Source organism: Oncorhynchus masou, chromosome 18, assembly GCF_036934945.1.
Source record: "Oncorhynchus masou masou isolate Uvic2021 chromosome 18, UVic_Omas_1.1, whole genome shotgun sequence".
Classification (NCBI taxonomy): Eukaryota; Metazoa; Chordata; class Actinopteri; order Salmoniformes; family Salmonidae; genus Oncorhynchus; species Oncorhynchus masou.
The window spans coordinates 42677141-42749229 of NC_088229.1; the positions used below are offsets into that span (position 1 = coordinate 42677141).

Sequence of the window (72089 nt, forward strand, 5' to 3'; positions counted from 1 at the left end):
CTGGAGGCTGGAGGTGGGGAGACTCCGATCCGTCGGGGTAGATTTAGCTCGGCGCCAGTTCCGTAACGTATCCAACGTCTGTCACTGCGGCAGCCCAGGCGTCCCAACAGAAACAGGAAGTGACACTTCATTTGCTGACTGCTATGGTGACTGCCAATCACCCAGGCAGTGGGATTGGCTCACAGTGTGGCGTGACTATAATGCGGTCACTATGGGTACGACGAAGCAAAAGCCAGCACAGCTTTCCCTTGGATCTGACACATCATCCTCCGTTAGGGCTGACAGTCACGTGAAATCCCAGCTGAAAATCTGACATTCAAACTAGAAATTAATTAAGAGGAAGTGATGTTCAACACGAGCCGCCGAGATTGAGATCTGCACTCAGGACCCACTGAGGTGCCCTTAATGTGCCCGATTGTTTAAAGAAAATGTCTAATTACACACCCGATCGTCTCTTCAATGCGGGGGGGAATTGGCTTGCGCTGGAGTGCTATAATGCACTTAATAAACTTGATCTAAGTTTTATTTTAACTGTGTTAGGCACTGTTCGGGGGATTTAATTAATGAGTAATGTTCGAGCGTCAGGCTCTGGGGAGCAGACCTTTTGTGTAATGTACTTTATCATCACAGACCTCTAACTTTTAATGTTACCAGATAAGCGAGGGGGAGAGAGGGACGAGAGAGGACAGGACCATAATGGAGGTGAAGGGCGAAAGGGTGTGTCCATTTCCCCCTCTCTACCTCTTTATTTCTCTATTACCTGCTCACCAACTCCAGCCTCAGCTTCTTCCTCTCCTTCTCAGGTGTGACTGCTCTCCACTGGAGACCTAGAGTACAACCTGGACCTGCCTCCACAGACAGACAGAGACCTAGAGTACAACCTGGACCTGCCTCCACAGACAGACAGAGACCTAGAGTACAACCTGGACCTGCCTCCACAGACAGACAGAGACCTAGAGTACAACCTGGACCTGCCTCCACAGACAGACAGAGACCTAGAGTGCAACCTGGACCTGCCTCCACAGACAGACAGAGACCTAGAGTACAACCTGGACCTGCCTCCACAGACAGACATAGACCTAGAGTACAACCTTGACCTGCCTCCACAGACAGACAGAGACCTAGAGTACAAACTGGACCTGCCTCCACAGACAGACATAGACCTAGAGTACAACCTGGACCTGCCTCCACAGACAGACAGAGACCTAGAGTACAACCTGGACCTGCCTCCACAGACAGACAGAGACCTAGAGTACAACCTGGACCTGCCTCCACAGACAGACAGAGACCTAGAGTACAACCTGGACCTGCCTCCACAGACAGACAGAGACCTAGAGTACAACCTGGACCTGCCTCCACAGACAGACATAGACCTAGAGTACAACCTGGACCTGCCTCCACAGACAGACAGAGACCTAGAGTACAACCTGGACCTGCCTCCACAGACAGACAGAGACCTAGAGTACAACCTGGACCTGCCTCCACAGACAGACATAGACCTAGAGTACAACCTGGACCTGCCTCCACAGACAGACAGAGACCTAGAGTACAACCTGGACCTGCCTCCACAGACAGACATAGACCTAGAGTACAACCTGGACCTGCCTCCACAGACAGACAGAGACCTAGAGGGAGAAGAAACCATAGATAAAAAGAGCAAGACTGATGGATACATGCATACACAGACTGTAACAAGGTTATTTCATGTTCATGAATGTAGCATCTTACCTAATGAAACCCATAGCGGGTGGTAACTGTAACAAAAGGCCTACAAGTTCTAAGAGATTACGTTACCCCAGGGAACCCATTGCGGGTGTTGACAACAGAAACACGGTAGCTTTAATCACGTCAGGTGTCACAAAACAAGGTTGATATATTCTCGTCAGGGGAATTTAGCGAGAAGTGTCAGCCTAATTGCATTTGCAACACAGCTCCTTTTGTTGCATTTCCATTTCCGTTTTTTGTGTGTTGCACTTGCATCGTAGAGAGAGAGAGAGCGAGAGAGAGAGACTGTTCTATAAAGCCAAACATCTTACATCAGATTCCATGGGCAGTAAGCTTCAGCAGCTTCCGAATACAGTCAGCTACTGTCTTTCTCCTCTCGCTCTGTCTTTTATCCCTGCCCCCCTCTGTGCAGGCCACACTCGCTCCCCAGTAGTTATTTCACAGGCTGCCAGTTCCAGTCTGCGGGTAGCTGCCCGCCGCGCTGACCACTCGGCAGTGTGGAAATGTCATCCCTCTCATCCCATTCCCAAGGCCGCGTAGAGCCTGAGATACAGCCCACTAGCCTGCTGGGAAAATCCCCACATCTTCTCCACAGGGGAGAGATTACTCTCTCCATCCCTCTCTCTTTCCATCGCTCCATCCCTACATTTAGACCTTCTCTACAGCCCACTTACCTTACCGTAGTGCAGGCCTATGGGAACATGGTAGACATCGTTAGAGAGCCTGAGGGAGAGGGTATGGGTATTAGGCATGCAGGCCTGTTTGCAGGTGTGAATGTGTTCTCTACGTCAGTGCATATGAAACACTGATGTAGAGGAGAGAGGAGAGAGAGAGAGAGGAGAACCCAGGCAGATATCCACACAGAGATTTCTGGGTAAATCGTGGAGATGATACCCTTGTTTTTCTCTCTCCTATCTTGGAATAATACCTTCACCTTCACCCGCTCCCCTATCCCCCCCCCCCCCACTTACTCTCATACACATTTACATAGTTACAGATTAAAGTACAGGGATGTAGAAAATTAGGTGAAATTGACTGTAAGCTACAGGCTGTGAATGAGAAATTGATAAAGTTTTAAACTGGGTGTTGTGTAACTGGCATACAACTGAACAGCACTTTTGAAAGTGATGTCCACTCCGTTGATTTAGTCGACATATGTTAACCGCCGCCTTAACCTGCTACCTTCGTCCTCTTCGCTGATGAAGAGTGAGTATACATCATTTCTCTGAACCTGTTAGTCTAAACCTCCTTCTCCCCCCCCCCCCTGTCTGTCCAGGTATTCTAAACTGGCCGACCCAGCTGACTGGCTGTCCATCAACAACACCAACGGTCAGATCATCACCACGGCAACCCTGGACAGAGAGTCCATCTACGTCAAAAACAACATTTATGAAGCCACCTTCCTCGCGGTTGACAATGGTGAGACCCATTGTCTGTGCTTGTGTGTGTGGGTGTGTGTGTGTGCGTGTGTGTGTGTGTGTGCGTGCGTGTGTGCGTGTGTTCGTGCGTGTGTGTGTGTGTGTGTGTGTGTGTGTGTGTGTGTGCGTGTGTTCGTGTGTGTGTGTGTGTGTGTGTGCGTGTGTGTGTGTGTGTGTGTGTGTGTGTGTGTGTGTGTGCGTGTGTGTGTGGCAGAAAAAGAGAAAGACTGAGAAAAAAGAGAGGAGGTGCAGAGGACAGAGGTGGGCCCAGTGGGGTTGAGCAGACACCAACCAAAAGCTGAATTAGAGCTGAGACTCCTGGTAACAGAGAGCTAGTCATGCTGTATCGACCGGTTCTCTTTTCTTCCCTCGCTTCGCCTCTCTTTCTTTCTCCTCTGCCCATCCACTGCAGTGAGTGTGGCACATCCAGTTTGCTCTGCCACCCAGTTCAAGATTGAGCTTAACTGAGCACAAACTCAATCCCAGCAAACAAACAAATTCTCCTTTTTTTCTCATGCGGAAGCAAACAGAATGCTTTTCCCCTCCCAAAGTGCCTTATCAGTGACGTGCAGTGCATTGGTGTGTTTACCTAAAGTTGGGATGGCTTTGAAGAATGATTGACACTGCCTGTGTGTGTGTGTGTGCGTGTGTGAGTGAGCGTGTTCCCAGTGATTGGCAACGTCAGAGACCGTGATGTGTAACTTCCTGTGTTGTTTTCTGCAGCGGGGTTAGGAAGTGTCCCAGCTAGCACATAACGTTCTGAGAACCATATGTTTCTTAGAACTTGGTGAGAGCTTGGTTGTCCTATGGTTATTTTTGCATACAATCTCCCCACAACATTCTGGCAATAGTGAAGGACACTCAGCTAGCACATAGAATTCTGAGAACCATATGTTTCTTAGGTGGGACTTTCAGTACTTCAGCATAACGTTTCTTACAGGTTTCCTCGTTGTTCTATTTAAAGTCATGTTCTCAGATAGGTCAGAGAATTTTAAGAAACAACGTTCTTTTGTGGGAATTTCAGTACTTCAGCATAACGTTTTCTACAGGTTTCCTTGTGGTTTTATTTAAAGTCATGTTCTCAGATAGGTCAGAGAATTTTAAGAAACAACGTTCTTTTGTGGGAATTTCAGTACTTCAGCTTAACATTTTCTACAGGTTTCCTCATGGTTCTATTTAAAATAATTTTCTCTGAACATTAAGAAACCTTTCCATAACAAGCACAAGAAAACATTAGTAGCATTCAAAGAACGATCTAAGAATATTATTTCGTAACAGATACTTTCCTTTCTCAACGTCAACAAAACTCTCTCTCTCCTCTATCTTGTTAAGTGTGTTCAGGTGTGTTGGCCGCGGCAACTAATTGGCCACACCTGATCTTAATGAGTGCTTGTTTCGTTTGAAATGGGGTCTGTTTGAATAGACTAAAATGAAAAGCTTTTGTATGAGTAAAACAAACAAACAAAAAACATGTCATGCTAGCTCCTTCCTGGTGGCACAGTGGACTCATTCCATGTATAGAGAAGAGAAGATCATAGGTTGCAATCTCACTGACACCATGCCACAATAAAAAAAAGACATGTGTTTGCATGATTAATGTCCATGTGTCCTATCTGTGCTTGTCGTTCAAAACAGTTAACTCAAACTAAGCTAGCAGTGTTATTAAAAAATCTTATTGAAACAGAACATCTCAGAACATGATTTAATTACTGTCAAATAACCTTAAATTTCCGTTCTCAGAACTTTAATAAAACTTCCCAGGAAAACTTTCAGGGAACCGTAGTAAAATGTTCTCAGGACGTCCCCTAAAAATGTGCATTCCAAAAACAGGCATTATTTTATTATTTTCTCTTCCGTTCTCAGAACATTTCCGGTCAGAAAACATATGGCTTCGTTCTCAAAACCTCCAAGGAACCAAATGTGCTAGCTGGGGTGGGATTAGACAGCAAACCCATTAGGGCTGACATACTCCCGTCATTTCCATGCCTCTGTCTCTCTTTCTCTCCTTTTCCTTCTCCTTTTCTATGACTCATTCTCTGTCCCTGTCTCTCTCCTTACACACTTTTTGAAAGCCCTCTGACCCTACGAGTTGCTTGTGACGTGTTTTCCTGCACTCTGCTTCTGTCTTCACCTCTGTCGCTCCCCTCTCATCATGTAGAGGTAACCCAGTTTTGAGGTAACCCTAATTGCTCCTGCAAGTCTCTCTGGATAAGAGCATCTACTAAATTGTGTGTGTGTGTGTGTGTGTGTGTGTGTGTGTGTGTGTGTGTGTGTGTGTGTGTGTGTGTGTGTGTGTGTGTGTGTGTGTGTGTGTGTTCGTTGCAGACTGTGTGGGAGTAGGGGGAGAGTCTGTAGTAATAATGTGAGGGATTATGGTAAAAAGCGCTGGGGGTTGTGGGAGGAAGGGAAGATGAGAGGAGTGGGCAGAAACAGAAAGAGGGGGGATGACAGTATTTGGGAGAGAAACACTGTCAGAGAGAGAGCTACCGTATTATCATGGTTGTCACCACCAAATCACCTACACACGTCTGTTTTAACCCACCTATGTATTTGTTTATTTCCTTATTAAAGAACATAAGGGGCGCTTGCTAGAAGTCCTTTCTTCACGCCTGAAATCTTTTAGCTGACATCAAGAAAAAAACTAATACAAATCCTTTTGAGGAATTTACACAAACATAATTATTTATTTAGCTGGTTAAAACCCCCATAATTCTCCTATCAGCCTCAGCAAGCTGCTTCCACATGTCCCCCATACATGACTGGGATTAACGCACTAAACCACCAGACAGGGGAAGCCTTCCAGTCTCTCTCTCTGTGTGTGTGTGTGTGTGTGTGTGTGTGTGTGTGTGTGTGTGTGTGTGTGTGTGTGTGTGTGTGTGTGTGTGTGTGTGTGTGTGTGTGTGTGTGTGTGTGTGTGTGTGTGTGTGTGTGTGTGTCTGTGTGTGTGTGTGTCTGTGTGTGTGTGTGTCTGTGTCTGTGTGTGTCTGTGTGTGTCTGTGCGCGTACATGTGTGTATGCGTGTGCTTAGGCTATGTGGTGTGTGTCTTACCACTCTTCTCTCACAAGTAGCCTCTTTGTTCCAGGCAGAAAAGGTAGGGAGTAGAGATTGAAACAGTAGGACTATGCAGTGGAGTGAAATTAGGGACACAGTACCCATAAATGCTGTGGGCAGTTGCTGGAGGTTTTAGCCATGTAGTCATATGAGCAGTGAAGGTAGAAGGGGTCACACACAGACTCGTCTAGGAGGAACTCATCTCCCGGACTTGAGAACATGGAATGAGAACATACAATATGGTCCGTCTGTCACTCGGTAAACCACAGAGAACAGATTGTCAGGCAGCTACCAGTTTTTATTTACACACCTCTGTTTGTTGTGGATATGGTCGTCATAGGAGTATGGGAGACGGGTACTGGTACAACAGAAAACATTGAAATGATAGTCTCCCCTCCGTGGTAAATGTAATCCCTCCTTCGACCACTGCGCCTGTCAGTGAGCCAGCTTCCCACTGTTGCTGCTAAATGTCAAAGGTTATGAACTCGTAAATGATGTATATGATCATGACTGCAGGAAACAAGGTACGCCAATATCCCAATCCGCAACCCACACTTTTATTTGACTGGGTTTCTCGGCTTCAGGTGTTTCTGTCCTGTTCAATCTGTCCTTCTCTGCTGCCCCTCTCCCTCTCTCCACCTCTTTCCCGCTCCTATCTGGTTCTCTTTATTTCCCTCTCCCTCTCTCCACCTCTTTCCCGCTCCTATCTGGTTCTCTTTATTTCCCTCTCCCTCTCTCCACCTCTTTCCCGCTCCTATCTAGTTCTCTTTATTTCCCTCTCCCTCTCTCCACCTCTTTCCCGCTCCTATCTAGTTCTCTTTATTTCCCCCTCTCCCTCTCTCCACCTCTTTCCCGCTCCTATCTGGTTCTCTTTATTTCCCTCTCCCTCTCTCCACCTCTTCCCCACTCCTATCTGGTTCTCTTTATTTCCCTCTCCCTCTCTCCACCTCTTCCCCACTCCTATCTGGTTCTCTTTATTTCCCTCTCCCTCTCTCCACCTCTTTCCCGCTCCTATCTGGTTCTCTTTATTTCCCTCTCCCTCTCTCCACCTCTTTCCCGCTCCTATCTGGTTCTCTTTATTTCCCTCTCCCTCTCTCCACCTCTTTCCCGCTCCTATCTAGTTCTCTTTATTTCCCTCTCCCTCTCTCCACCTCTTTCCCGCTCCTATCTGGTTCTCTTTATTTCCCTCTCCCTCTCTCCACCTCTTTCCCGCTCCTATCTGGTTCTCTTTATTTCCCTCTCCCTCTCTCCACCTCTTCCCCACTCCTATCTGGTTCTCTTTATTTCCCCCTCTCCCTACCTCCACCTCTTTCCCGCTCCTATCTAGTTCTCTTTATTTCCCTCTCCCTCTCTCCACCTCTTTCCCGCTCCTATCTGGTTCTCTTTATTTCCCTCTCAATCTCTCCACCTCTTTCCCACCCCTATCTAGGTTCTCTTTATTTCCCTCTCCCTCTCTCCACCTCTTTCCCACTTCTATCTAGTTCTCTTTATTTCCCTCTCCCTACCTCCACCTCTTTCCCGCTCCTATCTGGTTCTCTTTATTTCCCTCTCCCTACCTCCACCTCTTTCCCGCTCCTATCTAGGTTCTCTTTATTTCCCTCTCCCTCTCTCTACCTCTTTCCCGCTCCTATCTAGGTTCTCTTTATTTCCCTCTCCCTCTCTCCACCTCTTTCCCACTCCTATCTGGTTCTCTTTATTTCCCTCTCCCTCTCTCCACCTCTTTCCCGCTCCTAGCTAGGTTCTCTTTATTTCCCTCTCCCTCTCTCCACCTCTTTCCCACTCCTATCTGGTTCTCTTTATTTCCCTCTCCCTCTCTCCACCTCTTTCCCGCTCCTATCTGGTTCTCTTTATTTCCCTCTCCCTCTCTCCACCTCTTTCCCGCTCCTATCTAGGTTCTCTTTATTTCCCTCTCCCTCTCTCCACCTCTTTCCCGCTCCTATCTGGTTCTCTTTATTTCCCTCTCCCTCTCTCCACTTCTTTCCCACACCTATCTGGTTATCTTTATTTCCCTCTCCCTCTCTCTTTCCCACTCCTATCTGGTTCTCTTTATTTCCCTCTCCACCTCTTTCCCACTCCTATCTGGTTCTCTTTATTTCCCTCTCCCTCTCTCCACCTCTTTCCCGCTCCTAGCTAGTTCTCTTTATTTCCCCCTCTCCCTCTCTCCACCTCTTTCCCGCTCCTATCTGGTTCTCTTTATTTCCCTCTCTTTCACTCTCCACCTCTTCTGCCCTCAATGTCAAATGTCTTGCACCGTTGCCGAGTTTAATCGCCAGATCTGTGAGCTTTACATAAATCTTTTTTTTTTTTTTTTATTTTAATCTTCTTAATTGGGATTAGGTCTAGACCAGGCCTGGGCAACTCCAGTCCTCTGGGGCCTGATTGGTGTTACACTTTTCTCCTATCACTAGCAATCACACCTGATTTAAACAAATTGCATTTTTAACTGAAGATCATGATTAGTTGATTATTGGTGTGTTAGCTGGGGCTGGGGCAAAAGTATGACGCCAATCAGGCCCCCGAGGACTGGAGTTGCCCAGGTCTGGTCTAGATCTATTCCCAATTAAGTTTTCTTACAGTTCATGCTTGAAAACCCACAAATGTCACTAAGTTAAAGCAGTTCTGCATGCAAGAGTGGGACATAATTCCAACAACTACAAGAAGCATTTGGTTGAAGTCATTGCAGATAAAGGTGGCACAACCAGTTATTGAGTGTAAGGGGGCAATTACTTTTTCACACATGGGAATTGGGTGTTGCCTACAGTGTCTTCGGAAAGTATTCTGACCCCTTGACTTTTTCCAGATTTTTTTTACGTTACAGCCTTGTTTTAAAAAATATATATATATACAAATTTAAGTCCTCAGCAATCTACACACAATACTCAATAATGACAAAGCGAAAACACGTTGTTCGAAATGTTTAAAAATGTATTTGAAATAAGAAACGGAAATACCTTATTTACATAAGTATTCAGACCCTTTGCTATGAGACTCGAAGTTGAGTCCAGGTGGATCCTGTTTCCATTGATCATCCTTGATGTTTCTACAATTTGATTGGACTCCACTTGTGGTAAATTCAATTGATTGGACATGATTTGGAAAGGCGCACACCTGTCTACAGCCTACAGTCCCACAGTTGACAGTGCAGCTCAGGGCAAAAGCCAAGCCATGAGGTGGAAGAAATTGTCCGTAGAGCTACGAGACAGGATTGTGTCGAGTAAACAGATCTGGGGAAGGGTACAAAAAGGTTTTAGCAGCATTGAAGGTCCCTAAAGAACACAGTGGACTCCATCATTCTTAAATGGAAGAAGTTTGGAACCAACCAGACTCTTCCAAGAGCTGGCCGCCCGGCCAAACTGAGCAATCGGGGGAGAAGGGCCTTGGTCAGGGAGGTGACCAAGAACCCGATGGTCACACTGACAGAGGTCTAGAGAACCTTACAGAAGGACAACCATCACTGCAGCACTCCAGCAATCAGGCCTTTATGGTAGAGTGGCCAGACTGAAGCCACTCTTTAGTAATGACAGCCCACTTAGAGTTAGCAAAAAAGGCACCTAAAGGACTCTCAGACCATGAGAAACAAGATTCTCTGGTCTGATGAAACCTTCATCTTCCAACAGGACCACGACCCTAAGCACACAGCCAAGACAACACAGGAGTGGCTTCGGGACAAGTCTACGAATGTCCTTGAGTGGCCCAGCCAGAGCCCGGACTTGAATTCCATCGAACATCTCTGGTGAGACCTGAAAATAGCTGTGCAGTGACACTCCCCATCCAATCTGACAGAGCTTGAGATGATCTTCAGAGAAGAATGGGAGAAACTCCCCAAATACAGGTGGGCCAGGCTTGTAGCGTCATACCCAAGACGACTCAAGGCTGTAATCACTGCCAAAGGTGCTTCAACAAAGTACTGAGTAAATGGTCTGAATACTTATGTTAATTTGATATTTCAGTTATATTTTTTTATGAATTTGCAAAACTTTCTAAATATCTGTTTTTGCTTTGTCATTATGCGGTATTTTGTGTAGATTGACGAGGGGGAAAAAAATATTTAATCAATTTTAGAATAAGGCTGTTACATAACAAAATGTCGAAAAAGTCAAGGGGTCTGAATGCTTTCCGAAGGCACTGTAAGTTTTTATTAAATTAATAAATAAAATTAAGTATCCTTTTTTTTGTTACTTATAAACTCAGGTTTCTTTTATTTAATATTAGTTTTAGGTTGATGATCTGATAATATTCAGTATCAAAAATCGAGATGATCAGAAAGGGGGCAAATAGTTTTTCACGGCACTGTGACAGCGGGGGGGGGGTCGGGGGGGTCGGGGGTTAGGGGAGCAGCTGAAGGTATTATTCCAAGAGAGGAGGGAGAAGAATAAGGATATCATCTCCACGATTTACCCAGGAATCCCTGTGTAGATATCTGCCTGGGTTCTTCTCTCTCTCTCTCTCTCTCTCTCTCTCTCTCTCTCTCTCTCTCTCTCTCTCTCTCTCTCTCTCTCTCTCTCATATATTACAGGAGATACATCTTGCTATCTAGTTATCTCTCTCATTTCGGTCTTTCTCTCCATCTCATCCACGCAGTCTCCCTTTATTTGCTTTCTCACAATCTCCACTTCCTCTTTCTTTTTCTCTACTTTTGTCAATTCATCTTTCTACCCCATCTCTCTCTCTCTCTCTCTCTCGCTCTCGCTCTCTCTCCCCCTCACTCCAAGTCATTGTTCTGTTTGGGTATTGTTTGAAAAGGGCTGTGAGTGCTCTTATCAGTGTGTGTGTATGGCTTTGCGGTCATGTGTGGCCGTGAGTGTTTGCTTAACAATAATAATAACTCTTCCCTTACCTCATCTCCCCCTATCCTCTTCCTCACCTTTTCTCCACTCCCCCTCTCCTACCTCTTCTTCTTCACTCTCTCCTCCCTCCTCTCCTGTCCCCCTCCCAGGCTCTCCCATGGCCAGTGGTACAGGGACCCTGCAGATCTATCTGATAGATGTGAATGACAACGCTCCGTCTCTGTTGCCCCGCGAGTCTCAGATTTGTGAGCGCATCAACCGTAACGCCGGCATCAACATCACGGCTGCAGACACAGACACGGACCCCAACGTAGGCCCTTTCGTCTTCGAGCTGCCCACGTTCCCTGCTAGCATACGACGCAACTGGACAGTGTCACGTCTCAACGGTGAGGGGATGGAACTTACAGGGGTAGATGGGGGTTGGCCGATGTTTGGCTGAATACCCTGGGCTCAAGGTGGTTTTAGTCATCAACAAAGTTAATGACAGAAATATGATGGCAAGTTTCTTTGACAAGTAATATACACATATTTTACTTTTGCACGTCTAAAACCGAATGACCACTGCGGCACATGCTGCCGCTGTTTTCAACAGATTCATTTATACTATATACGAACGAACGAGTGCACCAGGGAGAATGGTCGTCACTAGTTACCACACCTACAAAGTCATAAAACCCACCTATTTCGACAGTTTATCTTCTTAAAATGTGATTTTAAAATCTATTCTTAACATTAACCACACTGCTAACCTTATGCCTAACCCTAACCTTAAATTAAGACCAAGAAGCAAATTTTGTATGGTCAATTTTGACTTTGTGGCTGCGGTTACTAGTGGAAACCAGGGAGAACACGACAAGCATTCAGTGAAAACACATTATCTACACTAACTGGGGATAGCTAGCTAACATAATGTCACAAAGCATGATGCGCTAGCCATGTAACATTTATTCTGAAATAACTTCATATTTCCGGGATGGAGCCGAGAGCAGAAGTTCTGACTGAACGGACACCTCAGGACGGTCCATTTATTTTGTGCAGTTATAATTTATGCTATGAAAATCCTGTGATTTCATTGGGTCAGTTCCCCCTCATAGCAAATAGCTAGCGAAATAAGCCAAGCAATGTTCACAAGTCCTATGAGCCCACAGAGGCAGAGCTGCTAGTGCTGGCAGTCACTGAGGGGCAGTGACTGCCAGCAAGTAATTGAACAGCTTGTTTTGAATATGTATGTATTTTTATGTATTTTTTTGTACATCATTTGGGGTCTTTTTAAGCTACAATATGAGGTCCTAAACCTAACATGAACATGCGTCCTTGTAGCTGTGTGAGAAATAATCCAAATGATTGCTTTGTGGTAAATTGTTCTATTCTGGCCAGGGGCAATCAATCATATATATACCCATACAAATAACGATTACATTTTGTCAGTGTTATGCATAATATGCATAGTACATTCGTGTGATTAGTCAATGATGAAAATTGCCTTCCTTAGTTGGATTGGCCCTCGTTTAGGCCCCCAATTGAAGTGTTTTCTTCCCAGGCATTATGCAAGGCATTATCACTGGGATATGAGGTTACACCAGGGCCTGAACCTGTGTTAAAAGTTTTAAAGGTGAACAGTCAAAATCATTTGATAATATTTGAAGGAAACCAGTAAAAAGTCAACTCAGCAAAAAAAAGAAACGTCCTCTCACTGTCAACTGCGTTTATTTTCAGCAAACATGTAACGTGTAAATATTTGGATGAACACAACAAGATTCAACAACTGAGACATAAATTGAACAAGTTCCACAGACATGTGACTAACAGAAATTGAATAATGTGTCCCTGAACAAAGAGGGGGTCAAAATCAAAAGTAACAGTCAGTATCTGGTGTGGCCACCAGCTGCATTAAGTACTGCAGTGCATCTCCTCCTCGTGGACTGCACCAGATTTGCCAGTTCTTGTTGTGAGATGTTACCCCACTCTTCCACCAAGGCACCTGCAAGTTCCCAGACATTTCTGGGGGGAATGGCCCTAGCCCTCACCTTCTGATCCAACAGGTCCCAGATGTGCTCAATTGAGATCCGGGCTTTTTGCTGGCCATGGCAGAACACTGACATTCCTGTCTTGCAGGAAATCATACACAGAACGATCAGTATGGCTGGTGGCATTGTCATGTCAGGATGAGCCTGCAGGAAGGGTACCACATGAGGGAGGAGGATGTCTTCCCTGTAACGCACAGCGTTAACATTGCCTGCAATGACAACAAGCTCAGTCTGATGATGCTGTGACACACCGCCCCAGACCCTCCACCTCCAAATTGATCCCTCTCCAGAGTACAGGCCTCGGTGTAAGGCTCATTCCTTTGACGATAAACGTGAATCCGAGCATCACCCCTGGTGAGACAAATCCGTGACTCATCAGAGAAGAGCACTTTCTGCCAGTCCTGTCTGGTCCAGTGACGGTGGGTTTGTGCCCATAGGCAATGTTGTTGCCGGTGATGTCTGGTGAGGACCTGCCTTATAACAGGCCTACAAGCCCTCAGTCCAGCCTCTCCCAGCCTATTGCAGACAGTCTGAGCACTGATGGAGGGATTGTGGCTTCCTGGTGTAACTCGGGCAGTTGTTGTTGCCATCCTGTACCTGTCCCGCAGGTGTGATGTTCGGATGTACTGATCCTGTGCAAGTGTTGTTACATGTGATCTGCCACTGTGAGGACGATCAGCTGTCCGTCCTGTCTCCCTGCAGCGCTGTCTTAGGCGTCTCACAGTATTGCCCTGGCCACATTTGCGGTCCTCATGCCTCCTTGCAGCATGCCTAAGGCACGTTCACGCAGATGAGCAGGGACCCTGGGCATCTTTCCTTTGGTATTTTTCAGAGTCAGTAGAAAGGCCTCTTTAGTGTCCTAAGTTTTCAGAACTGTGACCTTAATTGCCTACCGTCTGTAAGCTGTTAGTGTCTTAACGACTTCCACAGGTGCATGTTCATTAATTGTTTATGGTTCATTGAACAAGCATGGGAAACAGTGTTTCAACCCTTTACAATGTAGATCTGTGAAGTTATATGGATTTCTAACAAATGATCTTTGAAAGACATGGTCCTGAAAAAGGGACGTTTCTTTTTTTGCTGAGTTTATGATGACCAAAGTATTAAAAATGACTGTTGCTTCTACATTGATAAAGTTTGATCAAAAAGTTACTGGTCCCCATGTCAAAAACGTGGATTCATTATTAAACTCTTAGTTTAATACACCAATGATAACATTATATTATCTTACTTCATTTAAATAAGTACCGCCTTGTAACTAACATTGGAGAAGACGTGTTTGCAGAGGGAAATTGTTTATATAGCTTGATTGCTACTCTACTGGAGCCAACATTTGACTGTAGGGTGTCAGCAAATATAATTAAAAGTTTACCCTATTAATCTATGGCAAAGATAAGTACTGTATATGTTTCCCCTTTCATCTGTGTCTGATGTTAGCTAGTTCCTGGCTAGCTAGTTCTTCAGCCAGGATGGAACAAAAGGGGGGAAGGGTCGTTCCAAACTCAGATATCATTGATATGCAATTTCAATGTTGTTTTAGTTGCTTTGTGTATCGCCAAATTAGCTTGAGATGATTTTACTACAATACTGCTCACTACATTTCAAAGAGCTGTCAATCAAGGTGAGCTCATGAATATAAGCTCCTCGCCAACAGATCCTGTCTTTTCAAACTTCCTGGTAGTCAAATGGGACAAAGTACTTTTTAGAGCGAAAAAGTATGAAGTGTTGAACTCTTGTCCCTGTGCTCAATTTACCTCAAACCCGGACTAGCTATGTTTCTAAAACTGTTATGTTTGCATGAATCCTTTTTGTTTCTGTTGTGTATTTCCAGGGATACACAACATCCTGAAATATATGTTGACATCTTTGTTAGAAAGAACACTATATTTCCCTGTAAGAAATGCCTCTCCCCTATAGATGTCTCTATCAGGGGTAGTAACCTCTGCCTGTCTGTTCTCTCTCCCCCTCCCCAGGTGACTATGCCCGGTTGAGTTTACGGACCCAGTATCTGGAGCCGGGCGTGTATGAGGTGCCTTTGATTGTGACCGATTCGGGGAACCCTCCCCTCTCCAATAGGTCCATTATCAAGGTCAAGGTGTGTCCATGTGATGAGAACGGAGATTGCACCCTTGTCGGGGCTGTGGCTGCCGCTGGACTTGGGACTGGAGCCATCATAGCCATTCTCATCTGTATCATCATACTGCTCAGTGAGTATGGTGGACTGGACATCTTAGACACATATGTAGGAACTTAATTTCAGCCAGATTGCTACAGCAGGAAATCCTGCATCAACAGGAAAGGTGAATTGTTATGTAGATTATAATTAATGGACATTTTGTAGTGGTTGATACATGTATCTTTAGGGAAAACCTAGTCTGAAATGTAAGTGGAAATGGCAAACTTCAGAAGCTTTTTTTACATCTGTGCACACAAACGATTTATCTTGTACTCAGAAACACGTCTAAAACACACACACACTCCTGCCCTACCTCCAGACGCATCACTCTGATTCGCTCAGAGCCACCACTTTCTCATGAACAACCAATCGTGTTCACCGCTATCAGAGAGAATAGGAAGAAACGTAACTTCCGTCCCCCTCCCATTCCCCCTGTAGCTACCACCTCCTCCATACATACTGTACATCAGATCCCTCTGACCAGATGTAATATTAAACCGCCTTTCTTACCAGATGCTGAAATGGGTTGTTGCTCTTTCACACACTGTGCCGTTTGGCCCTTACATTCATCAAACATTTATCGTGCAGTTAACACAATAACATAAAGGCGGTATTATAGATGAATTCTTAGCTGGCTATCAGAATGTGCTGTCTCTGAGTTGGTGACCCTATGGGGTAGCTTGCTATTGAGCAGGCAAGCTATGTACATGCATTGGACAGACAAAGTGTAGTGTAGGGTATGATATGATATGCGACTGAAATTTTGCGGGTGAGGAGAGTGCTGGGCATGAAGCGCTGGTCATCTTGTTGTTATGACAGGCATTATCTGAATTAGGCCCACAAAATTATACCTACAGAGGAGCGGCATTTATAAAGGAACTATGAATGTCTTTGAACTTCAGAGAGTTGGCTTAACCAATGTTGGGACCGGAGCTAGCCTGTGATCAAGCTTGTATGTGCAGAGCGACACCAGATTTAAAATGAAAAACGCATCTTACCTTTTTTAGTTAATAAATCCAATGTGAAGCGTGATAACTAAAGTATCCTTAACTAGCATTGAAAAAGTGAATCCATTGTTCTCAAATTAAAAATCTTTCTCCCTAATTTCTGAATCACGTCTGTAACATCTGAAGCTACAGTAGACTTTGCATGCTACGGAGGGAGGGGCAGGAGGCCAACACTCATATACACTGGCAAAAAAATTGCAGCTGGCAGGCAGACACTGGAATACATTTCTTTGTTACACCTTTTGTGGAACTGGAAAAAGAAACCATGGAAATTAAAACAACATTATTAACCGGTTCCCATGCAATTAAAAATAACGGTTCTGCTCCTGAACAGTATAGATCACTTTTGTTCTCAATTCTGGTTCTATTCCTCTAAAAATGTCATTCTTTTCCGGTTCTCGGTCTTTTCTATGGAGGTACAGTCCTATCCTCCACAAATATGTAGAGCTTTTTCTGTGGTATTGTATTTTGCAGTAAGCCAATAATGTATGTTGTTTAAGGTGTTTTTGCAGTATTATTGTGTTATTTAAGGTGTGTTGTGTGTGTTGCAGGTATGGTGCTAGTGTTTGTATTGTGGATGAAGCGCAGAGAGAAGGAGAGACAGACCAAACAGCTGCTGATTGACCCGGAGGACGATGTCAGAGATAACATCCTGAAATACGATGAGGAGGGAGGGGGAGAGGAGGACCAGGTACACACACACACACACACACACACACACACACACACACACACACACACACACACACACACACACACACACACACACACACACACACACACACACACACACACACACACACACACACACACACACACACACACACACACACACACACACACACACACACACACACACACACACACACAGAGAGAGAGAGAGAGAAACACACTCAGACAGAAAGACAGACAGACACACACACTAACAGAGATACAGACCTATAAACAACTACATACATACGTGTATGTGTATATATACAGCATATATCACATACACCCACAAACACTGACAGCCAGTCAGGTCTGTCTTGAGGTTGACTGTCTTATCTGTGTGTGTCTCTGGGCAGGACTATGACCTGAGTCAGCTGCAGCAGCCTGACTCCTTGGAGCACATCATCAGTAAGCCCCCGGGGGTACGGAGGGTGGACGAGCGCCCCATCATCCCTGAGTCCCAGTACCCCATTCGACCGGTGGTCCCCCACCCTGGGGACATCGGGGACTTCATCAATGAGGTGAGGGGGGCAACCAGGGGTCATAGTTTTGTCTATTCCTTCATCAAGATATCATTTAGTCCGTTGGGACTTTTCTACTTGAGGTCTGACACAAACACACACACACAATTCCACGCACAAGGTACTCCAAACACGACACAAGGTAGAATGACAAACTTACACTACAAGACTACACAAACACAGAACATAAGACATTCAGATCAGTAAATAAGATGGAGGTGTATGTACGTACTATGTACTGTTATTTCGAAGTATGTTGATGTACCTTCTGTTCTAGGTACATGTGTGAGACGTGAGGGTAATATTGCATAAATGTAGGCATTTTCTGGATGTTGTTTATTCACAGGTTTCAATGCTCTTAACTTTGGCAACAGTGGAGATGGAGATTACCTGACAGCTGTTATCACACAAACACACACACACAGACACACACACACACAAACACACGCACATAGTGTACTCGCACACACACATGCACACGCTCACTTGCGTGTACGTAACCCCAATCTCAACACACTCGTGCAAGAAGGCTTTGATTGACAGGCGCCGTGACAACACGTTCACACTTGAGAGGTGTTGGCAGCTGTTCAGCTTTGATCCATCCTGACTACACACACACACACACACACACACACTGATCTCGCTCCAGCAGTCTGGCAAAACACAAACACATTGTGGCTCGGCTGCCCACTGTATCCTCCTTGGGGATTCTACATCCCTGCCAATGACATCACTCTGTCACTCACAATATATTGCCTGAATGCCAATACTTACAATTTTCTCTATGGTGCTTTCTTAGCTGTTATCCTACAAAAAGCCTACTCTTCTCTGTCTCTATATAGTACTGTACATCATCCAATCATGTTGGCCTGTACGCCAATACTTACTCTCTTCTCCCTCCCTCCAGGGTCTGCGGGCGGCAGACAATGACCCCACGGCCCCTCCCTATGACTCCCTCCTGGTGTTTGACTACGAGGGCAGCGGCTCTACGGTCGGCTCCGTCAGCTCCCTCAACTCCTCCAGCACAGGGGACCAGGACTACGACTACCTCAACGACTGGGGCCCCCGCTTCAAGAAGCTAGCCGACATGTACGGGGGAGGGGACGACGAATAGGGCCACAGGGGGGCCTCGTTAAAGATCCACACACCCAGCTGGACCCCCCCTCCGCTGGTCTGCCATGCTCTCTCTGTCTCTCCAACCTTGGAGACACGCACACACACACACACACCACACACACCAACGCACACCACACACACCAACACACACAACAATATACACCACACACGGCAGTACACATTACACACGACAATACACACCACACCCGACAATGCACACCACACACACACACAAACCAACTGAACTGACCTAGCAACTGACCAATCAATCAAGCAACCGCCATAGTGAACTGTGCAGTGAGGCAGCTTTGTCCTTCTGTACTGTATTGTACTGTACTGAGCCCTCTCCTGCTCCAAGGTGTGTGGGGGGGAAGGGGGTAGATTTTTGGGGTTGGCTACTTTTGTTTTATGTTATTTAGAAATGTTTTGATTATCTCATGGTGTCCTCACTGTCCTTAAATGCAAGCTATTTCCTGGTGTTTGGAGGCCATTGGCTTTCTATTTCCCCATCAGCCCCCAGCCTGTCCCTTTGCAGATAGATTGAGGTGCATATTGCGTGACGGGGAAGAAAAGAACAAAGAAACACAAAGTCAACTCCTTCCTCTGCGTGGAAGGCCCTGGTTTAATCTCTCTGAACTTGAATTCCATAGAACAGAAGCACTGTTGTTTCAGAAGTGCCTTCAGTGGTGCGTATTTTTTGCTGACTCCCGCTAACTCAGGATTGGTGGCCATTTTCTGGGCTAACGTGCACCCCGTCCTCCCCCTGTCCCCTAATTACCCCTCACATTTCAATTGTGACATTCCCGTCCCTTTTCCTGTGTCATGTCCATCACCCTGCAATGGAACACAGGCAGATTGCAGTATAAGTTGCAGAGGGGATTTGCCTTTGGGGGTGAGGGGGTATCTTTGGTGTGAATTTCGGAGAGGGAGTGCTCTGTACAAAGACAGACAGTATATCTCCTTAGGTGAAGGACAAATCTTTCCTTTACAATCTGGTACATCTGAGCTTCTAATGCACAGCCATCGCCTGTGTGACAATAGGAATCATCCCACTGACACAGAATGGGACTGTGTCGTTAGACAACATGTATTTACTGTATTCGAACAGTGTGTGCCCTCTGAGAGCAGTTGAGTTTGGATGGTTTTGTGACTTTGTGGTTTTGATTTCGGATTACTTTGCACTTTTAACTTAGTGAGGCTGTGTGAGCTAGGGATAGAGGGATGACGAGTCATTTTTAACGTGAAAGAAATGTATCCATAGGAGGGTTGTTTTTGTTTTCCTAGTCTCTATTCTTAGATGAAGGAAATGGGTGGGTTGCATGGTTCTGTCCCCCGTTTCCAAATGTTGTCAACTTGGCACTAGTTGTCTTGTGGTCTTGTTGGTCAATGTGTTGAGGAAAACTATATAAACTGTAAAAATATGAGAAAAAGGGTGTAAAAGTAGATATTTTTTAAAGTATTAGTATAAACCGTTTGTGCTCCATTTCTGCTGGCATTGCTGGCAGAAAAGACAAATTGTGAGACCCAAAGTTTCAAGCTTCGACTTTAGTTTTTTTTTCGTGTGCTGATTCACTGTTGTGTCTTGACACACTTTTGATATACCATCTCTGGTGCTGGTCCCCGTCGCAGCAACAGAGAGAGCGAGAGAGAGCTGAGATTCTGTCGGGGACTTAGCAAGCACCACAATCTGTCTCTCCTCAGACACTTTCATTCATTTGAAATGCAAGAGGTTTTGAAAACATGTAGGAGAAAATGTGTCTGTTGCAAACTTTTTGGGGAAAGAGCGATGGAGAAGAACTGCACTTTACCAAAACAGGGTTTAATAGTGCTAAACATTTCACTTTTTAGAGAAGAAGGTGCATATGAGGAACATACATTTTATTGTCTTTTGTGAAAACACCCCTACCCAACATTCCTATGATATACAGTACATTTCCCCCGGTTATACAAGTTGTTTCTCACTCACACACAGGCAAAAGTCCTTTTGTAAATGAGCTTTCACATAGTGTTCCCATGTTCCCAGTTGAGGAGATGCTGAAGAAATCAACACAGCTTCTCTCACACTGCCCATTCACACCGTCCACTCATTCTCTCAGCGGTTTAACCGAGTCCATCGGAATGTTTTGCTCTTTCAAAAATGTCAGCTGAGTTCAATATAATTTCAGCTGAGATGTACACTTGAGAGAAATGTGGTTTCTATATGTAGAGATACTTCTCTCTCCCTAAGCTCTTTCTCTCTAATGGTGGATTTGATTGAAATTGGGCAGGGTTATATATTTAATTCATCCTCCAGTTACCCTTCGTAATAAAGAGGATGATGGATCCTTCCAGGTAGTCTCCTTGACAGAGAGCGAGAGAGAGAGAGAGAGAGAGCCTTTAAACTCCTAGATAAGATATGAGGAGAGAAGAGGACTCTCAGCGTCCCATGCACTTCCTCCCAGCATTCCCTTCTCTATCAGGTCTTTACACACTACATCCAGCATCTCTTCGTCACATCTTCCTCTGGAGAAAAAAGATATGTACAGTATGCCTTACAGAGAGGGGAGGGGAGGGGAATGGAGGGAGGGGGGAGGGGGGGATAGGGGCAGAGAGGTGGGAGGAAGCTAAATGATAGGAAGGGCACTGAAAGGGGGCGTAGGACATATATGGGCTGTTGAATAACAGTGAGTTGGACCCCAAACCCACCTGATGTAGAGTGACAGGGCATCAGTGTGTATGAACTTTGACCCTCTGGTCCTGCTGTGTACCGACAATGCCTTTGGATGGTGACATACACAGAAACAGGAAGCGGTATTTAGGTTTTCCACCTTACCAGTCGCCATCGCGAAGTAGGATTAGTGCTCCTCTCTTCACTAAAGCTTAGCTCAATGCACTCACGCACGCACGCACACACACACACACACACACTGCACAGCTGTTGCTGTTCATGATTATCTCCGACATATAAATGTTGTACATAAACTTTTCTTTTTTACACATTCTGTTGTTTTGTACATTTGTTCTCTTTATATTCTTCACCCTGTGTTTTGTTTTCTTTGTTGTTCGACGAGTAGCCTACCGAGCTCGCAAGCTTCAGATCGCCGCAAAGGCCATTTGCGCTCACTGAAGATTCAAAGAGACTCATACGCTCACAGCCATACTTGTTTATGTGGGTGCCGCTGTTCAAGGTTGGCGTCATTATTACATCACACGACGTCCTCCTATATATATTTGCACTCACCCTCTCTGGGCATCATCCTGCATGTCAACCCATACCGATAAGGCCTCCTTGCTATGCCCCACCCGAGGGAGTCCAGCCTGGCTGAAGGCCAGTGAGCATTCAGAAAGACATGTTTTATGACTGCCTGATGGTCCCTCAAGTCTGTCAAATATACACCTGCATGGGTGGCAGCGAACAGAGAGGAGACCCGGGCACTTCATGTTCCCACTTTGCATAAGGCTGCTGTCATAAGCACTACATAGCATCATCACGTGAATAGGCTGCTGCCTGTCATAGTGAATGTGTCATTATCCAGGAGTTATTAGTGAGACAAATGAAACCGTGCCATTCCAATGCTATGAGGGGATGAGAGGGAAGCCAGGGAGGGGTGAAATTAAGGTTTTGGATAAACGAAGGCTTGAATTGGAGGTTTGAAGGTTGTACTTGTAAATATGCAACGGTGGTTGTGGTTGGGGTGAATGGATGCTATTGGTGTGACAATGACACTCACAGGGGAACTGGGATCAGGATGTATGGATTTGCGCATCCACGTCTTAGTTTGGCATATTGAAGCAGGAGCTCGCGGTGAGGCTAAAGTATACAAATAAATTCCTTGAGACAAAAGCTTGGGATGAATGATATAGTGGGAGTAATGCAGATGTATTTCAGACCAGCCATTTAGTATCTGTGTGTACGGCTTGGCCCTACTCTACAGCATACACTCCCTTTACCATAAGGCCTGCACACAAGCAGTCAAGTCTGTCTGTCCGTGTCCGTTTGGCCCCTAGATAGAAGTGGTCATCTTCTGTTAGCCTTTGAACGGTTACCCTCACCGGAGGAACATAGATTGGGAAAGCTCTCCCCAATCCATGGGGTGTTCTGCACTCGATCCAACTGCAGGAGACTCCCAATAAGTTAGTTACAGTGCTCGACGTAGCCTTCACTTTCACCAGGAACGCACAGAAACATGACAGTGTCTGAGTCTCAAATGGCCACCTTGTTCTCCATATAGTACACTGCCGTGGTTGAAAGTAATGCACTATAAGGGACAGGATATGATTTGAGACGCAACTAATGTCGCATTGGAGTCGCCCCGATGTTGCTCACGTCTGAGTGTACATAATGTAGTAATTTGCTTGAAGCTAATCGGATCAAGTTAGGCAACATATAACTGTACAATTTGAGCTTTTTTGCATGTGTCTTTTTATAATGGGCAGAAGAAGAATTGTATAACAGTTATCATAAAGATTCATTTTAACGCGTGTAGCAGCCCGCATGACCGGGGTTGCGGTCCAGAAGATCTTCTGGTGTAGGTTGCGGTCCAGAAGATCTTCTGGTGTGTACCATACTCACTTAAACTCAAATGGAGAAGAAAAAAAATGAAATGAAAAACAATCTAAAATGCTTAAAAAAAACAAAAACACGAAAGAATAATTGCACAGTTATCAAGGTAAGATACTTTTTTTTGTAAACTGTCAACAGCACAACTATTTTGTATTGTTGTTTGTACCATTTTGTATGAAAAAGGGGGAAAAAAACTTGAAGAAAAAAAAGGGAAAGAGTGTGTTGTTTTAAGCGTGTGTTTCTAGTGCCACTGCGATCTTGGTTTCCAAATACAGTACAGTACATACGCAGCCTTGCAGATAAACCTTGTAATATAGATGCTGAGTTGGCGACTCCACGTCAGCGCCCCCTGTGTTATAAATAAAGTTTCCCCTCCTTATGCAAACACTGCTTCCTGTCTCCTCATTTTCTTCTTGTTTCAAATGTGATAATGACGATAATGGATTATTCCACAAACAAAGACAGAGGCTCTGACACTCTTTTCTAATTCTTTCAATCTGTATTTGACACAAGTGTAGTTGCAGATGACGCTTGTGCACCTTCCTATTCGCTTCCTACATGTGTTTCTGAATTGCTTTCAACCAAAACAATATGTTTCCCGAAAAGTAAATGATTCAAACGTTGATCTAAGGTCATATTTCTATAAAAACTAAGGTTAATACGTTTGTTAAAACGAACGTTTCTTCATTCGTACAAAACGACGCGGATGCCGCCAACAAGTTTGAGTTGCTGTTTTAAATTCTAAAATGTGTTTCATCTCATTTTTTTTTCTCACCTGTGTGTTTAGTAAAGGAATCAACAATCACAGCATCCATGTCAAAGTTCACTCTCCAAACAACACAAATGCAATTAAAATGTTTTGAACATTGCGGTCTCTGTGGGTTTTTTTTAAAAACAAACCCGAGCCCAATAAACATCATGCGTGTGCTCAAGCTTTTTCCTTCTCTTCATTGGATAAACATATTCCAAGTTGCAAGGAACATTCCCGCTGTTTAAAATTCTAGTGAATTCGGACACGTTTGAGCCAGTCTATCAAGTTGCTGAGATGTGTCTCCTTCTCCCGGCCTTTAGCAGCAGGGAAAGCACATATTGAACCTGAGGGTAGTTATATGTGATTTTGTAAATGCATTTGATTATGGCCCTGGAAAGGCAGAATGCAATTTGATGGGAGGCCCCCCCAGCCTCGTATAGCGTAACACTCACCTTGATAGAGCGAGCGTGCAAACTGCATGATAACTGGATTACAAGAACCCATCAGCCAAGACCCAGACTGGGGGGGGTGGGGGGGGAGGCGTCTTGTCAGGGGGATGGTGTGTGCGTGTGTGTCTGTATGGCATGGATTTTCATCGACCTTGATCAAAATGCTATCAATCCTCATGTTTTCAGGCGGAGGACTGATTTCGAGGCTCACTGGGAAGAAGAAAAAACACTCACTCAAACGCTCATGCAAACACATACCACGTTCCAGCGTGCACGCACACACACATCCGGTACAGTAGTGCATTTCTACCATGGATCCACTTCTATGGTACAATGAAACATTATTGGTGACTCACTAAAGACAGTTTGTCTTTAAAGTGGACAGTTTAAACGATGAACAAAATGTACTTTTGCACAATTGAAGTCTTTCTGTGTTTGGGACTCATTTGTAAGACTACTAGACAGACTGTTAGTATATGTGAGGATTCCACACACATGATTGAGCTTCACCTTAGTTAAGTTGCAGTCACGAAGACAGAGACACAAATGATCAACTCAATTAAGTCACTGCAGTTGCCTTCTCTCTCTCCCTGAGCTTTTACAAGGTGTGGGAATGAAGTCAGTGCCAGCTGCAGCGGATGCCAAGCAAATAGGAATCAAGTTAATATGATAATACAAAGCTAAGGCAGGTGCAGATTGGATTTTCTGTACTCCTCAACGCTTGATTTATACGCTGCCACTTAAGATGGTGTTACCATGACGACCTCCTCGCTACTCAAGTGCAATCATCGATAGCTAGCTACTACTTTACAGATTTGATTGTTTGTTGTTTACTCCATGGGTAACTCTGTTGTCTGTTCACACTGCTATGCTTTATCTTGGCCAGGTCACAGTTGCAAATGAGAACTTGTTCTCAACTAGCCTATCTGGTTAAATAAAGGTGAAATTAAAATCAAATAAAAAAATAAATATGAAAATGTGTCTTCACCTGTACAAGTAACACACTAGCAAAAGTATGGACAAACAAACAGTTTTAAGGGGAAAATAGAGTTCAGAACCCCCGAGCAGACAAGGTGGAAAATCTGTCAATGGGCACTTGAGCAAGGCACTTCACCTTAAAAGCTCTGGATAAGAGCGTCTGCTCAATGTAAAATGTAGAGAGAGCAAAAGCCCCACCCAGATAAGAAGTGAGACAACGGGCTCTTAGGTTGAACTGTTAACAGGGACCAGGCGGGTCAATGAAACAGCAACAGGCCAGGCGGCAGCTCCTCCCCATTGATTGGCCTGTCACTGGATGTCAATGCATGCAGACAGAATATCCCCCACCATTTGACTCAGTGGGCGCATTCTCTGAACCAGGGCAAGTACCACTAGCATGCAGGACCGCCAACCCGCAAGTGACGTGCCTCGTTAAATAAAGGTTCATTCAAATACAAATGTGCGCACACACACCCTCACAATGCCCTCCTTCGATAGCCACCCATAGTGAGTCTGCAGGAAGCCTGATCTAGTCAAATCATTTCACCTGCTCTCTGACACAATCATGTTCGTCGGATAGAAAGGACATGGTGAGACAGAGGGCGGAGGAGGTTTGCTAAGGAGAGAACGAAAAACGGGGGGGGGGGGGGGTTACAGGTAAAACGAGTTATGCTCAGCAGTAAAACGTCAAGGTTGACAGGATGAGTCATTATAGATTAACCCAGCCAGGTAGCCTATGGTTATCTGGACTAAACCATGCTGCTGCATTCTGACCCATTATGGATTTATAGAGGTAGGTAGTTTGGGATTGTATTGATCAAATGAAGCAGCGTTTTTCTCCTACCGGCAAGGCCACTGCATCACCACAGCTTCACGCCATTGACTTAAAAATAAACACAAGAAACACTACGTAGCTATTTCAACGATACAATGTGTATACTACAGCAATCATTTGTTACATTCCATGTATGTGTATGAGAAAAACAATAACTCAAAACTAGTTCATTCCTTCAAATGGAGAATATTCCAATACGCTAGTGTGTTTGAAAATACTGTACTTTCAAGTAGGAAATACTTTATAATTGAGTCAGTCCACAGAGAAATGCTCAATATACTCCACTATCATGCTGCACAAGCAGGTGTAGTTTGAAACAACGTTTGTTTTTTCAATGGTCTTTCCAGAGAGGGTCATATTGACCTATGGAGCCTGAATCAATGAGCAGCAGGAAGTAGAGAATTACAGGCTGGAACACAAGCACACACAGGCACACAGGTGGGCTCTGGTAGAGAAGGTTGCCAGGGGAGCTAGATGTCGTCAGGGGCAAGTGTACGTGTGTGGAGGAGGCTATGTGCAATATCATCACCATGGAGAGCACGCACACACTGTTTGCCACAACATTTTGTTCATTTTTGTTCATTTTGACATTGCAATATACGAAAACATCACGATGACGCAAATGAACGTCATTATCTATTGCTCACCCACCCCGTTGAGAGAGAGATACTTTTAGATTTGGTTTTGAAGCATAAGGTCAGATATGCGTTTGACTTCAAGAGCTCTGTCTCAAGACAATTTGAATCCTATTTGCCTTAGAAATAGACAAAGAGAAGAGAGGATAACTAGATAACTGTTCTTCCCCTCTGTTGTGCAGCTGATGGGTGTGTTAGCGGCGTAAAACCAGTGGGGTTCTGTGCTATGTGGTCTCATAGTAATGTGTTTGCTCAGAGGCAGACGTGTCACTTGGGGTAATAGGAACAAAACAAACGCTGTGGCTTTATTGTCTTATATATGCGTTCCTTTACTCAGCCGTGGTGGTGGGCTATATGCAAATAGCTGCTGAATCACGAATTCCGTCTCCATCCTATGTGGGGGTGATGCACTCTGGGTAAAGAAGTATCCTCTCACAGAGGAGAGTGAGGAGAGGACTCAAACAGTCAAACTGACCTGAAATGGCGCGTAGAAAAACAATCAAGTAACTTTAGATCCCTTCTCACATAACGAGACATCTTCAGTCTATATGCACCTTCCCAAAAATGACAGTTGGCTGGACATTTTGATGACAGATGACATTTGGGTACTGGATATGATGCAGGTCCTTTTGAGAAGTACCTAGAGCTGTGGACCTCTTGCTGTGGGATGATGGGATAGATAGGATAATGTATCCTCTCCCAGGTCGTCAGGACCATGCCCCAGGGTAGATAGCCGCCCGGCTGGGAGCTGACCACATTAAGGATGCTGAGGATGGAGATGGAGTAGAGTGGGTGCGCTGGGTCCATTCTACTGGCTAAAATGAGATTTACCTTCCACTCCCAGCAGCATCCAAATCACATTAGTCTCCACATCTATTCACAGACATGCTATTTATCACTCAGTCGCACAACTGCAAAACACTAGCTGCAGCCAGCAGCCACATCCTCACCAATATTCTGAATCAATTGCCAAACTGAAGTTTAAAATATTGCTAGTCTGTGGTAGGTCTATACTATATCGTTACAGATTGATTATACACTGAGCAAGTCAACATTATCCTAACCAAAGACTACTAAGAAGTGCTCACCCTCTTTTAAAGTGCTCACCCTCTTATCTATATTCATAAAATAAGTAATTGAGATATCAGATTTTGTTTCAGAGGGCAGAAAAAGTAACGGTGTTTTCCTCAGAAGGCCTGATTTACAAAAGCCCATTGTAAATGATCATGGGGCCAGTGGAACACTGTCCTATGACCTGCTTAATGTTTATATTCAGGAGTTTAAGGAGACCTCTCAGCTAGCATGGAGCCACCAGACACCTTTCCTTTAATTCTGTCTCCTGCAGATTTAATGAAGACCAGCCATGACATATGTGGGCTGTACCTGCACTAAGGTCAGTAGGTTATCACAGGAAATAATCTCGCTGCAGGTTAACACCGAAATGATCGACTGCGGGTCAACATTGAAATGATCACACTACAGGTTACTAACACCGCAATTATCACACTGGAGATTAACACTGAAAGGATCACAGTCCAGGTTATTAACACTGAAATGATCACACTGCAGGTTATTAACACTGAAATTATCACATGGCAGGTTAACACTGAAATTATCATTTTGCAGGTTAACACAAAAATGATCACACTGCAGGTTAAAACAAAAATGATCACACTGTAGGTTAACACTGAAATTAGCACACTTCAAGTTAACACTGAAATTATCATAGTGCAGGTTATTAACATTGAAATGATCACACTGCAGCTTAGTAACAGTGAAGTGATCACACTGCTGGTAATTTAAACTGAAATGATCACACTGCAGGTTAGAACTGAAATGATCACACTGCAGGTTAGAACTGAAATGATCACATTGCAGGATAACACTGAGATGATCACACTGCAGTTTAACATGCACACTAGCAGGTTTACACTGACATTTTCACCCTGCAAGTTAACACTGAAATGATCACACTGCAGGTTAACACTGAAATGATCACACTGCAGGTTAACACTGAAATGATCACACTGCAGGTTAACATTGAAATGATCACACTGCAGGTTAACACTGAAACGATCACACTGCAGGTCAACACTGAAATGATCACACTGCAGGTTAACATTGAAATGATCACATTGCAGGTTAACATTGAAATGATCACACTGCAGGTTAAATCACATATGGATATATTCCAGACAGGTAATTTCAGTTTTACCCTGAAATGATCACACTGCAGGGTAACATTTGAATGATCACACTCCAGGTTAACATCGAAATGATCAAATCTAATTTTATTCGTCACATGCTTTGCAAACAACAGGTGTAGTAGACTAACCGTGAAATGCTTACTTACGGGCCCTTCCAAACAATGCAGAGAGAACAAATTGAAATAATAGAAATAGAAATAAAAGAAAAGAAAATAATTAACACAAGGAATAAATTCGAAATGAGTATCAATGACTTGGCTATACACACGGGGTACCAGTACGGAGTCGATATGCAGGGGCACGAGGTCATTGACGTAGATATGTACATAGGTTACGAATCAAGTGACTAGGCAAACGGATAGATAATGAACAGTAGCAGCACCATACGTGATGAGTCAAAAGAGATTAGTGCAGAAAGGGTCAATGCAGATAGTCCGGGTATTAGGGGTAGAAAATGTTCAGGGTCTTGTAGGTTCCAGACTTGGTGCACCAGTACCTCTTGCCATGTGGTAGCAAAGAGAACAGTTTATGTTGGATGGCTGGAGACTTTGACCATTTTTAGGGCCTTCCTCTGACACTGCTTGGTATAGAGGTCCTGGATGGCAGGGAGCTTAGCCCCAGTGATGTACTGGAAAGCCCATGCTGAATCTTTTCAGCCTTCTGAGGGGGAAGAGGCATTGTTGTGCCTTCTTCACCACAATGTTGGTATGTGTAAAAGGGTACATTTTAAAGCATTTCATGGCTACAGATGCAAGTGCTATGGAGAGATAGTCATTTAGACAGGTTACCTTGGTGTTCCTGGGCACAGGGACTATGGTGGTCTGTTTGAAACATGTAGGTATTACAGACTGGATCAGGGAGAGCTTGGAAATGTCTTTGAACACACTTGTCAGCTGGTCAGCGCATGCTCTGAGTATGCGTCTTGGTAATCCGTCTAGTCCCGCGACCTTTTGAATGTTAACCTGTTTAAAGGTCTTATCTACAGAGTGCAAGAGCGCACAGTAGTCCAGAACAGCTGGTGCTCTCATGCATGGTTCAGTGTTGCTTGCCTCGAAGTGAGCATTGAAGGAATTTAGCTCATCTGGTAGGCTCGCATCACTGGGCAGCTCGCGACTGGGTTTCCCTTTGTAATCCCTGAAAGTTTGCAAGCCCTGCCACATCCGACGAGCGTCAGAGCCGGCGTAGTAGGATTCAATCTTAGTCCTGTGTTGACGTTTTGACTGTTTGATGGCTCATTGAAGGTTGTATCGAGATTTCTTATAAGCATCCAGATTAATGTCCCACTCCTTGAAAGCGGCAATTCTAGCCTTTAGCTCAGTGCGGATGTTGCCTGTAATCCATGGCTTCTGGTTGGGATATGTACGCATGGTCACGTATGAAGCCAGTGACTGATGTGGTAAACTCCTCAATGTTATCGGATGAATCCCGGGAACATATTCCAATCTGTGCTGGCCAAACAGTCCTGTAGCTTAGCATCCTCTTCGTCTGGCCACTTCCGTATTGAGCGCGTCAATGGTACTTTATGTTTGAGTTTTTGCTTGTAAGCAGGAATCATAATGATATAGTCAGATTTGTCAAATGGAGGTCGAGAGAGAGCTTTGCATGCGTTTTTGTGTGGAGTAAAGGTGATCTTGAGTTTTTTTCGCCTCTAGTTGCGTAGGTGACATGCTAGTAGAAATGAGGTAATACTGATTTCAGTTTCCTTGCATTCAAATCACCAGCCACTTGGAGCGGCGCATCCGGATATGTACTTTCTTTTTTGCTTATGGCTCGTTGAGTGCAGATTTAGTGCCAGCATCGGTTTGTGATAGTAAATAGGCAGCTATGAAAAGTATAGATGAAAACTCTCTTGGTAAATAGTATGGTCTGCAACTTATCATGAGACATTCTAATTCACATAAGCAGGACCTTGAGGCTTCCTTAACATTAAAGATCGCATACCAGCTGTTGTTAACAAAGAGACACACACTTCCCCCCTTACCTTTACCCGAAGCTGCCGTTCGGTCTTGACGATGAAGACAAAAACCAGCCTGAGGTATATTATCCATGTCCTTGTTCAGCTACGATTCCAAGAAACATAGAATATTACAGTTCTTCAGGTCCCCTTGATGGGATAGTCTTGTAAATCAAATCAAATCAAATTGTATTTGTCACATACACATGGTTAGCAGATGTTAATGTGAGTGTAGCGAAATGCTTGGGCTTCGAGTTCCGACAATGCGGTAGTAACCGACGAGTAATCTAACCTAACAATTCCACAACTGCTACACAAGTGTAAAGGGATAAAGTATATGTGCATAAAGATATATGAATGGGTGATGGTACAGAACAGCATAGGAAAGATGCAGTAGATGGTATCGAGTACAGTATATACATATGAGATGAGTAATGTAGGGTATGTAAACATTATATTAGGTGGCATTGTTTAAAGTGGCTAGTGATACATTTTTTACATCAATTCCCATTAGTAAAGTGGCTGGAGTATATTGGCAGCAGCCACTCAATGTTAGTGGTGGCTGTTTAACAGTCTGATGGCCTTGAGATAGAAGCCGTTTTTCAGTCTCTCGGTCCCTGCTTTGAGGCACCTGTACTGACCTCGCCTTCTGGATGATAGCGGGGTGAACAGGCAGTGGTTCGGGTGGTTGTTGTCCTTGATGATCTTTATGGCCTTCCTGTGACATCGGGTGGTGTAGGTGTCCTGGAGGGCAGGTAGTTTGCCCCCGGTGATGTGTTGTGCAGACCTCACTACCCTCTGGAGGAGCAGTTGCCGTACCAGGCGGTGATACAGCCCGACAGGATGCTCTCGATTGTGCATCTGTAAAAGTTTGTGAGTGCTTTTGGTGACAAGCCAAATTTCTTCAGCCTCCTGAGGTTGAAGAGGTGGTGCTGTGCCTTCTTCACAACGCTGTCTGTGTGGGACCAATCCAGTTTGTCCGTGATGTGTACGCCGAGGAACTTAAAACTTACTACCCTCTCCACTACTGTCCCGTCGATGTGGATAGGGGGGTGCTCCCTCTGCTGTTTCCTGAAGTCCACGATCATCTCCTTTGTTTTGTTGACGTTGAGTGTGAGGTTATTTTCCTGACACCACACTCCGAGGGCCCTCACCTCCTCCCTGTAGGCCGTCTTGTCGTTGTTGGTAATCAAGCCTACCACTGTAGTGTCTTCCGCAAACTTGATTATTGAGTTGGAGGCGTGCATGGCCATGCAGTCGTGGGTGAACAGGGAGTACAGGAGAGGGCTCAGAACGCACCCTTGTGGAGCCCCAGTGTTGAGGATCAGCGGGGTGGAGATGTTTTTACCTACTCTTGTAATGGGAATTTTAATGTTTGTGCTTTTCTTATAACTAATTTCTGTGTTCTATTCATATGCTGTTCTATAAATCAGTTGCTGTGTTCATGCAAGTGGCTGACTGTACAAATCATCACTTATCAGTAGCTGCAATTTGGCAGTACGCCCAGAACGTGTTTTGAGAACGAACTAAAGATATCTCAGTTTCAAGGTCTCAACTTCGAGAGGAGAAGCCTCGTGAGGTGTTGGTCTGTCATATGTTATGAAACAGTATTGGCCGGTCACATGAATAAAACAAAACGGTAATGATTAATTATGCTAAATCATGCAAATATAACTTCTCTGTGAATAACCGTATATAAGACAACTGCTATGTCTGCCCAGAGAGAGCTCCTGATTGACATGTACTATGGGGCATTGAGTTGGTTGGACCCTCTCCAGCGCGCTGACAATAAACAATGATTAGTTTAATAATGACTTTGAGTGTCCCTGTGTAAGAATTTCCGCGACAGTCTCAAAGTTTCCAGTTTATTCTCTAGTGATTGTGCGTTCGCCAATAGAATGGAAGCGACTTGTTTATTCGCCGACGTAGTCATATCAGGGAGCTTGCTCATTTGCCTCTCTTGCGCTGTCTCTTTCTCTTTCAAGTCCCGGGCTTAGAGCCTGGTCCCGAATGAGCAGTACATCCACAGCTGCCGACTCTATGAAATAGAAATCTTCATCCTAAATTGAGGTTAGTGGTCGCTGTTCTGATGTCCAGAAGCTGTTTTCGGTCGTAGGAAGTGATGGCGGAAATAGTATGGACAAAAAAAGTTAGGATCGGCGTAAAACCCCCCACAAAATAGCAGAACAGGTCAGGAGCGTGAAAGACGGCAGCTATCTACTGCAGCCGGTCATCACACTGCAAGTTAACACTGAAATGATCACACTGAAATCATCACACTGCTGCTTAACCCTAAAATGATCACACTGCAGGTTAACACCAAATGATCACATTACAGATTGAATAACATTTGAGTGATATATATCCATGTCTGCGATGCATGTGGAGAGCAGGACTACTGGTGATGATGGAAAGATGACAGTGGACAGGACAGAGGGGGTAAGTATGTACAGTGGACAGGACAGAGGGGGTAAGTATGTACAGTGGACAGGACAGAGGGGGTAAGTATGTACAGTTGACAGGACAGAGGGGGTAAGTATGTACAGTGGACAGGACAGAGGGGGTAAGTATGTACAGTGGACAGGACAGAGGGGGTAAGTATGTACAGTGGACAGGACAGAGGGGGTAAGTATGTACAGTGGACAGGACAGAGGGGGTAAGTATGTACAGTGGACAGGACAGAGGGGGTAAGTATGTACAGTGGACAGGACAGAGGGGGTAAGTATGTACAGTGGCTTCAGAAAGTATTCACACCCCTGTACTTTTTCCACTTTTTGTTGTGTTAAAATCTTTTACAACATTTTTATAAATTAATACAAAATTAATTCAACACCTATGTTATGGCAAGCCTAAATAAGTTAAAGAGTAAAAATGTGCTTAACAAGTCAAACGCAGTAGTAAGTTCAATGGACTCACTGTGTGCAATACTAGTGTTTAACATGATTTTTTAATGACTACCTCATCTTTGTACCCCACACATAAACTCAGCAAAAAAAAACGTCCTCTCACCATCAACTGCATTTATTTTCAGCAAACATGTAACATGTGTACATATTTGTATGAACATAACAAGATTCAACAACTGAGACATAAACTGAACAAGTTCCACAGACATGTGACTAACAGAAATGGAATAATGTGTCCCTGATCAAAGGTGGGGGGTCAAAATCAAAAGTAACAATCAGTATCTGGTTTGGACACCAGCTGCATTAAGTACTGCAGTGCATCTCCTCCTCATGGACTGCACCAGATTTGCCAGTTCTTGCTGTGAGATGTTACCCCACTCTTCCACCAAGGCACCTGCAACTTCCCGGACACTTCTGGGGGGAATGGCCCTAGCCCTCACCCTCTGATCCAACAGGTCCCAAACGTGGACCTTCGCTGGCAATGGCAGAACACTGACATTCCTGTCTTGCAGGAAATCACACACAGAACGATCAGTATGCCTGGTGGCATTGTCATTGAGCCTGCAGGAAGGGTACCCGTTGAGGGAGGAGGATGTCTTCCCTGTAACGCACAGCGTTGAGATTGCCTGCAATGACAACAAGCTCAATCCGATGATGCTGTGACACACCGACCATGACGGACCCTCCACCTCCAAATCGATCCCACTCCAGAGTACAGTCCTCTGTGTAACGCTCATTCCTTTGATGATAAACACGAATCTGACCATCACCCCTGGTGAGACAAAACCGCGACTCATCAGAGAAGAGCACATTTGGCCAGTCCTGTCTGGTGGGCAATGTTGGGTTTGTGCCCATAGTCAATGTTTTTGCCGGTGATGTCTGGTGAGGACCTGCCTTACAACAGGCCTACAAGCCCCCAGTCCAGTCTCTCTCAGCCTATTGCGGACAGTCTGAGCACTGATTTGCGGGACTGTACGTTCCTGGTGTAACTCGGGCAGTTGTAGTTGCCATCCTGTACCTGTCCCGCAGGTGTGATGTTCGGATGTACCAATCCTGTGCAGGTGTTGTACACGTGGTCTGCCAATGTGAGGACGATCAGCTGTCCGTCCTGTTGCTCTGTAGTGCTGTCTTAGGTGTCTCACAGTACGGACATTGCAATTCATTGCCCTGGCCACATCTGCAGTACTCATGCCTCCTTGCAGCATGCCTAAGGCACGTTCACGCAGATGAGCAGGGACCCTGGGTATCTTTCTTCTGGTGTTTTTCAGTCAGTAGAAAGGCCTCTTTAGTGTCCTAAGTTTTCAGAACTGTAACCTTAATTGCCTAACGACCGTTCCGCAGGTACATGTTCATTAAATGTTTATGGTTCATTGACCAAGCATGGGAAACAGTGTTTAAACCCTTTACAATGTAAATCTTTGTTTTTATTTTTTACAAATGATCTTTGAAAGACAGGGTCCTGAAAAAGGGACATTTCTTTTTTTGCTGAGTTTATTAGGTTTGGTGTGTACAATGTACTAACTACTCAACCTCATTATACATACTACATTGATTCTTTTAGCCTACTTGTGGAACACTGCACACAGTGCAACATGAAATAGATATATAAAACATGCTGTCAAGGCCAACTTCAAATTGAAAGTAACTGGAGCATTAAGTAGCTGACTGCGAGTGCAAACTACGCCAGACAAATCCTACACATGCATTGAAAAAGAAGGCATACATCAAAGGAATTACTTAAGCCTACAATCGACAAGGATGCGTAGAGAAACAAACTCGACCAAGGAATTACTTAAGCCTACAATCGACAAGGATGCGTAAAGAGAAACCAACTTGACCAAGGAATTACTTAAGCCTACAATCGACAAGGATGCATAAAGAGAAACAAACTCGACCAAGGAATTAAGAAAACGCTCCGTAGGGTGTGGCTGAATGGACAGCGTCTGTCTAGTAGACATCTTGAGAAATTGTAGGATCAACTACAAATTGTCGCTCATAGGAAAAAGCTTGCAATATGAAGTCACCCTTGTGGAACGGTGCATTCAGTGTACTCTGACAGTGTCGATGTATCGTGGGCTTCCCACCAAAATAGTTGCTCTGCGTTCAGAGATGTTCCCTGTAACGTGTGCGCCCAGCTCGTTTTTGTATTTGCCTGTCTGCATTATTCGCCAGGGAACGGAAACTTTCTGCGAATATTGAAGCGTTGCATCAACGAACGACTCTGAGAATATTGAAAACTATTGTATCAATAAGAGTTCTCCGAGAATAATAATATTGCAACATAGCCAACGCGGAGACGGGCCTCGAAAAATGTTACCCTGGCCAGCCTGTCTCTGTCTGATATGATTGTGCTGCCTACACAGCATCTGGGTGCTCATCATATACAAACAAGCAGCCCTACTTCCACACTATAGCTAAATAACTTAATGATGTTTTGCCAGCAAGATTGATCTGTTAGAATATCACATTTTCATTCTGGAAGATGGACTAGCAAAGACTGATAGAGTGAGAAGTGGAAATGCATTGCATGTACCAGAGGCAGGTGGGCTACAGGTAGAGGATGATGATGTAGGCCTACAGCAAAAAGTTAAAGAAGTTAGCCCAACTAGGTAATCATGAATTATTTGCATTATCTCAATTATTATTCTGTCACTACATGACAATGACTATTTGTTATAGCCTACAATTGTTATTGTCTTTTGGGGGAAATGCACTAAATACCAAGTTGTTCAGCTGTTTATTTTCATATCAGTAGGCCTACATGAAACCAGAATTGACCTAGCCTATTGGGCAAATAAATTAAAATAGCAATTAGGCTTACAGCTATCACAGCTATATTTTAATAGCAATAAAACAACTTTTGGTTTCGAATGGTCACCAAAAAGGAGGGCTCCCCAACTCCCAATTAAATCAATCCCTGGCAATCTGATTATAACTACATTTAGAAGGTCAAATTTAAATGCAAACATTAAATTTGTTGCACATGCTGGCAGCTGCTCTCCGAGCAATGCTCCGCATGGTCCTAAAGCCAGCTACAGTGGGAAAAAGACTTTGCATTTTAATCTGGATTGGAATGATTTTAGTCTACTTTTTAAAAAAGAATGACCGTGCTGAAGACGTGTATATCAGTCGCTAATACAGGACTAGTAAAGGCCCACATTTTGTGAGAATTCTTTTTAACTAAGTGTATTTGAGTGTTTACCAGCATTTGTAACTTGAGTCTGATAATTATCTGTACAAGAGTTAAGATAATACAGTACTTGTAAAAAATAGCTGCTTGGATATAAAAAAATAGTTGTCTGATATATGTTTTCCAGTTTCTTGAAATACTTATTTCTATGTGAAAACTGAAATGGTCCCTTGACGGAACTGAACCCACAACCGTAGCATTGCAAGCACCGTGCTCTACCAACTGAGCCACATCATCACAAATCACTTGATATCACAATGGACTCCGTTACTGTGTTGTACATTGTTTTTCTTCATGGTGATGTACAAACTTAGATGACCAGCCTATGTACAATACAATAATGTACATTTGCATTAAGTGGTTTGTAAGGATGATAAATTAATAATACACAAAAAAGTGGTTGTTTTCCATATTATTTGATCAAGGAAACTATTTTATTTGATGTGGATGTTTTGTATCTTTGCCCATAACTTTGCATTTTTTGATGTAAATGTTTGAGGACGGGGTTTTGTTCTTTCTGGATTTCATTGGAATGACAATCACAGAGAAAGGGACAGGACAACAAGACCACATTTCGAACTATTGAATCCCGCAAGATACTGTTCTTAATAATACATCCTATTGTTTTGCCAAAGTGGCGATGTTGAAAATATATTTGGACCACTGATATTTGAATATCCCATTGAGCATGGTGAAGTTATTCATTACACTTTGAACGGTGTATCAATACACCCAGTCACTACAAAGATACAGACGTCCTTCCTGACTCAGTTGCCGGAGAGGAAAGAAATCGCTCAGGGATTTCACCATGAGGCAAACGGTGACTTTGCAGAGTTTAATGGCTGTGATTAAAAAAACTGAGGATAGATCAACAAAATTGTAATTACTCCCCAATATTAACCTAATTGACAGAGTGAAAAGGAGGACGACTGTACACAATAAAACATATTCCAAAACATGCATCCTGTTTGCAATACAGCACTAAAGTAAAATGCAAAAAATATGGCAAAGAAATTAACTTCATGTCCTGAACACAAAGTGTTATGGTTTGGGGCAACACATCACTGAGTACCACTCTTCATATTTTCAAGCGTGGTGGTGGCTGCATCATGTTATAGGTATGCTTGTCATTGACAAGGACTATATGGTTTTTTAAGATAAAAAATAAATGGAATAGAGCTAAGGACAGGCGAGATCCTAGAGGAAAACCTGGTTCAGTCTGCTTTCCAACAGACACTGGGAGACACATTCACCTTTCATCAGGACAATAACCTAAAACACAAGGCAATATATTCAAATATACACTGGAGTTGCTTAAACAAGATGACATTGAATGTTCCAGAGAGGCCTTAGGTACCGTTTTGACTTAAATCGTCTTGAAAATCTATGGCAAGACTTGATAATGTCTGTTTAGCAATGATCAACAACCAACTTGACAGAGTTTGAATCATTTTTCAAAGAATAATGTGCAAATATTGTACAATCCAGGTGAGCAAAGCTCTTAGAAACGTACCCAGAAAGACCCACAGCTGTGATCACTGCCAAAGGTACTTCTGCAAAGTATTGACTCAGGGGAGTGAATATTTACACTATATACACAAAAATATGTGGACAGTGAACACCCCTTCAAATTAGTGGATTTGGCTATTTCAGCCACAACCACAGCTCAGCAGTGAAGTGGTAGGCCACACAAGCTCACAGAACAGGACCGCTGAGTGCTGAAAAATTGCCTGTCCTCGGTTGCAACACTCATTACTGGGTTCCAAACTGCCTCTGGAAGCAACGTCAGCACAAGAACTGTGGCTTCGGGAGCTTCATGAAATGGGTTTCTATGGCCGAGTAGCCGCACACAGGCGTCGGCTGGAGTGATGTAAAGCTTGCCGCCATTGGTCTCTGGAGCAGTGTAAAGCGTTCTCTGGTGTGATGAAACACGCTTTACCATCTGGCAGTCCGACGGATGAATCTGGGTTTGGCGGATGCCAGGAGACCGCTACCTGCCCCAACTGTAAAGAATGTTGGAGGAGGAATCATGGTCTGGGTCTGTTTTTCATGGTTCGGGCTAGGCCCCTTAGTTCCAGAGAAGGGGGTATCTTAATGCTACAGCGCACAATGACATTCTAGGCGATTCTGTGCTTCCAACTTTGTGGCAACAGTTTGGGGAAGGCCCTTTCCTGTTTCAGCATGACAATGCCCCCATGCACAAAGTGAGGTCCATACAGAAATGGTTTGTCGAGATCGGTGTGGAAGAATTTGACTGGCCTGCACAGAGCCCTGACCTCAACCCCATCGAACGCCTCTGGGATGAATTGGAACACCGACTTTAAGCCAGGCCTAATCGCCCAACATCCGTCCCCGACCTGTGGCTGAATGGAAGCAAGTCCCCGCAGCAATGTTCAACATCTAGCGGACAGCCTTCCTAGAAGAGTGGAGGCTGTTATAGCAGTAAAGGGGGCACCAACTCCATATTAATGCCTATGATTTTGGAATGAGATGTTCGACGAGCAGGTGTCCACATACCTTTGGTCAGTGTATGTAAATGTGTTTTTTCTGTATTTGATTTTCAATAGTTTAGCAAAAATGTTGAATAACATGTTTTAATGGGGTATTGTGTGTAGATGGCTGAAAATGTTTTTGAATTTAGGGTGTAACACAACAAAATGTGTAATAATTCAAGAGGTATGAATACTTTCTGAATGCACTGTATGTGTCCATGTTAAAAATAGCATATAGCATTGTCTGGCTATGTCTCTGGCTGAGGAAATTCTTCTTCAAAACCAAAAATGTAATATTCAGCTGACAGAGATTACTGGAAGGTCAAAATCAATCAGTGGCTGGACAGACAACCATGAGTGGCGGATTCAACGTTTTCTGTATGTTTTTTACTTTTGTATTTTTGATTAGCAGATAATGTCATTGTATTTTCTGCTGCCAAGTAGTCCATCACAGATATACAGTGTCGTTCCTCTTCTGAGCCATGATTGATTCAACAGCACTCTGTACCAGTAACCCCTGTAAATAGCTTTGCTACTGTTATTTTATTGTTGCTCTTTAATTATTTGTAATTTTTACTTCAGTTTATTTTACACTTTCTTTCTTAAAACTGCATTGTTGGTTAAGGGCTTGCAAGTAAGTATTTCACTGTGAGGTCTACACCTGTTGTATTCGGCTAGCCATCATGCCCTCCTGGTTTCCCACCTACTATACCATACACACGTGTCACAGTTTAACATTAAATGCTGGACCATTCTCCTCTCTCTGTCTTCTCTCAGACAAGCAACGCAGGAGGCAACATGAGGTCCTAATATGTCTAACATTTTGCCTTCTTTTCCCTTAATGGAAACTGCTTAACAAAGTCAACCCGGCGGATCGGAGCGGCGAGCCTACCGGGCAGACTGTAATTGATGGACACTTGGCATGCTCGGTGCGCCTGGCGATTTGTCCAATCCATAAAAAGAGATGTCGAGGTAATTATGTTTGTCATGATATATTGAAAGCAGGAATGGGTGAGCTAATCAGAATACCTGACAGCTGTAGCGTGCAGATGCTATCAGACCTCTTGTCCACGGCGATAAAATGAAAGCGGGTCATTTTAACAGGTAACAGCTGTTCATGGCTAATTTGTTCAATTACGCGCAGAGGTTGTTTCTGGGCCCTAAGGGACCTCCACTCCTCCTAGATGTTCTTTCTTTCTTCCCTCGCTCTCGCTCTCTCTTTCTGAGAACGAACAGAGAGAAAATCCATACATGCAAGCCGCAGCAAGGGAAGGCCCTGGTGTTGACCCTCTACGATGGTAACTCCGGTTGAGCAACAATCAACAAGACATATGTATTTATTGCTGTGCAACTTTGTTGATAAAAGGACACCATGAATAGAAATCCCTTGATGACTTGTTTGTCTTACCTGATGTCAAAACCATGTATAGTTTGAGATCTGGCAAGTGTCTATTGGTTGTCTGTGTGGCGAAGCATAAAGTTGGTGTGTGCGTGTTCTTGGGATGCAGACTGTATGAGCAGGTGTTCCCTCCCTTCCGGGCTATGATGGACATCAAAGCCTGCGACATTGAAGCTCTGAGCCCTCTCTCTCTAAATCCCTTGGCTATGATCAGTATGTATGATATATCAATTTCATAGTGCAAGTGCTAATCTCACAGGATGTGTGTGTGTGTGTGTGTGTGTGTGTGTGTGTGTGTGTGTGTGTGTGTGTGTGTGTGTGTGTGTGTGTGTGTGTGTGTGTGTGTGTGTGTGTGTGTGTGTGTGTGTGTGTGTGTGTGTGTGTGTGTACACTAAAGAGTATCGCCGTCTAATCCTCTCCCACTGATAAAGAACTGCTCTGTGGATGAGAGTCATCAGTAGGGATCTATCCAAACAAACTCGTCTGTCTCTTGCTCAGCCCCGCTGCTCAGAGGGATTTGGCTCCTTGGTGATTCAACCTGCTAATGTATTTCTGTCAGTCAGGATGCTCTCTCCCATATGTCTCACCCAGCATTCATTGAGAAGTCCTGGCCGATGAGGTCAAATACGTGAAAGGCAATATGTATGATTACTCAGAAAGGATGAACATATTTGTATTGGGGTAGACTTCAATGCCATGCTGTCCTTGTAAGGGTTATAGACTGGATGAAGTCACAGGGTTTCACAGGCACCTACTGTCTGCAGAGTGAGCGGAAACAAACAACTCCATAAACCTCATATCCAGCACGGTTTGAAACAGGGACATGACTGGGTGTGCTTTTCACGGCGAGCCACCGCTGAGCTGCCCAACTCGGAGTGTGTGCGTGGGTGTAATCCAGCGGTGTGTACCTACAGATCAACAGCCTGCATTCTCAAGTCACTGGAGCCAGAGTACAGCCAGGAGACAGGACTCCTGGTGCTGCTTGGCTTGCTCATAAAATCTCCTATCAGTCTGGCAGCTTAAGCACATATTTCTTGCTGTTGGGGAGAGTTGGGAAACTGACGGTATGCTCCGAAGGCTACTGTGCCGATAGAGGCATATGCATGGGTGGAATAGGGTGAGCAAAAATACTAATAATCACTCTAGGAATTTACCACTGTCATATCCACAGGCATTGGGCTTATAGACATGTTAGTCTCAGCTCAAAATGCTGCCCCTGGGATTTTTATTTTGTGAACTCCATTCACTTACGAGTGTGATTTTGGCTCTATTGATGTGGACCATGTTCAAATATGCCGTGTTCACGTGCTACCTGGAACTAGGAAACTGGGAAATGCCTGACTTGCTAACTGGTTGAACACGACACATGTATAACCACAACCAGTTAGCAAGTCGGAAACGAGTTTCTTAGTTCCGACTAGTAGTACATGAACGCGGCAATAGATGCAGATGAGATCGCTCTTACTCCCAAAGACACCAAGCAAATGGGTTTCTTTTGATGAGATTGACCACTGTTTGAGGGATGAGGAGATTTAGTGATACAATAGTGCCCTCCGCTGAAAGAACTATGTACTGCACTCAGGAACTGTTAAAAAAAAAGTCCCTGGTGTCATTGCAGCCCATCTGTCTCTGTTAATACAGTAGGTAGCCACTGTATAAGACAAACTATAAATGCAGGCATTGAAAGGGGTTTAAGCTAGATCCACCCCAGGCAGAAAGACATACAGCACAACTTATTTTTCATTTTTTTAATGAAGGAGATTATTCTCTCAATCCTCTATAAAACAATCACCATTAAAAACCTTTCATTTAGAGTATTTACATATTAACAAATGGCTGTGCAAAACTTATATTTACATAATATACTTCCGTTTTTCATTGAAAACTGTGTTGGCCGATAGAAAATGGACAGAGGGAAATGTATGTAACAGTTGCCAGGGGCGATGGTATAAAAACATATCAATAGTGATTGACTAGCTGAGAAAAATTGTTGAGAAAAGAAAATTAATCTTCTATTGACAGACCTTACAAAAAGGCCAACTGAAGTATGTACAGCTAGAAAAGTTGAATCAATATACATTTTTCATACACTACCATCCAAAACAACCAATTAGTATGTGCACTAACAAAATATTTAAATGATATAGAAAGTGGGTGTATACCTCTGGGGGAGGTGCAGTCCATATTCTGCATTCCATCACACATCACCATGGCAGCCAGCAATGGCCAACCTCCAAACATAAATAGGCTATTTATTGCCAACGTTGCATCAACGTCTCAGTCTCACTTTGCATTGTTGCATCAACAATTAATTGTTAATTATTATTTACATGACCCTTTTGAAAAAAAAAATATTCATAAACCTGTTCATGTTTACCCCCCCCACACCACACACACAGTCTACCGGTAGAAACATATGATTTGTATGAACTGTGATTGACAGGACGTTACATGTGCACCAGAAATGAGCGCGCACACAGGCTCGCGTCCATTTCCATAACCTTTACAACAGACATGTTGACATAATCATAATAACGGATTCAAAACCAAAAAAAGGCAAACACAAAAGCACACGGGAAGTTGTACTAAAACAGAAATCAAACAATGCCTAAAAACTGACTGAATAACAAGTAGGGGTCCTGTAATGTTATCAGAGTTCTAGAGAGTTAGACATGTATCATTCATATGGCTTTATTTTGGCAAAAAGGCAACTCAGCAGAAGACTTATCAGTCAAGTAAAAAAAAAAAATCAAAAAAATTCCACAGGAAACAGCACTAGAATGAATGACTATAAAATAGTCTCTAACCCCACCTCTATCGCCCAACAAAAGGCCCAGAGTTCCTGTTTGGTCAGGGACTTAACGTTACGAATGCAGTTTAGTACATTTGTTCGTTAACCGTGTTAAAAGGGTCCTCGCTGGATTTCTTTATAAAAAAAAAAGTCTAATCATAGAAGCCTCTTGCATGAGGTTAAAGGTTGGCAAAGCTATGCACCTACTGTGAATGAGGATGTATCCAGACCCAAAGGAGACCTCACAAAAAAGAGCATTTCCCCCTCCAGGGCACCAGAGGGCAGTGTATGGGAGGGGACCAGGTTGCCAGTAGCTGGTCCCTACAGGACTGTGAGAGGCACAGGGGTAAAGGAGGGTCCAGAAGACCTAGTCTGAGAGGTCAGACCCACCACCTCACCTTTGAGGACGGCGTGTAGGGCACAGCTGATGAGTCATATTCCAGGCGCCGCTGGTCTGCCTTCCCTCCAGGTCATGATTGTAGGAGAGCACAGAAGAGGAGGAGGTGCCGTCACGTGGAGCTGGGCCATTTGGCTCTATAAGGGAGCTGCTATTGGGAGCGTCTGGCCTCTGATCTGTCGGGGGGAGGTGTTATTGGAGACTGAGTCACGTGCATCAGAGTGACTGGTTTCTCTCATTAGTGTCTCGTCTCCCTGTGTGTTATTTGAGGAAGCCTTTGTAGAGTAGATGTGAGCTACTGGTTTCTCTCTCATTCTCCAGACAGAAGAGCAGGTCCCTGAGGTTGACCCTGGTGATGCGCTGGCGCTGAGGTCTGGAGCCTCCGCTATTGGCCCCACCCGACGACGAGGGACCAGAGCCAGAACCCTGCGGAGAGGGAGGGGGAGACAAGAGAAAGGAACATTCATGTTGATCTTCAAAAACATGAGTATGCATAAACCGCTATCAATCCACACGTTTGGATCCTTGTTAAGCGCAATATATAGGCAATGATCGAGCCTAGAGTAGTGGTCATGATACTCTACCTCAGCCCCAGCGCCGTTGACGGGGGACTCCATTTTCCGTTTCTTCCTGGGGCCGATGGCTGCCAGGGCCGTCATGTTGGCCTCCTTCTGCCTGATCTGATTCAGCTCCTGCTGCTGCATCTAGACCACACACAGAGGGAACAGGCATGACACACACAACGCTCCTGTGCTTGGAGACTGAGACAAGTGACACACAGAGTATGAGAAACACTACCAATCATTAGCGTACGACATAATACGCTAATGTTATACGCACTCTGCATACAGCCACACAAACGCTCTCCTCTCACCTCTTTGGCCTTCTGTTTGAGCCGAAGCTGCTCTGGGTCCTCTTGCCGCGATCGAGACTGGGGGGGGGGCACGGAATTCACTATCAACACTACTGGCACTTACAGTATACGACCACTAGATGGTGCAAAAATGCTATGTAACATGGTTGAAGTTGCACCACCACATTTCTAAGGTTAGTGCATCAATGCCTGTGGTGGTGAATTACCTTGGCAGCCTTCATCAGGATCTCCCTCTCCTGCTCCTCCTTCCTCTGTTTCTCCATCTGATCCAGCTGCTCATAGAACTTCAGCTGGGCTCTCACGTCACTCACCTGTTCATACTTATCATCCTCCTGAAGGAGAGAGAGAGAGATAATGGATTACAAGGGTAAAAATGGATTACTTTTTGTTGTTGTACTTTTTACCCTCTTTTCTCCCCAATTTTGTGATATCCAAGTGGTAGTTACAGTCTTGTCCCTTCGCTGCAACTCCCGTATGGACGTATGGAGAGGCGAAGGTCGAGAGCCATGCATCCTCCGAAACACGACCCCGACAAGCCGCACCGCTTCTTGAAACACTGCTCGCCTTAAACTGGAAGCCAGCTGCACCAATGTGTCGGAGGAAACGCCGTCCAGCTGGCAAACGAAGTAAGCGTGCACACTCCCCCAGCCCGCCACAAGGAGTCGCTAGAGCGCAATGGGACAAGGGCATTCCGGTAGGCCAAACCCTCCCCTAACACGGACGACGCTGGGCCAATTGTGCGCCCCCTCATGGGTCTCCTGGTTGCGACGCAGCTTGGGCTCGAACCCGGGTCTGTAGTGACGCCTCTAGCGATGCAATGCCTTAGACCGCTGCCCCACTCGGGAATCCCCTTCAGCACTTTTTGAAGATGATAGGCTAGCAACAATAAGGATGACAACCCAGTAGACAGAAAACAACAGAACTTAATAGCTCATTAAAGAACGCGTGAACCTCCTTCACGCCAACACCCACAGAAGCTGTGTTCTCTCACCTTGAAGGTGATGTTTTTCTGCTGCGCCACCTCTGTCACTTTCTCCAGCAGGTTCTGCAGCCGCTGCTGTGTTGCATGGGAAACGTAGTTGATAACCTCTGGCCCCAGGTCAATCACCCCAAACCTCCTACCTGTTACAAGGGAACGGGAGATGTTAAGAGATTTTAGGTACAGTGGTTGTGTGTGTGCATGCGTGCGTTTATGTGGTGTGCGTCTCACCGATCTCCTGTACTCTCCGGGTTAGTGAGGTGGTGTGGAGGAAGGCCTCGTCCTTACAGGAGCGAGTCACAGCGCCCACCAGCTCAGAGTTGGTTGCCAGGATACGGGCGCTCTCCTCTGACAGGTTGACTCCAGCCATGGAGGCCACGTCATTGATATCATCATCATCTCTGGATGAAGGAGACAGGGAAAGAAGAGAAAGATAACTATTTCTAAAGGCCTCTTTTTCGCTTTAAGAATTCTGAAATCATCTGACTTCTGCATGCGCGTGTGTGTGCGTGCGTACTTGAAGGTTCCTCCGCTTGCCTCCTTCAGCTTGTTCGTCTGTGCAACAGAGAGCATAGACTGGCGCCCCAGTGTTACCTTGGCCCCTGGTGCTAGAGCTTGTTTCACTACAGGAACTGAGACACAGACAGGGAGACAGAGAGCGCAAGATGGGGGAGGAACTGTTACATAACAGACACTCGACCTTCACACAGGCTCCTCAACCTTTCACATTGTTTAATGTATCATTTACACATCAATAAGTAATCATCTTCTTCTTGGTACATCTGCTGTGAGCAGAAGAGTGGAGCCGAGATCAAGAGGAAGAGAGATTGAAGAAGAACATGTCACAGATGAGCGCGTTCTTATATGCAATATTGCATGCAGTTACATTCATCTCTCACAAGGGGGCAGTGTTTCCATACAGTCCAGTGAACACACTTAAAGTATATTTCCATTCAAAATTCTACTTTCCCTAATTTTAACCCAGGTGCATCATGCACAGAAATGTGAGGCACAAAGTATGTGAGGATGTCTCAGAGGTAGAAGTTGAGAATTTAGCTTTTTTTAACTCCTGTAATCTAGAGCCATAATCATTATACTTAATTTGATGTCAGAAATGTGTTTATTTTCCAGCATATCGAAGCAAACTTCTTGAGCTGTCCGTTTCTCACTGACTGGTGGTAACATTTTTTAAAGAAACTAAATATGCTTCTCTGCTCAAATCTGGGTAAAAGATTGAAAGGATGTGAGTACATTTACTTTTTGCTTGCTTTTCTAAAGTCTACCAACCTTACCAGCAGGCATGCCAGCTAAGATAGTTAGGCATGCTAGTTACTCTAACTTGATTGATGGCCGGAAATGGTTTCTTGGTAGCTAGATATAGGAGGTTGGAAGATTGGTAACCTATTTGGGATAGCATTACAGAAATCACTTTATTTTAATAAAATGTTAACAGGACAAATTTGAGGGGGCACGTGTCCCTATGCCCCCTATGGGCTTAACGCCACTACCTTAACCCAAACCCTAACCCCAATTCTAACCCTAAAATAGCCTTTGTCCTCGTGGAGACCTGAGAAATGTCCCCCACGAGGGAGAATTTTCCTTGTGGGGACTCTGAGATTTCCGGTACCTACGAGGATAGTAATACAAGCCCACACACACAACTGCCGTCTCCATTAGCTAATAGCAGCCGGCCACAGACCGAAAAGTTCGGTCTGACGCTTTTTATCATTGACACTGCCATTGTTCACACTGAGCTCGTTTGTCCCAGAGACGCCCAGTGGAAAAATAGCAAACACAGAAAAGCTCCTATCCTGCACAGGAGCAGTATTATACAGCGATGGTATATGAAAGCACTAGGGTTCATCTGAAATAAGATAACTAATGCGTTATCCTTTGTATAAATTATATTTCTGTTTGAGAAATGGCTGACATTTTCATGTACAGTCGTGGCCAAAAGTTGAGAATGGCACAAATATTAATTTCCACAAAGTTTGCTGCTTCAGTGTCTTTAGATATTTTGTCAGATGTTACTATGGAATACTGAAGTATAATTACAAGCATTTCATAAGTGTCAAAGGCTTTTATTGACAATCACATGAAGTTGATGCAAAGAATCAATATTTGCAGCCCTGGCATGCTGTCAATTAACTTCTGGCCCACAACCTGACCGATGGCAGCCCATTCTTGCATAATCAATGCTTGGAGTTTGTCAGAATGTGGGTTTTTGTTTGTCCACCCGCCTCTTGACGATTGACCACAAGTTCTCAATGGGATTAGGGTCTTGGGAGTTTCCTGGCCATGGACCCAAAATATGTGTTTTGTTCCCCGAGCCACTTAAGTAAGGTGAGGTGCTCCATCATGCTGGAAAAGGCATTGTCCGTCACCAAACTGTTCCTGGATGGTTGGGAGAAGTTGCTCTCGGAGTATGTGTTGGTACCATTCTTTATTCATGGCTGTGTTCTTAGGCAAAATTGTGAGTGAGCCCACTCCCTTGACTGAGAAGCAACCCCACACATGAACGGTCTCAGGATGCTTTACTGTTGGCATGACACAGGACAGATGGTAGCACTCACCTTGTTTTCTCCGGACAAGCTTTTCTCCGGATGCCCAAAACAATTGGAAAGGGGATTCATAAGAGAAAATTACTTAACCCTAGTCCCCAGCAGTCCGATCCCTGTACCTTTTGCAGAATATCAGTCTGTCCCTGATGTTTTTCCTGGAGAGATGTGGCTTCTTTGTTGCCCTTCTTGACACCAGGCCATCCTCCAAAAGTCTTTGCCTCACTGTGCGTGCAGATGCCTGCTGCCATTCCTGAACAAGCTCTATACTGGTGGTGCCCCAATCCCACAGCTGAATCAACTTTAGGAGACGGTCCTGGCGCTTGCTGGACTTTCTTGGGTGCCCTGAAGCCTTCTTCACAACAATTGAACCACTCTCCTTGAAGTTCTTGATGATTTGATAAATGCTTGATTTAGGTGCAATCTTACTGGCAGCAATATCCTTGCCTGTGAAGCCCTTTTTGTGCAAAGCATTGATGACGGCATGTGTTTCCTTGCAGGTAACCATGATTGACAGAGGAATGATTCCAAGCACCACCCTCCTTTTGAAGCTTCCAGTCTGTTATTCGAACTCAATCAGCATGACAGAGTGATCTCCAGCCTTGTCCTCGTCAACACTCACACCTGTGTTAACGAGAGAATCACTGACATGATGTCAGCTGGTCCTTTTGTGGCAGGGCTGAAATGCAGTGGAAATGTTTTTTGGGGGATTCAGTTAATTTGCATGGCAAAGAGGGACTGCAATTAATTGCAATTCATCTGATGACTTATCATAACATTCTGGAGTACATGCAAATTGCCACCATACAAACTGAGGCAGCAGACTTTGTGAAAATTAATATTTGTGTCATTCTCAAAACTTTTGGCCACTACTGTAGAATATGTACACAAACAAACACAAAGGCATGACGCAGTTAAGACGATGGGACGCAGACAATACAAACGCACACCTGTTTGCAGCTGTTTGACCACCTGCGGATGTCCCATGATGATGCGACTGTGGGACTGGCCTCGGAAAGTAACCATGGGCGACTGGGCCAGAGTTACCTGAGTACTCGCCAACGCCCCCTGCTGCGGGGGCACCATCTACACAGAGAGAGGAGAGAGGTATAAAACATGATTCACACAATAGAGCACACCTTAATGTTCAGACTCAGGTATATATTTGTAACATTGTCCTTTCTAGCATGGTTCCAGCAATTACGGTGGATGAGTAACCTGGCCAGCCCAGTGCAACTCAGCTTTGCCATGTAAATGTAAATATACTTCAGGTCATCCCTCAACATAACATAGTCATATAGACTTCATGTGACATGAAGAACAACAAGGCAACCCCCCTATACAATACATGGAAACACTGAGTGGAGTATCATTAGGATATAGTATACCAGGCCAGGCTTGCTGTGAGGTGTCAGGGCCGGGCTGATGACAGGGGACTGGTGCATGGTCCCCTTGGCCCCGGGGCTGGTGGTTCTGTTAAGAGGGAGTCTCTGTGCGGCGGCCGTGCACCCCAGCTCCACTGTAGTCAGGGCTGTGGAGGAGGAGGCAGGCTGGACGCTGGCCTGGGGAAGCTGGCTCTGCTGGATGAAGGCTGTCGAGTCTGGGGTCATCTGACGCAGTGCAGGGAGACTCCTCTGGAGATGGGGAGGGAGAGCACAGGTCATTCCCTCATCAATATTGCATCTTCCAGGCCACTTGTATTTGTTTGGGTAGCGAGTGAATAGCTAGCTACATTAAAGAACGGAAAAGCCATCGGTCTCACCTTGAGGAAAGGCACAAGATATGGCTGAGGAGAGGAGTTGAGCTCCCGGTATAACCGACTGGTGAACTCCTCCGCTTCGATCTTACCTTCCTGCAGTGGTAGAAAAACACAGACATCAATGTAGAAAGACAGAGTGAGGAAAAAGAGTGAGAGAGAGAGTGAAATGGACACAGACAGACGTACCAACAGGCTCTTGACCAGGTCCTTGACGCTGGCCGTGGTCTCTGATGACTGCTTCCCGCTGGATGCCAGCTTGATCAGCGTGGAAAGGAAGTTCTTGCATTTCTTCACATTCTCCAGGGTCTCCTACACACACACACACACACACACACACGTAAAAACCATTGCATGACCATTTAGGAGTAGAAAAATGCAGGAGGGAGTAGAGGAGTGTCATCTCACCATAGTGGTAGTGGGAGTGCCTGGTGTCCCGGTAGCTCCGGGGGTCCCTGCTCGCTGGTTGACTGCTGCTGTTGCCGCCGAGCCAGGCTGCACTGGGGCCTGACCTGGGGTGGCAGCCGCCCCACCCAGCACAATGGTGTTCTGCAGGAGAAAAGGGACAAAGGGAGCAGGGGATAAAATGAGACTAAGGGGAGAGGGTGAGATAATTAAAGAGAGGGGGGGGGTGTACCTACCTGCTGTAGCACAGGAGGCCTCTGGAGGACAGTAGTCTGGGCCAGGGTGCCCTGCTTGATGATGGTGGTGGGGGTCACCTGACGGGCCATGAGGGGCATCCCTGGAGCCTACAGGATAGGACAAGGGTTCTGGGGATGGTTGCACCAATGGGTGGTAACTCTACGTCACACCTTACAATTAGACCTATTGCACAGCCTGGGCATAACCCTTCTATGAGCTATGTCTGGGAGTAGAATCTACGCCTTGTAGGGGGCAGGCGTATTCTTTCATGATATGCACAGAATATAATAGCAATCTCTGTTTTCAAAGGGATGCGAGTCTCGTGTTCAAATTTCACAACCGACGCAGGCTTTTCATGTTGCCTATGCGCAAGTCAATAGCTACATAACACTTGATTTATGCTACATTATAGCATGCGAAATGTGTCTGATCAGATATTAGCGAACGAATAGATAATCCGCTACCTCCTCTTATTTGCCCAGACAGAGATTCTGTGAAACAAAATCATATCGATTGATCATCAGACAAGTCAAGAGCTTTTAGTCAGAATATAGCCTAGGCTACTACACGAGTGACGAGCAAAATAATCCACGTTATACTAGGCTACCATAGGCTACATAGCATACCAGCAAAATATTCTGATAACACTGCTAGACGAGCAAACTAGACTAAAGATCATCATCAACACTCAACCTCAATTTTGCTAACATTTTCCCAGCCTAATTGTAACCAAATATCCAAACGGATATTCGGTGAAAACAACAACAACAAAAAAATTCGGACATTGATTCATTCATCAAGATAAGTCACCACGCTTGTCTCAAAGCAGCGCCGATAACACTGGCCCAATCATAACGGTGCGGTTGACCACATAGAGTATTTAACAGTTGGACGACTTTGGGAGTTTCAGTAAGCAACAACATAAATGCCTTCAACGGCATTAACTTTATTCTCATTCAGTGATACTCATTCCCAAAGCGATTATTGATTGATCCATCCAGCTGTGGTTGAGAAAACATGCATGGCGGTGGGCTTTGCGAAGTGATGGGACATGCTTCGCAATGTTTAGAACTGCCACTGGGCGCTGCCTAGCAACCATCATTATGAAGCATCACATCTCATGAACGTGCATTGTATATGCCGCAGTAGTCTAGTTTTTGGTTGGTGTGACAGGTGTAAATTAACCGTATCGGTGTCACCTCTGCTCACCTGTGTCGCTCTTTCATCCCTCTCTTTATTCAATCACACTGTGATCTCTCAATCACTGGAGCTAAGAGATGATTACAGTTTCAGTGTGTGTGTGTACCTGTACAGAGGTGATCTGGACAGGGGGCGTGCTGGTGGGGGTGGCTGGTCGTGGGGTCATGGGGCTCTGGGACTGAGCCTGCATCTGGGCCAGGGTCTGCTGGTGGATCATTAACAGCTGCCCACTCTCACTGCGCACCAACACCATCCCTGCACAGGGCAGAGGGCATGGAGGGGGTCAGAGGTGAGGTCAAACAGGGGTCATAGATCTACAGACAGAATTGCTAAATACACCACAATTGGATAACTTATAAAGTATGGTTTGCTTAGAAAATATATTTGGCCACTTGGCTGAAAAGTGGTACAGTAAAAAGTCATCACGAAAACTCCATTTTCAGTGGAGAGCTTAATGTTGGATAGCATTGTTAGACAGAACCAGTGAGACATGCAGATCCAACAAAAGAAATTGACACATGCTTGCAACTAGGTTACATGATGCACTACAGTGTCAGTATGCCCCTTGACACTGGGTCGGTCCATGGTATGTGTGTTATCAGGACCAAACGACAGAGAACAGCACAACAGCCAACACTAATCTGCTTTTACAAGCAAAACAAGTAGACAGAATCAATAGAATGTTCCCACAGGTCACACTGTGCTAGAGGAGCATGAACAATGGACAGCAAAGCGCGCGCGCGCACACACACCACACACACACACACACACACACACACACACAGGGATAGAGTACAGTTTAGCAACTGGACAGTTTGCCTGATAAACAAACAAAAGACTTGTCTGTGTGCCACAGCGATGACAAGTGTAGTTGAGAATGCTAGCCATAAGTTTGCAATAAAGTTTGTTTATCACATTGATAGAGCCTTGAAACGCTGCCAGCAAGATGCATTGTATCCCCTCTCCACTCACTGTGGCTCACTGACATAATTGGCTATTCTAACACATCAAATCATGCTTCAATGAATCAGCTATACAATATCAACTGAGAATGGAAAAGTTACCTGGCGGGAGATGAATGTTTTGGATGTTTGGAGCATTCTGTTGGGGCTGCGGAAGTCTTGGGGCCAATACCTGAGGAGCAATCGCCCTTATCCCACCAGGACTGATTGCAATAGTCGATGGGCTTTTCGCTACAGCCGTCCCCGTCAACTGTGCGGTCTTTTGTATTGTCGTTTTTGGCGACTCCGACTTGTTGATTTGTGCTCCTGAACATGCAGGGTGAGCGACGTTGACAGATGATGTCAGAAAGGTATTGCTCCCGCTCGGCGAGGTGACTGCTCCGGTGGTGTGCATAGGCGGCCTCACGAGCGTGACAGTGGGCACACTGTTTAGAACAGACGGCGGAGACGATACTACAGTTGAAGTGACAGCATTGTCCATTAGAGAGGTTTGAATGGAAGTTGAGGGTAAGATTACGTTTCCTTCGACCACGGAGCCTGGTCCGTTGTTGACAACTGTGACTGCGGGCACTGTGCTGCTTGCCGAGCTCACCAAATTATGAGAGTTTATTACAACGCTACTTCCATTTAAAGTTTGTACACCAGCCGACCCGGTTTTCCCGATCCCTTCCCCGTGATCGGGAACCACTGTTACCACACAACCGGCTGCCCCCGTCTTACTCTGACTGTGCCCCGCTGTCATGCCTGAACCCGCCGCCGCCGTCGTCCCGGCCGCTGTATCCATGGTGGACCTCGTACTATTAATGACACCCGCTTGGACGCTAGTCCCTACAGCAGAGGAAAAATGAGAGAAAGGGAAATATCAAATATATATAAATTGAACATATGTAATATCAAGAATTTAGTCAAGTGTTGTGGCTTAAAAAGATACGAAAACAGTCAAAACAACGTGAAATGTGCTAACCAGAGTCAGCCGCTAAAGCTATTATCTTACGTTACCTGGTTTAGCAAGCTCTTGTGAAAGTCCCATTTTGCTGTCCTGGACATTGGATTTGCCACATACAGCGGGGTTGGCAATGTGATTTGCGGCAGCCTGGACCCTGACTGCAGAGTTTCCGCGACCCGATCCCGTGAGCTCAGACTCCAAAGATCCAACTAGATCACTAACTACTTTCTCGTCCACCTCAGTGTTGAAAAAGGCATCATCCAGCAAATCCGAGCCCGTCGCCATCTTTTACCCTACTACACTCGATCGCGAGACGCATGCGCCGATTGGATACTCCGTCACTGACATCGGATTCCGGGTGCTCTGATTGGTTATTGCTAGATTTAAAGGTTGGGATAAACGGTTTTATCTTGCATTTCGGAATGCCAGCCGGATGAGAAAGCACGGACGGAAAACATTGGTACGACAGTACAGATAGGATTGCCAAATGGAAACGAACCACACGAGATGTTACCGGTTGTACTTATTTTGAATCATTCTAGAGGAAATAATGTTATTTCTTTGCTCTTATGAGTTTTTATTCTCGACTCAAAATGGCTGCGTAGTTTTTTTCATTTTTTTTTTCAGTTCTGTCGGACAACTGCTGTTACCACACGCACGAGGGCGCATATCGTGCGCTCGCTGCCGACTGTCAAATAGAACTAGGCAGCCTGCTGCTTGCCCCTCTGTCTGTCGCTGAGCTATGGAGGACAATATCATTTGTTCATGTCATTTGTTTTACATTTCTGTGTTCATGCTTTAGAGATTAAAGTTGTGCTATAGGCATAGGGTGAATTCAGAAAGAGTAGGACATAATTGCTCTTTAGTTATTAATTAATGGAGCGCCCAAAAATAAATTACGTCATGAATTCCCAAATCAACGTTTGTACGGACAGATGAAGCCAACTGAATAGCCTGTCATTATAGACTATTCATTAAAACGCATCCTCCAAATCAAATTGTATTGGTCACATGCACCGAATACAACATCCACTGAATTCACCTTAACAGTGAAATGCTTGCTTTACAAGCCCCTGAGAGTTTCAAAAAATACGGATAAGAATAAGAGAAAAGTAAAATGTAATTAAAGGTGTTGGTATAGAGTCAATGGGCAGGGGCACTGGTTAGTTGAAAGTATGTACATGTAGCTAGAGTTAATTAAAGTGCCTATGCATAGGTAACAACAGAGAGTGGCAGTGCAGGAGTAGCCATTTAACTAGATGTTCAGGACTGTTATGGCTTGAGGGTAGAAGCTGTTTAGAAGCCTCTTGGAACTAGACTTAGCGCTCCGTTACCACTTGCCGTGTGGTAGCAGAGTGAACAGTCGATGAGTAGGGTGGCTGGAGTCTTTGACAATTTTTAGGGCCTTCCTCTGACACTGCCTGGTGTAGAGGTCCTGGATGGCAGGAAGCTTGGCCCCAGTGATGTACTGGGCTGTTAACACTACCCTCTATAGTGGCTTGCAGAGAGGCTGAGCAGTTGCCATACCAGGCAGTGATGCAACCAGTCAGGATGCTCTCGATGGTGCAGCTGTATAACCTTTTGAGGATCTGAGGATCCATGCCAAATCTTTTCAGTGTCCTGAAGGGGAATAGGTTGTGTCATGCCCACTTCCACTGTCATGGACCATGTTAGTTTGTTTGTGATGTGGACACAAAGGAACTTAAAGCTTTCAACCTGCTCCACTGCAGCCCTATCGATGAGAATGGGGGCGTGCTCGGTCCTCTTTTTCCTGTAGTCCACAATCATCTCCTTTGTCTTGATCACGTTTAGGGAGAGGTTGTCCTGGCACCATACGGCCAAGTCTCTGACCTCCTCCCCATAAGCTGTCGCGTTGTTGTCGGTGATCAGGCCTACCACTGTTGTGTCATAGGCAAATTTAATGATGGTGTTGGAGTCGTGCCTGGCCGTGCAGTGATGAGTAAACAGAGAGTACAGGAGGGGGCTGAGCACGCACCCCTGAGGGGACCCTGTGTTGAGGATCAGCGTGGCGGATCCTCAACACCCTACCCTTACCACCAGGGGGCGGCCCGTCAGGAATTGTGCAAGTTCTCCCACTTAAAAAAAATGAGAGGCCTGTAATTTTCATTATAGGTACACTTCAACTATGACAGACAAAATGAGAAAAAAAAATGAGAAAAAAAAAATCCAGAAAATCACATTGTAGGATTTTTAATGAATTTATTTGCAAATTATGGTGGAAAAATAAGTATTTGGTCAATAACAAAAGTTTCTCAATACTTTGTTATATACGCTTTGTTGGCAATGACAGAGGTCAAACGTTTTCTGTAAGTGTTCACAAGTATTTCACACATTGTTACTGGTATTTTGGCCCATTCCTCCATGCAGATCTCCTCTAGAGCAGTGATGTTTTGGGGCTGTTGCTGGGCAACACAGACTTTCAACTCCCTCCAAAGATTTTTATGGGGTTGAGATCTGGAGACTGGCCAGGCCACTCCAGGACCTTGAAATGCTTCTTACGAAGCCACTCCTTCGTTGCCCGGGCGGTGTGTTTGGGATCATTGTCATGCTGAAAGACCCAGCCACGTTTCATCTTCAATGCCCTTGCTGATGGAAGGAGGTTTTCACTCAAAATCTCACGATACATGGCCCCATTCATTCTTTCCTTAGGTATGGTGTGGTGTTCTTTGGATGCAACTCAGCATTCTTTGTCCTCCAAACACGACGAGTTAAGTTAACAAAAAGTTATATTTTTGGTTTCATCTGACCATATGACATTCTCCCAATCTTCTTCTGAATCATCCAAATGCTCTCTAGCAAACTTCAGACGGGCCTGGACATGTACTGGCTTAAGCAGGGGGGGCACGTCTGGCACTGCAGGATTTGAGTCCCTGGCTGGGTAGTGTGTTACTGATGGTAGGCTTTGTTATTTTGGTCCCAGTTCTCTGCAGGTCATTCACCTAGGTCCCCCCGTGTGGTTCTGAGATTTTTGCTCACCGTTCTTGTGATCATTTTGACCCCACGGGGTGAGATCTTGTGTGGAGCACCAGATCGAGGGAGATTATCAGTGCTCTTGTAAGTCTTCCATTTCCTAATATTTGCTCCCACAGTTGATTTCTTCAAACCAAGCTGCTTACCTATTGCAGATTCAGTCTTCCCAGCCTGGTGCAGGTCTACAATTTTGTTTCTGGTGTCCTTTGACAGCTCTTTGGTCTTGGCCATAGTGGAGTTTGGAGTGTGACTGAGGTTGTGGACAGGTGTCTTTTATAGTGATAACAAATTCAAACAGGTGCCATTAATACAGGTAACGAGTGGAGGACAGAGGAGCCTCTTAAAGAAGAAGTTACAGGTCTGTGAGAGCCAGAAAACTTGCTTGTTTGTAGGTGACCAAATACTTATTTTCCACCATAATTTGCAAATAAATTCATTTAAAAAATCTTACAATGTGATTTTCTGGATTTGTTTCTCTCATTTTGTCTGTCATAGTTGAAGAGTACCTATGATGAAAATTACAGGCCTCATCTTTTTAAGTGGGAGAACTTGCACAATTGGTGGCTAACTAAATACTTTTTTTGCCCCACTGTATGCATTTAGGTATTCTTGAATTACTGTTTTGTGAGCGAATTAGATCTGATGATGTTAAAAACTATTAGACTTTGTTTTTTGTTTGAATCAAAGCATATATCCTGTGTAGTTGTAATATATATATATATTTTTACTTTTCAGCTTCATCTAAATCGTAAAATCTCATTAGAAATTAGGTGTTTTTGGTGTAACAGTATAGGCATACTATGCTATTATATTCAGTTCGGTTATGTAAAATGCAAATGAATCATTATGTGATCTTGTTAGTCATTGATTCAGCTTTGACTTATCTTTACTAAAGGAGCACCATTGTGAGAAGTTATGATCTTCTGTTTGTAATAATGGTAATATGTGATGAGCCTGACTACACTGGTGGATTTACCATTACGCACAAGACACAATCGCCTCAAATCATCAAGGGGCCTCATGAGTTGGGCATAAAAAAATACATTAAAACAAAATTACAATAATTTCTGTGCTTGAAGCCCCCTCATACTCCGCTCGAGGCATAATAAATAAATAATAAAAACATCTCCATTAACATTCATCTGTTTAATCCACCGCATCCGCCAATAACGTCCTTTCGCATCTGCGGTGGAAGGTGGCCGAGCTACAATGATGCTTGTCAGACCAGGAGACATTCCGAAAATCAGTGTTCTCTTGAAAACATCTGTCTGTCCAAATGGTTTGGGCTACACACTAATATACCTCCCTATGAAAATATGAGACTCCCCATTTTGCTCTGTGACCCCAACAAGTCCCATATCATCTTGGCTCCTGGACCCTGTCAGTGTATTTCAAGGCCGTTTTGAGACAATGACTTATCAGTGACCAAAGCCCTGCTCAGATAATCCCTACCATTGTATCGCTGAGTTGGCGTATTGCTGCTGCAAATGTACATGGCAGTCGTAATGTAAGTAACCTAATTTATGTCCCTCTAACTCGCCTGGATGCCTCTGTCAACCCTACAGCCATTGTATGCAGTAATCATGCGCCTATGAACCTGAGTTATTTTGTTAGCACTGAGGCAGTTTGGCCTAGTAGGAAGTCCACTGTGTGCAGCTCACCCTGCACTATATGCTCAAACATAAATATCACTATCATGTCTAGCTCTAAATCAGCCTCCCAGTAAAGCAATAAAAACAATCAAGAATCCCAGAAAAGTTGTTTTTTTAAATACAAAAAAAGCCCTTTCTTATGGGAAGGTGCTATGGACCACGAAGTGCTAACAGTCAGTATATGGATAATGTGTGAAATGCTTGATGATAATCTATGTGATATCAACAGAGGGGTACAGTGCAGTCGGAAAGTATTCAGACCTTCACTTTTTTTGTTACAGCCCTATTCTAAAATTGATTAAATAATTTTTTCCCCCTCATCAATCTACACACAATACCCGATAATGACAAAACAGAAATACCTTATTTACATAGGTATTCACACCCTTTGCTATGAGACTTGCAATTGAGCTCAGGTGCCTCCTGTTGCCATTGATCATCCTTGAGATGTTTCTACAACTTGATTGGAGTCCACCTGTTGTAAATTCAATTGATTGGACATGATTTGGAAAGACCCATACCAGTCTATATAAGGTCCCGCAGTTGACAGTGCATGTCAGAGCAAAAACCAAGCCATGAGGTCGAATGAAAACACTGAGACAGGATTGTGTTGAGGCAGAGAGCTGGGGAAGGGTACCAAAACATTTCCGCAGCATTGAAGATCCCCAAGAACACAGTGGCCTCCATCATTCTTAAATGGAAGAAGTTTGGAACCACAAACTCTTCCTAGAACTGGCCGCCCAGCCAAACGTGGGAGAAGGGCCATTGGTCAGGGAGTTCACCAAGAACCTGATGGTCACACCGTACACCTAGCAACCGTGTCAGCGTGCATGCGCCCGGCCCGCCACTGGAGTCGCTAGAGCACGATGGGACAAGGACATCCCTGACAAACCCGCCCCAAACCCAAGATGACACTGGGCCAATTGTGCACCAACCAATGGGTCTCCCGGTCACGGCTGGCTGTAACAGAGCCTGGATGCGTACCAAGATTTCTAGTGGCACAGCTAGCACTGCAATGCAGTGCCTTAGACCACTGCGCCACTAGAGAGGCCCCGATGGTCACTCTGACAGAGCTCCACAGTTCCTCTGTAGAGATGGGAGAACCTTCCTGAAGGACAACCATCTCTGCAGCACTCCACCAATCAGGCCTTTATGGTAGAGGGGCCAGACAGAAGCCAGATTCTCTGGTCTGATGAAAGAAAGATTGAACTCTTTGGCCTGAATGCCAAGCATCATGTCTGGAGGAAACCTGGCAGCATCCCTACGGTGAAGCATGGTGGTGGCAGCATCATGCTGCGGGGATGTTTTTCAGCAGCACGGACTGGGAGACTAATCAGGATTGAGGGAAAGATAAATGGAGCAAAGTACAGAGAGATCCTTGATGAAAACCTGCTCCAGAGCACTCAGGACCTCAGACTGGGGTGAAGGTTCAGCTTCCAACAGGACAACGACCCTAAGCACACAGCCACGACAAACAGTAGTGGCTTCGGGACAAGTCTCTGAATGTCCTTGAGTGGCCGGGCCAGAGCCAGGACTTCAACCCGGTCTAACATCTCTGGAGAGACCTGAAAATAGCTGTGCAGCAACACTCCCCAACCAACCTGACAGAGCTTGAGAGGTTCTGCAGAGAAGAATGGCAGAAACTCCAAGCCAAGCTTGAAGCGTCACACCCAAGAATACTCGAGTCTGTAATCGCTGGCAAAGGTGCTTCAACAAAGTACTGAGTAAAGGGTCTGAATACTTATGTAAATGTGATATTCCCCCCCCCCCCAAAATTAGACATTTGCAAAAATGTATATAAACCTGTTTTTGCTTTCTCATTGTTGGGTATTGTGCTTAGGTTGATGAGGGGAAAAAAACAATTTAATCCATTTTAGAATAAGTGATAAGGGTCTGAATATTTTCCAAATACACTATATTTCAAGAGTGACCGGAATATTGACTAGCTTTCATCAAGCTGCCCACTCAAGAAAAAGCGTGACCAGAATGTTTCATCCAATTGTATTGATCACATCTTTACTAATGCTGCAGAAGTCTACTCTAATGCGTATCCAAAGCCATCTGATGTAGTGATCATAATATGCTAGCCATATCTAAGAAAACCAAAGTTCCAAAGGCTGGGCCTAATATAGTGTATAAGAGGTCATACAATACATTTTGTAGTGATTACTAAAATGTAATTAATCTTTGCTTATGTGGTGTGTAATGAAGAGCAACCAGACGCTGCACTTGACACGTTTATGACATGGCTTATTCCAGTTACTAATAAGCATTAAGAAAATGACTGCAAAAAGCTGTAAAATCTCTGTGGATTGATGAGGCAAAAGGAATGGCAAATAAGTCTGGCTGCACAGCCGAATGGTAAATCTACTGTAAATTGAGAAATCATGTGACTAAACAAAAAGAAGAAACTGTACTATTAAAAACACAAATTATATAAAATAATGATAGTAAAAAAAAAAAACGGATGAAATGTTGTGCAAAATAGGCTCCATCATTAATTGAATCTGTTGGCGCATTCATCACGAAACCCACTGATACTGCTAATTGAAAAACAGCTTCAGACTGTTAAACAGCCAACATATCAGATTCGTTGAAATGAGCGGACCAAGGTGCAGCGTGCATAGAGTTCCACATGTTTATTAAAATTAAACTCACCAACAATAAACAGCAACCGATCAGTAAGGACTGGAGTGCTCACAGGCACTACACAAAAACAAGATCCCACAAACTAAGGTGGGGAAAAGGCTGCCTAAGTGTGATCCCCAATCAGAGACAACGATAGACAGCTGCCTCTGATTCGGAACCATACCCGGCCAACAAAGAAATAGAAAAACTAGAAAGCCCACCCAAATCACGCCCCGACCTAACCAAATAGAGAAATAAAAAGGCTCTCTAAGGTCAGGGCGTGACACATCACTAACATTGAGTGGCTGTTGCCAACATACTGACTCATCTCTAACCACTTTAATAATGAAAAATTGATGTAATAAATGTATCACTAGCCACTTTAAACAATGCAACTTTATATAATGTTTAATATCCTACATGACTCATCTCATATGTATACACTGTACTCTATACCATCTACTTCATCTTGCCTATGCCGTTCGGCCATCGTTCATTCATATATTTTTATGTACATATTCTTATTCATTCCTTTACACTTGTGTGTATAAGGTAGTTGTTGTGAAATTGTTAGGTTAGATTACTTATTAGGTTAGATATTACTGCATGGTCGGAACTAGAAGCACAAGCATTTTGCTACACTAGCAGTAACATCTGCTAACCATGTGTTACGGATACCAGTATCCTGTGTGTGTATCCTGTGTGTGTGTATATGTGTATCCTGTGTTCTTTTATCTCCTTCTCCCCTCACAGGTGAAAATCATCACTCCCCAATCAGTCACCAATCCAATCATCAATCAGAAGACACACCTCCTCCTGTTTCCTACCCTATCACAGTTCCTTTCCTTTAAAAACCCTGTCAGTTGTTTGCTCTAGAGCTCAATCTCTCTGTAAATGCCATGTCTGTAGATCTCGCTGTGTCACTCTTTATGTATTGAGCTATCTTTTGTTTGAGCACCTCCATAGCACTTTGTCATCACCTGTGAGTATTGTTTTTGGTTATGGTGTGTGTTTGTTTGCTGGTGGGAAAAGGGGAAACCAAGACAAGTCGCCCATGGGCATACACTACCCGTAGGTAAACTGTGTTAACACTAGTTAGAACTGGGAGGACCACCCACTGTATTTTTGGTTAGTTAGTTAGCTGTTGTTAAAGTAGGCTAGTCTAGCTTAGTGGTGTTTTTGAATACATATTGTTTCTTTCCTTGGGTCCAGCTCAGCCCCTTTTCCTGCTCCCCCCCCCCCCCCATCACCGTGTATTTATTAATAAACCCTGAGTTTGACGGTAGATTTCAGTTGTCATGGTTATTTCGTTCACACTTTTACTTTTATAAAAGTAACTATTATAATTTGCATGAGTTATGTTACGGGTCTCATTACCATCCCCCCCCTAGACTGTCGGGCCAAAAGGGATTCGTAACACGTGTATGTGACAAATACAATTTGATTTGATTTATTGCTAACTACTTTAATGATTTGTTCATTGGCAATATTAGCTAAATTAAGTATGACATGCCAACAACAAATTCTGAACCTACACATCCATGAATAACTGATCAAATGATGAAAGACAAGCATTGTAACTGTCACGCCGTGACCGTAGAGAGCTTTTTATGTCTCTATTTTGGTTTGGGAAGGGTGTGATTTGGGTGGGCATTCTATGTTCCATTTTCTATGTTTTTGTATTTATTTGTTTTGGCCAGGTACGACGCCTCAAGTGAGGAGGGGTGTACTGTCACGCCCTGACCGTAGAGAGCTTTCTATGTCTCTCTTTTGGTTTGGTCAAGGTGTGATTTAGGTGGGCATTCTATGTTCCATTTTCTATTTTTTATTTCTTTGTTTTGGCCACGTTGCGCTTTGGTCCTCTTCATTCGATGGCCGTGACAGAACTTCCCACCACCAAGGGACCAAGCAGTATGGTCAGGAGGACAAGACCCGGTCACGGAAGCCCGAGAGGCAGCTCCAAAAACAATTGGGGGGGACACTGGGCACACTGGGAGATTGGTCGGAGTTTAGACCTGAGCCAACTCTCCGTGCTTACCGTGGGGAGCAGGTGATGCGCACGGTGTCTCGAGTGAGCATTCACAGGCCGGTGTGCTGTGCCAGCGTCCCGCATTTGCTGGGTGGAAGTGGGCATCCAGCCAGAACGGGTGCCAGCTCTGCGCTCGAGACCGACCAGTGCGCCTCCAGTGATGATCCCTGGCACGAAGCCTCCAGTGATGATCCCTGGCACGAAGCCTCCAGTGGTGATCCCTGGCACGAAGCCTCCAGTGGTGATCCCTGGCACGAAGCCTCCTGTGGTGACCCATGGCACGACGCCTCCAGTGGTGACCCATGGCACGACGCCTCCAGTGGTGACCCATGGCACGACGCCTCCAGTGGTGACCCATGGCACGACGCCTCCAGTGGTGACCCATGGCACGACGCCTCCAGTGGTGACCCATGGCACGACGCCTCCAGTGGTGACCCATGGCACGACGCCTCCAGTGGTGACCCATGGCACGACGCCTCCAGTGGTGACCCATGGCACGACGCCTCCAGTGGTGACTAATAAAAGGAATATGTACCATGGCACGACGCCTCCAGTGGTGACCCATGGCACGACGCTTAATTATTATTTTTTTAGTTTTATTTAGTAAATATTTTCTCCAGTGGTGACCCATGGCACGACGCCTCGAGGAGGGGGGTGTACTGTCACGCCCTGACCGTAGAGAGCTTTCTATGTCTCTCTTTTGGTTTGGTCAGGGTGTGATTTAGGTTATTATTTAGTCCAAAATATTTCTAAAACAAATTGGGACAAATTATTCACTAAATCTTGTAATGAATGTGTAAATTGAGAAAGAGGAGACTAAACTGCTTGGAGTAACCCTGGATTATAGACTTTCAGGGTAAAAACATATTGATGCAACTGTAGCTAAGATGGGGAGAGGTCTGTCCATATTAAAGCGTAGAACTACCTTAACTCTCAAGTTAGGTCCTACAGGCCCCAGTTTTATCGCACTTGGACTACTGTCCAGTCGTGTGGTCATGTGCCACAAAGAGGGATTTAGGAAAATTACAAGTGGCCCAGAACAGGGCCGCAAGACTGGCCCTTAAATGAACACGGAGCGCTAACATTAATAATATGCATGTCAATCTCTCCTGGCTAGGAGAGGAGAGATTTACAGTATTAACCGCAAATGTCTTTCACAGTAGGAGAGTGTAAAACAATGGCTGTCCAAATTCTGTTGCGCAAGCGAAACTCATGTGACCACTTGACGTGATGTTATCGTTCTGGCTCATTTTTCAAAATAAAAGCCTGAAACTATATCTGAAGACTGTTGACACCTTGAGGAAGCTATAAGAAAAGGAATATGGTTAATATCCCTTTAAATCCAGCAACGGGAGGCTATGGAACATGGAGTTTTTAAAATAGAAGCCACTTCCTGTTTTGATTTTCCTCGGGGTTTCGCCTGCAATATCAGTTCTGTTATACTCACAGACAATATTTTGACAGTTTTGGAAACTTTCGAGTTTTCTATCCAATACTAATAGTAATATGCATAAATTAGCAACTGAGACAGAGGAGCTGACTGTTTACAATGGGCACCTTTTCATCCAAGCTACTCAATACTGCCCCTGCAGCCATATGAAGTTAACTACCTTGTTGAGGGGCAGGATGACAGATTTTTACCTTGTCAGCTTGGGGATTCATTTTTGCAATCTTCCAGTTACTAGTCCAACGCTCTAACCACCTACCTTACATTGCACTCCATGAGGAGCCTGCATGGCAGGCTGACTACCTGTTACATTGGCTTCTTGCTGCCCTCGTGTAAGTTGCTAGCTAGCATTAAACTTATCTTATAAAAAACAATCTTAACATAATCAGTAGTTAACTGCACATGGTTGATATTACTAGTTTATCTAGTGTGTCCTGCGTTGCATATAATCGATGCGGTGCCTGTTAATTTCTTATTGAATCACAGCCTACTTCGCCAAACGGGTGATAATTTAGCACTGTCATTGCATCAAACCTAACCATAAACATCAATGCCTTTCTTTAAAATCAATACACAAGTATATATTTTTAAACCTGCATATTTAGTTAATATTGCCTGCTAACATAAATTTCTTATAATTAGGGAAATTGTGTCAAGCAGTCAGGGTATATGCAGCAGTTTGGGCCGCCTGGCTCGTTGTGAACTGTGTGAAGTCCATTTATTCCTAACAACGTAATTAATTTGCCAGAATTGTACATAATTATGACAACATTGAAGGTTGTACAATGTAACAGCAATATTTAGACTTAGGGATGCCACCCGTTAGATAAAATAAGGAACGGTTCCGTATTTCACTGAAAGAATAAACATTTTGTTTCCGAAATGATAGTTTCCGAATTCGACCATATCAATGAACAAAGGCTCGTATTTCTGTGTGTTATTATGTTATAATTAAGTGTATGATTTGATATTTGATAGAGCAGTCTGAGCGATGGTAGGCAGCAGCAGGCTCGTAAGCATTCATTCAAACAGCACTTTCGTGCATTTGCCAGCAGCTCTTCGCAATGCTTCAAGCATTGAGCTGTTTATGACTTCAAGCCTATCAACTCCCGAGATTAGGCTGGTGTAACCGATGTGAAATGGATAGCTAGTTAGCGGGGTGCACGCTAATAGCGTTTCAATCGGTGACGTCACTCGCTCTGAGACTTGGAATAGCTGTTCCCCTGCTCTGCAAAGGCCGCGGCTTTTGTGGAGCGATGGGTAACGCTGCTTCGAGGGTGGCTGTTGTCGTTGTGTTCCTGGCTCAAGCCCAGGTAGGGATGAGGAGAGGGACGGAAGCTATTCTGTTACACTGGCAATACTAAAAGCCTATAAGAACATCCAATAGTCAAAGGTATATGAAATACAAATTGTATAGAGAGAAATAGTCCTATAATTCCTATAATAACTACAACCAAAAACTTCTTACCTGGGAATATTGAAGACTCATGTTAAAAGGAACCACCAGGTTTCATATGCTCTCATGTTCTGAGCAAGGAACTGAAACGTTACTTTCTTCTCCAACACTTTGTTTTTGCATTATTTAAACCAAATTGAACATGTTTCAATATTTATTCGAGGCTAAATTGATTTTATTGATATATTATATTAAGGTAAAAGAAAAGTGTTAATTCAGTATTGTTGTAATTGTCATTATTACAAATACATTTTTAGAAAATCGGCCGAATAATCGGTATCGGCTTTTTTTGGTCCTCCAATAATCCGTATTGGCGTTGAAAAATCATAATTGGTCGACCTCCAGAAGAGACCTAGAGAGGAACCAGGCTCTGAGGGGTGGCCACTCCTCTTCTAGCTGTGCCAGGTGGAGATTATTAGATTACATGGCCATTAAGGCCAGATTGTTCTTCAAGATATTCAAATGTTCATAGATGACCAGCAGGGTCAAATAATAATCACAGTGATTGTAGAGGGTGCAACAGGTCAGAGAAAATGTCAGATGCCTTTTCACAGCCGAACATTCAGTGGTCAAGACAGCAGGTGCGGTAGAGAGAGAGGGAGGGAGAGCAAGTCGGAGACAGCAGGTCCGGGACAAGGTAGCACTTCCGGTGAACTGGTCAGGGTTCCATAGCCGCAAGCAGGGAGGAGAGGGGAGGGGAAGGAGAGGAGAGAGAGAATTAAAGGGAGCACAGGACACCAGATAAGACAGGAGAATTACACTATATATAACACACGGACCCTAGCTCTCCTGGCACATAGACTATTGCAGCATAGATACTGGAGGCTGAGACATAACATATTCACTATACACACGTGCACATGGATTTTGTGTTATACAGTACATACAGTGCCTTGCGAAAGTATTCGGCCCCCTTGAACTTTGCGACCGCATGATGCTCTCTGCGCTTCAAACATAAAAATATAAAACTGTATTTTTTTTGTGAAGAATCAACAAGTGGGACACAATCATGAAGTGGAACGACATTTATTGGATATTTCAAACTTTTTTAACAAATCAAAAACTGAAAAATTGGGCGTACAAAATAATTCAGCCCCCTTAAGTTAATACTTTGTAGCGCCACCTTTTGCTGCGATTACAGCTGTAAGTCGCTTGGGGTATGTCTCTATCAGTTTTGCACATCGAGAGACTGAAATGTTTTCCCATTCCTCCTTGCAAAACAGCTCGAGCTCAGTGAGGTTGGATGGAGAGCATTTGAACAGCAGTTTTTAGTTCTTTCCACAGATTCTCGATTGGATTCAGGTCTGGACTTTGACTTGGCCATTCTAACACCTGGATATGTTTTTTATTTTAACCATTCCATTGTAGATTTTGCTTTATGTTTTGGATCATTGTCTTGTTGGAAGACAAATCTCCGTCCCAGTCTCAGGTCTTTTGCAGACTCCATCAGGTTTTCTTCCAGAATGGTCCTGTATTTGGCTCCATCCATCTTCCCATCAATTTTAACCATCTTCCCTGTCCCTGCTGAAGAAAAGCAGGCCAAAACCATGATGCTGCCACCACCATGTTTGACAGTGGGGATGGGGGGGTTCAGGGTGATGAGCTGTGTTGCTTTTACGCCAAACATAACGTTTTGCATTGTTGCCAAAAAGTTCAATTTTGGTTTCATCTGACCAGAGCACCTTCTTCCACCTGTTTGGTGTGTCTCCCAGGTGGCTTGTGGCAAACTTTAAACGACACTTTTTATGGATATCTTTATGAAATGGCTTTCTTCTTGCCACTCTTCCATAAAGGCCATATTTGTGCAATATACAACTGATTGTTGTCCTATGGACAGAGTCTCCCACCTCAGCTGTAGATCTCTGCAGTTCATCCAGAGTGATCATGGGCCTCTTGGCTGCATCTCTGATCAGTCTTCTCCTTGTATGAGCTGAAGGTTTAGAGGGACGGCCAGGTCTTGGTACATTTTCAGTGGTCTGATACTACTTCCATTTCAATATTATTGCTTGCACAGTGCTCCATGGGATGTTTAAAGCTTGGGAAATCTTTTGTATCCACATCCGGCCTTAAACTTCTTCACAACAGTATCTCGGACCTGCCTGGTGTGTTCCTTGTTCTTCATGATGCTCTCTGTGCTTTTAACGGACCTCTGAGACTATCACAGTGCAGGTGCATTTATACCGAGACTTGATTACACACAGGTGGATTGTATTTATCATCATTAGTCATTTAGGTCAACATTGGATCATTCAGAGATCCTCACTGAACTTCTGGAGAGAGTTTGCTGCACTGAAAGTAAAGGGGCTGAATAATTTTGCACGCCCAATTTTTCAGTTTTTGATTTGTTAAGAGTTTGAAATATCCAATAAATGTCGTTCCACTTCATGATTGTGTCCCACTTGTTGTTGATTCTTCACAAAAAAATACAGTTTTATATCTTTATGTTTGAAGCCTGAAATGTGGCAAAAGGTCGCAAAGTTCAAGGGGGCCGAATACTTTCGCAAGGCACTGTATGTGATAGTAGAGTAGTGGGCTGATCGCATACACTTAATGTGTTGTAATGTTGATTTTTTTATATATAACTACAGTACCTTCATTCTGCTAGTCCGCCGGAAGAGTAGCTGCTGACTTGGCATCAGCTAATGGGAATCCATAATAAATAGAAACACAAATAGGCCTACTAGTATCACAAGACTTGTCTGAAGGTAACCCAGTACCGGGATGGGAAAAAAACAACAGATGAATTGGGGCGGCAGGGTAGCCTAGTGGTTAGTGTTGGACTAGGAACCGGAAGGTTGCAAGTTCAAACCCCCAAGCTGTTCTTAACTGACTTGCCTGGTTAAATAAAGGTAAAATAAAATTGGTCATTTCAACATGTAAGGTAAGGGTAATTTCAAGATTTTATTTTTCTGAGATTGTCACGACTCCCACCGAAGGTGGCTCCCCTGCCTGTTCGGGCGGCGCTCGGCCTGTTCGGGCGGCGCTCGGCCTGTTCGGGCGGCGCTCGGCGGTTGTCGTCGCTGGTCTACTAGCCGCCACTGATCCCTTTTTCCATTTCGTTTGGTCTTATTGGTTGCACCTCTTCCCTGTTTCGTTTCTTGATTTATGTCTACTTAAGTCTGTTAGGTCCACCTAGGTTTGTACGGGATTGTTACTCTGTTGGTTGTAGATGTGTTGTCGTGTTTGTTTTCTCCGGACTGTTTGGTCCTGTGTTTGGGCTGGTCTGTTTTATGCGTCCTGCGTGAACGTTTTGAGAATAAATTACAATTTACCAACCCTCTGCTCTCTGCGCATGACTACAACCCACCACTCCTAGTAAACTCTGAAAGCTTACTTATGTCTATCACATATCCACCTCATTTTCAAGCGTTTCTATGGGCACAGCCAAACAACTGTAGTGATGATTCGACTTCCACTTTACCTCCCTACTGCAGCGCACTGGTGGCAGTCAATTATTTGAGAGTCAATTTACAGAGTGTAAAAGTCAAGTAAACAAGTAGGCTTTAAATGTAAGTGTATAAATGTAATTGTATTTATTTCATTCAAGTTCGCTAACATTAGCTAGACTTACAAGTAGGCTAATTCTGTTGTCATAATAACGTTAGTTGTTTTGTGTCAGAGTTAAGGCCAACTATAATGACAAACTATAGGCTACATAATGTTGTTGAGCATCCACATTAGAGGAAAGTTTATCGTTCTACAGTCCTACACCTGTCAATCAACTGATCAACACATCCCAGTGCATGCTGCCTACGAACCAATTAATGCTTGATCTGAAATGTGGTCGGAGGAGCCATTTGGATGGTGTGATGCAATTGCGAAGCATCCGGAGGCACGCAGAGGCCAAATAGAGCTCTGTACCACAACACAGTGTGCCTCTAAAATTGTGTAACAATGTAGAGGGCTCAGTATAGCTCCGCGTTGATATGATTGTACAAACACAAACTTTTTTTGTGTTTGTTGCCTGTTTTGCTTGTTATTTTGGCATTAATACGTGTCACATTTTAGTTTGCAAACAATGTAAATAAAGCCACAATCAAAGATGGTCTCTTTTTCTGTCTTGAGTAAGGCAGCTCAAATGCAGGTGTTTCAGCCTTGCTCAGTGCTTTCTCTGTTGGTGTGGCAGCCAGCGGAAAATATAGAGTGTAGTAGGGTTTGGTAATGTTCTCTAGTTGTGTCGTGATTGGCTCAGTGTTCTGTCACTCATGGGGACACTATGTCAATGCAAAATCTACGGGAAGAGCTCGAAAATTCAAGCCCCTTGGGTGCTGCCATAGAATTACATTAGAAGTGCCCATCCAAGAAGGCTCAAGGCCATTGACCACGGATAAAATGATGTCAAATCACATATCTACTGTTGCATTGATTGGACTGATTGTGTCAACATCCTACTTTTAAAATCTTAGCTAGCAAGCTGGACAAGCAGTCATCATCATGAATCCTGTCGACAAACTACTGGCAAATCCTTTTCAATCCTTGTCATATGAAGAGAAATTATAGGTAAAACCTTTTGGTGCTGATCGGCCATTGGACATAAACATTGGAAGTTGGAAATCCAAAATTCAACAATGAGTGGTTTGGAAAGAATCACTCTCACTGCAAGCGTTGCAAAGCAATCACTAGCTTGCTATTCTGTGGAGTGGGTGTGTGTGGTCCAAGTCTGGGTTTAAGGGTCTAATTTTCCAAGCTTAAAAGGATTAACATTCAACACCATGGACCTGAGGTTGAAAACATTAGGCATGCTGTCAATCCAGCATGACTTCTGCCGCGTTCAGAACAATTGGAAACTCTGAACTAGGAAATCTCAGACTTCAGTGAGTTCAAGACAACTGGGAACTTGAGCTCCGCCTGGGAAAACAAGTTTTGAAGTGTCATCCAACTCGGAATTGTAAGTCGAACTCTGGCCTCTTTCTAGAGGTCCAACCTGAAGATCACTGACATGATTTGGCCCTGTTTTTTTTCTGAGTTCCTAGTTGTCTTGAAAGCACCCTAAATCCAGAGAATGCCAGACTTTGACAAGGTTTGATGACAAAATTTCCCCACAAGGACTGCTGTGCCACCACCTTGTTCAAGTGAGCTCAACAAGGTTCCAAGAGTCCAAAAATGGCATGTATGCTGCTGCATAAATGATGTCATATGCCAGCAAGATATGTATACTGTAGCTAAGAAAGTAATGTTGTATGTTGTGAAGTAACCTATGAGTAGCCCATGAGCCTCACTCTAATAATTTGGTCCCTTTCGCCCTCATAACTTAGCCTAATGTTCTGACTTGGTGGTACACATGTAGCATATAGCATGTTTTAAGAGAAATGTAATCATTGATTATTGTAAGGGTGTTCATTGTCTGCTTATATGCCCCCTTTATTTATCCTACAGTTCTGACTAGGTGTACAGGGAGAATATTGTAAGAATGGCCCATGTTCTGAATTCTGTCACTGTACATTTCAAAAGTGCTGAACAAATAGTGATATTCACTATGTCCGTCCTAACTCGCTCATTAATGTCTTAGTCGAAATGACGGATTGCCTTTTATCCACTCGTCGTCCCCTTATGTTATGGTTTGTACATATCAATTGTCAGTAGAAACCACATTTGTTTAAGTAAGTCAGCCATATCGGCTATGTTTTTTTTTAAAGAAAGTAAATTAGGCTGAATGAACTGTTTCGCTGCCAGACAAGGCTCCACTGAGAGCCAGGTGTAGCAGTGGTAAGGATTCACTCCATGGTGCTGAAAAGAACACTCTACTGTTGGGACTAAATAACTGCATCTTGCCTACCTGATTGAGCAACCATTTGGATCAGTTTTTCTCTTCTTGGCAGTTTAGCCTACAAGGTCCAGGCACCTTAGTAGGTAAGTAATATGATGTATTTTGTAATGGTGTATCAGCTAATAGAAACATGCT

At 44.3% G+C, this 72089-nt stretch overlaps 2 protein-coding genes across 3 annotated transcripts in view; one reads left to right on the forward strand and one right to left on the reverse strand.

Annotated features, from left to right (window-relative positions):
- The window catches only part of LOC135504639 (cadherin-4-like), a 362186-nt gene extending 341106 nt beyond the window's left edge, over positions 1-21080 (forward strand). The window contains exons 12-17 of the mRNA XM_064923378.1: positions 3002-3144; positions 11132-11368; positions 14983-15216; positions 16744-16883; positions 17260-17424; positions 18332-21080. Of these exons, the coding sequence (XP_064779450.1) occupies positions 3002-3144; positions 11132-11368; positions 14983-15216; positions 16744-16883; positions 17260-17424; positions 18332-18538 (1126 nt within the window). The 3' untranslated portion in view covers positions 18539-21080. The remainder of the gene's footprint in view (positions 1-3001; positions 3145-11131; positions 11369-14982; positions 15217-16743; positions 16884-17259; positions 17425-18331) is intronic.
- A 21532-nt stretch (positions 21081-42612) lies between these two features.
- Positions 42613-54496, reverse strand: LOC135504640 (transcription initiation factor TFIID subunit 4-like). Of its 2 annotated transcripts, XM_064923379.1 has the most exons (16): positions 54038-54496; positions 53141-53866; positions 52183-52331; positions 50876-50983; positions 50643-50783; positions 50424-50546; positions 50241-50330; positions 49867-50112; positions 49429-49564; positions 46438-46552; positions 46152-46321; positions 45933-46063; positions 45148-45273; positions 44942-44998; positions 44652-44771; positions 42613-44493 (listed from the first exon to the last, which is right to left on the reverse strand). In XM_064923379.1, the coding sequence occupies exons 1-16, from the start codon at positions 54267-54269 to the stop codon at positions 44329-44331; spliced, it is 2835 nt and encodes a 944-aa protein (XP_064779451.1). In that variant the 5' UTR covers positions 54270-54496; the 3' UTR covers positions 42613-44328. The 2 variants fall into 2 exon arrangements, with proteins under 2 accessions (XP_064779451.1, XP_064779452.1); XM_064923380.1 differs by lacking the exons at positions 42613-44493; positions 44652-44771; positions 44942-44998 and having other exon boundaries at positions 45200-45817.
- Positions 54497-72089: the final 17593 nt, after the last annotated feature.

Coding starts and splice junctions, on each gene's coding strand:
- LOC135504640 (XM_064923379.1), bottom strand. CDS start 54,269: ATGGCGACGGGCTCGGATTTGCTGGATGATGCCTTTTTCAACACTGAG. Junction 46,322..46,437: donor GCAAGCGGAGGAACCTTCAA/GTACGCACGCAC, acceptor TCCTTCATCCAG/AGATGATGATGATATCAATG. Junction 44,999..45,147: donor TCCTGATGAAGGCTGCCAAG/GTAATTCACCAC, acceptor CCCCCCCCCCAG/TCTCGATCGCGGCAAGAGGA.